This window comes from Furipterus horrens, unplaced genomic scaffold (genome assembly GCF_987537825.1).
Source record: "Furipterus horrens unplaced genomic scaffold, mFurHor1.1.pri manual_scaffold_4, whole genome shotgun sequence".
Taxonomy (NCBI): Eukaryota; Metazoa; Chordata; class Mammalia; order Chiroptera; family Furipteridae; genus Furipterus; species Furipterus horrens.
In genome coordinates this window covers 66794433-66866521 of record NW_028327174.1, presented here as the reverse complement: position 1 = coordinate 66866521, position 72089 = coordinate 66794433, and the positions used below count along the sequence as shown (strand labels likewise).

At 38.8% G+C, this 72089-nt stretch overlaps 2 protein-coding genes and 1 long non-coding RNA gene across 4 annotated transcripts; 1 reads left to right on the top strand and 2 right to left on the bottom strand.

Annotated features, from left to right (window-relative positions):
- Positions 1-23602: 23602 nt before the first annotated feature.
- On the bottom strand, positions 23603-53920 carry YEATS4 (YEATS domain containing 4). Its single transcript, XM_090275647.1, has 7 exons — positions 53622-53920; positions 48987-49106; positions 45524-45590; positions 45326-45420; positions 39347-39439; positions 39171-39258; positions 23603-24196 (listed from the first exon to the last, which is right to left on the bottom strand). The coding sequence occupies exons 1-7, from the start codon at positions 53670-53672 to the stop codon at positions 24027-24029; spliced, it is 684 nt and encodes a 227-aa protein (XP_090131773.1). The 5' UTR covers positions 53673-53920; the 3' UTR covers positions 23603-24026.
- Positions 53921-59011: 5091 nt separating this feature from the next.
- On the bottom strand, positions 59012-63334 carry LYZ (lysozyme). Its single transcript, XM_090273596.1, has 4 exons — positions 63154-63334; positions 62065-62229; positions 60473-60551; positions 59012-59936 (listed from the first exon to the last, which is right to left on the bottom strand). Exons 1-4 carry the CDS (start codon positions 63287-63289, stop codon positions 59870-59872), a joined length of 447 nt encoding a protein of 148 aa, XP_090129722.1. The 5' UTR covers positions 63290-63334; the 3' UTR covers positions 59012-59869.
- Positions 63335-64198: 864 nt separating this feature from the next.
- On the top strand, positions 64199-69633 carry LOC150012138 (uncharacterized). 2 transcript variants are annotated; one of them, XR_016510708.1, is made up of 4 exons: positions 64199-64231; positions 64328-64484; positions 65148-66408; positions 69575-69633. It is a non-coding gene; the product is annotated as an uncharacterized LOC150012138 (long non-coding RNA). The 2 variants fall into 2 exon arrangements; XR_016510707.1 differs by lacking the exon at positions 64199-64231 and having other exon boundaries at positions 64273-64484.
- The last annotated feature ends 2456 nt before the right edge of the window (positions 69634-72089 follow it).

Genomic DNA, 72089 nt, shown 5'->3' with positions numbered 1-72089 from the left:
CTGCATGCTTCTTAAAAGTAGGCACTGATGCCATCTCCATCTTTTATCCCATCAACAAACATTTAGACAAGCCTTCTACAGTGGCAGACAATGAGCCAGGTGCTGTCATATAAAGACTGATGTGGCACAGCTCCTGCTGTGGTGGAGTTCTCACTCGGACCAGTGAGAATGACGCATGAACACGTGACAATAAAGTATGATGAGCACAGTGGAGGTTTATGTAAAGTAAAGGAGAATTTATTCATGGAGGAGTGATTGAGAATGGAAAAGTGAGGCCTCAGAGGGTGTGACATTTAAATTGGGCACTAAGGGAAGAATGCTCAGAGAGATGAGCAAGAGAAATGATTGAAGTGGAACTTAAGTCAGCTATATTTACAACTCATTAACAATTACAATGGTGGTAAGGTAGCAAGGTTGAAAGATTAGCTCAAATGTATTTAGATTGTGTAGGTTTTGTTTTGGTATTATAGATAAAAGAGAGTTAACTATTACACATGGATGAATTCTACAAAGAGAAATATGTTGGGGGAAAAACCAATTGAAGTTACTCTAATTCTTCGTTGTTCACTCCCTCCAACACACACATCACTTTGTTGACAGGTGAATATTTTAGACCAGCAGTTACTTATTACTGACATTTTAGAAAGGGAGAGAGAGTTGGCAATTAAGGTTTGGTGGAGATCAGAAAGCTAGTTAAGAGCACCTTAAACAAATTGCAAGCATGGTATCTGTAGTCCAAAACCTACTTAGATTTTGGAACTTTTCAATCCTCTGAACATGATTTGAACAGCGTTACCACCTGCCAAGGTTGAAGTCACTACTCAAATGCCTTCCCTAATACAAGACAATCCCCAGAATCTTTCTTTATCAGAAGAATGACCTTTGATTTCTTTCTGAGAGTACACAGCTTTATTTGACTAAGGTAAAAAAAAAATCTGAAACTTTAAGTATAACTGATTTCATTTGACCATCTTAACTGAAATCTCTTTCTACATGAGAAAAGATGCCTCATCAGCAGTTTTTTTAAGGGACATCTGGCTTCAAAATCTTTTATTGCTTTTTTTTCTAGTATAAAAATATTAAGTCAAGCATTTCTGGGGAGGCATGCAACAGAAATTCCAACATCAAAAGAACTGCTGCTGATTTCCACTGGGACCGTTTCCACAATAGCAAGTGGTTGCTGTTGTTTTTACAGAAACACTAATAAATAAACAGTCTTAGAAACATATCACATGGACAGCAATCAATAACATCAACTATTTCTCCATTTTAAAGCTAGCTTTAACACATCACAGAATTACAAGTGGAGAACACAAATAATTAGATTTGAAAAGCAAAGGATTTATAGTCACAGGGGTTTCAATCTCCCACCCACACAGCCTTTATGCATTAGCAGTTGGTCATTCTTTCTCGTCTGCTCAGAACTTGAAAGTTATTCTGCCAAGATCTTGATAATCTAGCCCTTGCCATCCATCTTCCACCAAAATGCATTTTTATAATGAAATTTAGGCATTGGAGGTCGGTTATTACACATAACCTAAGTGGAAAGGAGAGTCATAGTTGCCTTGTAATTTCAAATCCAGACCCTGGTGAAACCAGCCTAGGTCATCCAGTGCTGGTGGGAGGATTGCAGGGGGTAGACAGGGGATGTGACTCACTGTGTGTCTAGGGCTGCCCTTTGAGCTGAATCGATGGAAATGTTTCCTTACTGTGATTAGTGCCTCCACAGACTGATAAGTGCCTTTGGGAATCTTCATTCTGATAAACATCACTAAGTCACTGTGTTACCAAGTTCTGAGCCTTTCCCCAGGGCCAATCACTTCATAATATGCCTCTTGGGTGAACTCCAGTTCCCTAGGGGACTGTAAATATAAAAAACAGGAGAATTTCTCTTTCTTTTTATTGCTTGCTAGATAACAAATTAAACATATCAGATGATTGAAAAGCCTCTAAGTTGTTTGTTGTTGTTGTTTTATGGGCGAGAGGACTTCTGATTAACCAGGTCAAATTCTCCCTACCTGTTTGCTCTTTGAAGCACAGTGTTCAGGTGAGAGTTTGTGGGGGCAACAGAAACAGAATTGAAACTGAATGCAAGTGTGTTTTCCATTCTCCTTCCACTGAGGTGGGACTGAGGGCCTGGGAGGTGCCAGGCCTGGAGGCTCCAGCCGCCTCTGGCTCCCGAGGCTGGTGTAATGGCTGAGTTCTCACAGAAGTGCTGACAGAACATGACAAATAGAAAACAGATGTGAACTGACCTTCCATAAATGTATTTCAAGGCTTCTTAATCTTCCTAGGAATCCTTCAGCTAGAGAGATGCCACCTTCAGGCAGCGATGCACATGACATTTAAAGAAGAGCTACTGTTCCCGTCTGGGACCCCTTTTCAGACATCTTTTGCCTCAGAATCCACTGCACATGTCATCTCCCAGCCCACCTGCTTTCCCATCTGTCCCCACCGCACACACACAGTCTTGGTTTTCATAGATGTACCACTTTTTACCAAGCATTGAGGCCGCCTTTCTTCTATTTTTGAGTCTACACTAGCTTTGAAATTGTCACTGTCAATAGGCCCATTACTAGCTCCCCTTTGTGACACTAAATGTAGGCTTGGAATCACTGAGTATGCTGGACTTTTGCCCACTTAACAACTTAAGTTAAAAATCCTGGAATAGAGGGGTACAAAGGCCAACAGGGGAAACAAGTTCACATGTTTTCCTCTAACTGCCTTCTGGGTCCCTGGCTCTGAGGGCAAAGTCCTGCTCCTCGTGCAGGTGAGTACAGCCTGGCACCGTGGGTGACTCTATGGCTCAGAACTGCTCTGCTCACATGCTTTGCGGACACTTGTCTGTATGCCACAAGAATTTGGGTGAGATTTCCCAAGTTTTTCTCTCTGAATGACTACAATACTTCATAGAAGTCGTTGATATGTCACAAAACAATTTATGGCAACATTTCCCCTGAGAAAGAAAGCTGTGCAAGTGCGAGGCAGTACAAATTCATTGCCAATGCCACTGGTGGGCAATCAACTACATCACCCTGGTTAATCCCAAATCAGTCTGGCTTCAAAGTCTAGGCACTTCTCTGGCTGGGTAGCTCAGTTGATTAGAGTGTTGTCCCAATACACTAAGGTTGTGGATTTAATCTCCAATCAGAGCACATACAAGAATCACCAATGAATACATAAATTAGTGGGACAGCAAACTGATTCTCTCTCTCTCTCTCTAAGTAATAAATACACATTCAAAAAAATTTTTTTAAAGTCTAGACACTTCTCAGTGGATAAGGCCAGTTCCCATAGTGGAAGTCCAGGAGATTCTCTGCTTAAGTCAGTGCATTATCTTAGTTCCAGGCATTATATGCCAAGAAATTCCTATCTTATTTTGAAGTAAATTAGAATTTTACTTCAGAAAGTTTTGGACAGAGTACATAGAAGTTATGGAATTCAAACATTTGAATCTTTTTTTTCTATTCCCATTTCACTTAATCATTTGTCCAATTTGTGGGATAATAAAAAATGTGCTCCTCTATCAGAACATGCAATTGTTGTTTAGATATCTGAATTTTGCAAATGAAGAGAAATGGTCAAATACACAATTTGTATGTGTTAGTTCAGTTGAGTGTGATACTGAGCTTAGGAGATGGGTAACAGCATGCCAATTTTACAGAGCAGATAAATAAATTTTATAGATGTGAAAAAACTCATATTATTAAAAAGCTAATCAATGATAGACCAGGGGTCAGTTAGGCTTATCTGTAACAGAGGCAAGAGTCTGATGAAAACGTGGGCAGGAGACTTTCTTTGAAGGTGTGTTTGCATAGCTAGCTCATTGCTTTACGTAGTACATTTATTTGAGTTAGATCAAAGGAGTGATGGAGGTCCACGGGCCTTTAGCCTCCTTACTACAAGCTATTTCTTGGGTTGCCATTGCTTCTTTGACTCCAAGGTCCACCCTCAATTGATATATTTGCAACATGAGATCTCAGGAAGAAAAATTTAAAGACAAATATGCAGTTAGTAGATTATTGGTCCATAGATTTATAACTCAAACTTCTATTCTCTCTTTTTCCTGGTACAATCTAAATCACCACAGTCACCATTTCTCACACACTTGCAGATCCAACAACATTGTGGGTTTATTTTTTTCAGTCTTTCCAAGATCCTGCTTTCTCACTTCTAGGTCTGTCTTTGCACAGACTCTTCCCTGTACCTGAACACTCCCCTTCCACCCCTACTTTCTCCTCTACCTATACCCAACCTTCTGGCGGCAAACTCCTATTAAGTTTCAGCGTCAGTGTTATCTCATCCCTCCCATACTCACTTGTCATCCTATTATAACCCCCATGACACCCGCTATTTTTAAGGGAGGCACTGTGGAGTCCAACCCTGTGCACTTGAATCCGACTTTGCCTGATTGTGCAAGGTTGGGCTAGATACTGACCCTCTCCATTTTATTTACTCGTTTATTTATTTTTTAGAGAGAGAGGAAGGGAGGGAGAAAGAAAGGGAGAGAAACATCAATGTGAAAGAGAAACATGAATCGCTTATCTCTCGTATGTGGCTCGACCAGGGACCGAACGTGCAACTCAGGCGTGTGCCCTGACTAAATCTAACCAGCGACCTTTCGCTTTGTGGAACGATGCCCAACCAACTGAGCCACACTGGTCAGGGCTAACCCTCTCCGTTTTTCACTTTCCTCACGTTTCAGTGGGGACAATAGTGCCACCTGAGATTTGAGGTAGGTCCAGGATCACTGAGAGAATACGTTTCAAATGCTTAGAGCCGACCTGACTTGCAACAAGTCCTCCACTTGTGTTAACCATTACCATTAATTGTTAAAAGTAATAGGTGAGGGACTGCCACTAGACAGTCACCACCACATCCCTCCACATTGCACAGCACCTATAAATATTTGCTCAATTAATAAATCTCCAGTTGCAGAAACATAGCATGTCCACAGCTCCTGGTTCCAGCCACCATTACCTGTTATCTGGATTCTGAAACAGGCTCCCGAGCAGTAGCCCTGTGCTGTCCTTTCTCCCCTCCAGTCCAGCCAGAGGGGTCTTTTCCAAACTTAAGTCATATCATGTTGCTTTTCTGGTTTCACACCTCACTTGGAATAACAGCTGAAGTCCTTGCAAGGGACACCAAGATTCTACATGCCTTGGCTCCCTGTTAACAACCTGACCTCATCTTCTGCTACCTTCCCTTGCTGCCTCTGCTCCGGCCACATGGGCCTGTTGGATGGTCCTCAAATGCACCAGGAATGCTTTTGCTTTAGGGTGTTTACCCTGGCTGTTCCTTTTGCAGGACCACTCTTTTCAGCAATAACTGTGAGCTAACTCCAACTCCATCCCATCCTTCATATCTTGCTCTAATGCTTCCTTCTCAATCATGCCTTCATAAATTACTCTATTTAAAATCGCAACCTCACCACAAAGAAAATAAATAAATAAATAAATAAATAAATAAATAAATAAATAAAGAGGTCAGAAGGAAACTTTGGGAGCTGATGAATATGGGACAGTCAGTGCTGATGGTCTCGCTGATGTTTATGTATCCCCAAACTCATCAGGTCGTACACATCAAATACGCACAGCTTTTTGTATGTCAGTCATACCTCAATAAACTGGCTTAAAAAAAAAAAGTAAAAACAAAAATTGCAACCTTGTCCATGTTTACCTCTAGCACTCCAATTCTTCTTACCTTCTCTAATTTTCTTTCACTTAATTTGTTCTGATTTAACACTTTAGTTAACTTATTTATTATGTTTAGTGTTTATTTTCTGACTGTCTTTTAGAATGCTAGCTCCACAAGTGCAGGGACCTTTGTTTATTCATGGATATGTTCCCAAGTGCTATGAACAGTACCTGGCCCACACAAGGCCCTGAATAAATATTCTCTCCAAGACATTGTTACATATGCATGCATATGCACAGCTATACATGGTTTTAGTTGATAGTTATTAAGGGCTGGTAAGGTTAGCAGGGGGACCAATTCATCTAGGTGAGAAAAGCAAACACTTCTTCATTTGCAGTTTTGACATAATGCCCTAGATAGAATTCATCTAAATGATCTTTTCAACCAAAGGGGCTCTTGTACAAAGCCCCATCTTTGTGCAGCCTCCACACTGTCTTTGGCTGTTCGGATACTCTGCCGTCTGGGTGTGGCCCCAAGCACGTGGTCCTGATGGAATGTCTTGATTATCAGATGTGCCTGAGCAGCTCTGGGGAAATAGCTCATCAGTTCAGGTCTCCCCATGGAGAAAGGGTTTCTCATGAGCAGTTCTGTTGGAATTTTTCTTGGGCTGTCTCAATCCTCCTGAAACTCAAAAAAGCATTCTCCCTCATAGTCTCTTTTTTCAGTCTTTTTTCCTTATTGATTGTGAAAAACAAAGTGATCATTTCTTAACTTATTATTACAATGGTCATTTGGATGGAATGTTTCAATCCCATTCAACTATTCTGTGGTACATACAACAATTTCTGTCTAACTTATATTATACGTAAACTATAATAGGAATATGTTACTGTGTAGAAGTCACAGTGAAGTAAGTTGGACTCAATATAACAAGTTTCAACAAATAGATAACCACAATATAAAATGTAAAATTTCCTAATCCTTGGAGATAATTTATATGAAATGTCCAGAAAAGGCAAACCTATAGAGAAAGAGAAAATTAGTGGTTGCTTGGAGCTGAAGGTGGGAATGGAGACAGGGTTTCTTTTAGGAGGGATGAAAATATTCTCATTCATCTAATAAAAAAATCACTGAATTCTAAACTCAAATGGGTGAATGTAATGGTATGTGTATTAGTTCACTAGGGCTGTCATAACAAAGTACCACAGACTAGAGGGCTTAAACTACAGAAATTTATTTTCTCAGGTTCCGGAGGGTGGGATGAACACGTCAGCAGTGTACGTTCCTTGTGAGGGCTGCTGGGTGGGTGGGGGGATCTGTCCCAGGCCTCGTTCCTGGACTTGTATTATAGATGCTCATCTTCCCCCTTTATCTTTACCTCATCTTTCTTCTGTACAGATGTGTGTGCAAATGTCCTCTTCTTATAAGGACACCAGTCATATTAGATTAGTGTCCACCCTAATGACTTAATTTTAATTTAACTTAAGTACATCTTCAAAGGAAGGCCTTATCTTTAAATACAGTTCCAGTCTGATGTAGTGAGAGTTAGGACTTCAACATATGAAATTCGGGAGTGACACCATTTATCTCATAACGCTATGTAAATTACATTGCAATGAAGCTGTAATTATTAATTAAGCATTTGCTAGATTCTAGGTACTATGCCAAGTACTTTACATATATCATCTCATTTGATCTTCTCAAAAACACTATAAGGTAAGTATGATCATGCCTACTTTAAACATGAGGAAAATAAAGCACAGAGAAATTAGATAATTTGCCCATGGTCACAAAGCCAGCAAACAATGGAGATACACTTTGAATGAGAGAGTCCAGCTCCAGAGCCCAAACTTTGAATCCCTATGCTAACCATCAGGTTTTTTCTTGTTTATTTTTTTAAAATCCTCACCTGAGGATATGTTTTTTTATTTTAAATATTTTATTTATTTATTTTTAGAGAGAGGGAATGGAGAAAGGAAGAGAGGGAGAGAAACATTGATGCGAGAGAGAAACTTTGATCGGTTGCCTCTTGTAAGAACTGAGACTGAGACTGAGAACCAAACCTGCAACCCAGGCACGTGCCCTGACCAGAAATTGAACTGGCAACCCTTCGCAAGATGCCCAATCAACTGAGCCAACTGATCAGGGCTGTTTATTGATTTTAGACAGAGAAAGGGAGAGAGAAAGATGGATGTGAGAGAGAAACATTGATTGGTTACCTCCTGTATGGGCCCCTACCAGGGATCTAATCCCCAACCTAAGTATATACCCTGTCTGGGAATTGAACCAGCAATCTTTTGGTGTATGGGACAATGCTCCAGTCAACTGACCTCCCTGCACAGGGCAGGCCTATAACTTTTTTAGTGAAAGATTTTTAAGCCAGCCCTATCCATTGTTCTTGTGCATCCAGGTTAACAAACATTTGATTGATTTGAGAGAGAGATTGATTTGTTTCACTTATTTAGGCATTCATTCATTGATTCTTGTATGTGCCCTGACCAGGGAATCAGGCATTCATTCATTGATTCTTGTATGTGCCCTGACCAGGGAATCAAACCTGCAACCTTGGTGTATCTGGATGACACTTTAACCAACTGAGCTACCCAGCCAGGGCATCATACCTTTGAAATGTCAAAATATCCCTGAAAGGTGTACCCACCCCTAAGAAAGCACATAATCTTGTAATCCAATTCCCACCTTTCCTTCTCCAACTCTTTTGTAATATTAATATTTCCCTCCTTAATTTCAAATGCTTAAATGAAATTGCAAAACTGTCATTTTCTGGAGCATTGAGATTTTGCTTCTCTGCAATTGTCACCAGTTTTGGCTCAAATAAATTCTTATAAAAGCTTTGTATACATTTGGGCCTTTTTCACATCATCAATACTACACACACACACACACACACACACACATAGCGAGGGATAATAGGCATACATTTTATTAGGTTCAGGTATACAAAGTAATGATTCTGTGTACACTGCAAAATGATTACCACCATAAGTCTAGTCATTGTACCTTACCATAAAAAGTTACAAAAAAATTTTTGGATGTTTGTGATAAGAAATTTCAAGATCCATTCTCTTGGCAATCTTCACATTATAATATTAAGCAAAAATATTACATGACAGTTCACAGAAAAAAATATGAAAATTGCCCTGGCCCATGTGGCTCAGTGGATTGAGCACCAGCCTATGGACAGAAAGGTTGCTGGTTCAGTTTCTGGTCAGGCACATGCCTGGGTTGCAGGCCCAGTCCCATGGGTTGGAGGTCTGTGAGAGGCAATCCATTGATGTTTCTTTCTCACATCAGTGTTTCTCTCCCTCTCTTTCTCCCTCCTTTCTCCTCTGTCTAAAGATAAATTAATAAAATATTTTTTTAATTTGCCAGTAAATACATGAAAAGATACTCAATCTCATTTAGAATTTAAAGGAAGGCATCTAAAAACAATAAAATATTTTTCAATGATGAGATTGTCAAGAAGTTAGAGAGTAGGGAAACAGGCACCCTAATACATAGCAGTTTCAAGTATAAATTGATATAAATTTTTAGGATAAATTTGGCAGTACCATTACAATTTAAAAATACATACCTCTTTTTTTGATCTAGCAATATTATTTGTAACCATTTTACTATAGGACAATTGTTACTTTATCCTATAGACTTTGTACATTTACATGCAAAGATGTTCATTACAGCACTGAAAAACTTGGAAACAAGTTAAATGCTTATCAGTAGCCAAGTAATTGAATAAATAGTGGAAGATTTATACAGCGAAAGATAGGCAGCCCTTAAAATAAATAAATGATGTAGATCTCTAGGTGCTTTTTGACAAAGATATTAACATTAGTCAGGGTCCAGCCAGGAACACAAAACTCATGTTAGATAATTCAATAGAGGCAATATAGGAATTACAATACAAAATTATAGTGGCAAACTATCTTATATCCAGAAGGTGGCTATCTGGGGAACTGGCAGCCCTGCATGCAAGGCATAGGCAGGAGGGGTGATGGGAAGGTAGGTTCAAAATTACCCTATTGAAGGCAATTTCTTCTACTCTCTCTTCTTTTTGGGTACCAAGTTCAATCTCTCACTGTAGACCAACTTTCTATTCTTCTCCATGCACATAGCTGCACCAACCCTAGTTCATGCATCAGTAATGGTTGAATATAATCTCAGGAAAGACACTGATCCAGATTGCATTAAGCATCCACCCAAATCCAATCATCTGGTCAGGGGAGAGGCCACAGGACTCTCCCCATGTGAGTGGAGATTACAGCCCTTCTCACCAGAGGGGCCTATGCTGGGGAGATCCTGTCTACTGTTGATAACATGGGAAACTGGATTGGTACTGATGCCATTTACCGAGGTAGGAATTCATGATGGGGAGATCGAAACAGAAGATAATAACTGAAGTCTTGGGCATGTTCAACTGACATGCCCAGAGAACATCCAGATATATTGTCTAGGAGCTAAATTAATATAGAGTCCAAAATTCAGCATGGAAATTTGGACTGGAAATCGAGGCCTGGGACAGTAAAAACAGAACTTTGAAATCATGGGTAAGAAAAAAAAGTAGTGCTGATTCAAGGTAGAAATCTAGAGAATAAAAAATATTTACAGGATAAACAGAGGGAAAAACCCTAAAAGAGACCGAAGAAAACTGGCCAGAAGGACTGGTGAGGGAAACACACACACACACACACACACACACACACATACATACACAGAAAAAAATCATGAAGAGAGTAAAGAGAATTTTTCAAGGAAAAGAAAGTGGTCAATCTTGTTAGATAAGATAAACCCTGACAACTGTTCAGTTGGACGTAGTCCCAAGGTCTCTGATGATGTGGGTATCATAGTGAAGGAAGAAACCAAATTGCAGTAAATTTAGGAAATTATGCAATAAATTTCTTATAGTTCAATGCTTTTGTGGCCAATCATGGAACATCCTTGGTGAGATTAAATAGAAGAAATAAGTCAGGTGTTTGTGCTTTAAGGTTCTGCTGTAAATCTCTTTTGAAAAGAGTAACTTGGACTAACCTAGTCAGCTCCCCACATTTACAAAGGCCCAATCTCTCAGGTTTTACTCTGAATTCACAGAGCAAATCCTAGAGCACCCTCTTGAGGTTGGCGATACTTGACCATCACTAGCCTAGGAAACAGAAGGATCAGCAAACTATACTGCCCTGGGTCTGTATCTGGCCCTCTGCCTGGTTTTATATAGCCTGAGAACCAAGGATTTTTTTTTTTCTTCACATTTTCCACTGTTTGAAAAAAATCAAATAAAGGAAAATATTTTGTGATGTGAGAATTATGACATTCAAATTTCAGTGTCATTAAATAAATACATAACACAGTGCTCCTTTGTTTAGGTATGGTTACTTTCATGCTACACTAGCGGAGTGGAGTAGCAGTGGCAGAGAATATAGATCTTACAATGCCTAAAATATTTACTATCTGGCTCTTTTCAGAAACTGTCTACCCTAGAAGATTGGACAGGGCAGTCCTGGGACTTCAAGTTGTTTTTTTGTTTGTTTGTTTTAATATTTATTTATTTAGAGGGGAAGGGAGAGAGAAAGAGAGGGAGAGAAAGGTCAGTTTGTTTTTGCCTCTCCTGTGCCCCCAACTGGGGACCTGGCCGGCAACCCAGGCATGTGCCCTGACTGGGAATTGAACCAACAACATTTTGGTTCATAGGCCAGTGCTCAGTCCACTGAGCCACACCAGCCAGGGTAGGGTTAGGTTGTTTTTAAAATAGCTTAATTATGCCCTGGCTGATGTGGAGCAGTGGATGGAGGACCAGCCTGAGAACAGAAAGGTCACCAGTTAGATGTCCGGTCAGGGCACATGCCTGGGTTGCAAGCCAGGTCCCTGGCTGGGGGCATGCAAGAGGTAACCGACTGATGTTTCTCTCCCTCTCTTTCTCTCTACCTTCCCCTCTCTCTGAAAATAATTAAATAAAATCTTTTAAAAAATAGCTTAGTTCTGGTCACCAAACCTCAATAAAAACTTACTATAAATGTGCCTAATCTCTTAAAGTCTTCAGTATAGAAACAACTCAAGCATAAATAGACCCATATGAATGCCCTTGTTTTAGGCCAAATCCAGGAGGTTTTCACCTTTGATTTATTTGTCCTTATTTGTGATATCTGGGGACACAGCCAGGCAAGATTCTGTGCCTAGGCCTGGGATAGGCTAGTGTAGAAGGAGGAAAAGTCAAGATCTCAACTTGACTAGTGCCTCAGTGTGGAATAGACCCTATGCAGGTAACAGAAGTTAAGTGGCAGAGAATAATATAATGTCAGCTAACATTTATTGAGCGCTTCCTGTATGCTAGGCATGCCAAGTGCTTTCATTTAATGATCAAGATAAACTAAACTAGCTCCCCCTCTTGCACCAAGAGTGAAAAGTCTGAAAAATGGCAATACAAAGAATAGGGTTAACACCACAGTTTCACAGCTGGACCCAGGAGATCATGGATTCTAATTCTCCCTTTTCAGGTGCGTGAACTACAGCACAAAAGAGAGACAAGCAAGATGCAATGGTAGTTCAGAGGAAAGTGAACTTACTTGGAAGTGGGAAAAGGGAAATTTGGAACTGGGAGGAAGAAACTATGTTAACAATAATAACAAAAAAGATGGGAAAGGGCAGGGTATATTTAAAATTAAACACTTCACTGGTTGAAATGGAGGGTGTGTATAAACTAATTTTTTTAATTTACGCATTTATTTTCTATTTGCTGTGAAAGCCTTTCTGATTATGTCCAACAAAGGAGGTCTTCTTAGGTTTAATCACACACTGACTCACAACTCGACAGTAGCCCTCACTGAGACACTCCCTGTGGTACAGCTAGGAAGCACAAATCGCCATCAGGGTGTGGCCAAGTGCTCCTGGGAGTCCCTGTGGCAGTCCACTCAGCAGTGCCGCTTAGATTGGAGGGAGCAAAGCCTCATGCTCCCTATGGGAGCTGGCATTTCTTGTAACAACTTCAAAGGTATAGTTTCCAGGGTTTCTGTGAGCAACACACAGTTACTACAGTCACAGCACTCAGGCAAGTCTGAAAATGTGACTTCCTGCCAGGGATTGATAACTTTCTCCCACTACAGCATAGTTTACCAAATTGGGGTCTCTCTCCCATGTGCAGTGCTGCCCAGCAACATGGTTGATACACTATACTGATCAAGTTGTCTGAGAAAGAGAACCAGAGAGTTAACCAAGGTTCAGATTCTCATGCAGAAAGGGAAAAGGTTTTGTTAACACTTTACTCATCTTCCCCAACACCCACTCCAAAATCAGTGTTTTCCTCAAATGTAACTCCCCTTAATAACTTTTCTAAGAGTTAACATTAAATTGTATACATATTGGTAAGTGTTTAGTTTATATCCAACTCTTCACTATTACAAACAAGCAAGGGACATCCTTATGTATATATGATAATATTTCCTAGCAGTAAAGTTATTTGGTTAAATGATAAGTTAATTTAAAATATTGACAATTATAAATTGATGTTAATTTTAAATGCACACCAACAATATATGAGTAGCAATTTCCCTTCACTCTTTTTGTGTATTAGAAATCTTTAAATTTTATCACTATATTGAATGAGAAATGGTCTTGTGTTAATTTACATTTCCCTGATTACTAAGTTCACACAACATTTCAAGTGTTTACGAATCACCATTTGTAATTTTCTTTTGTGAATTACTTGATCATACTCTTTGCCCATTTTTCTACTGATTTTTTAATTGATCTGCGGGCACCATGACCTAATTGCAGTTTTGACCTTCACCAGGAATGTAATCTTTTTTTTTTAAAGTATATTTTATTGATTATGCTGTTAACGGTAGTCCCAATTTCTTTTCCCTTTGCTTCCCTCCACCCAGTAACCCCCTTCCCTCCAGCAATCCCACCCCCCTTAGTTCATCTCCATGGGTCGTGAATATGAGTTCTTTGACTTCATCCTTTCCCATATTATTCTTAACTTCTCCCTGTCTATTTTGTACCAAATAATTATGCTTCTTAATCCCTGCACCATTTCCCCATTTCTCCCCCTCCACCCTCCCAGCTGATAACCTTCCAAATGATCCCCATACCTAGGATTCTGTTCCTATTCTGGTTTATTTAGTTGGATTTTGTTTTTATTTTTTAGATTCGGTTGTTGATAGTTGTGAGTTTGTTGTCATTTTAATGTTCATAATTTTGATCTTCTTTTTCTTAAGTAAGTCCCTTTGACATTTCATATAATAATGACTTGGTGATGATGAACTCCTTTAGCTTTACCTTGTCTGGAAGCACTTCATCTGCCCTTCCATTCTAAATGATAGCTCTGCTGGATAGAATAATCTTGGTTGTAAGGTCTTGCTTTTCATCACCTTGAATACTTCTTGCCAGTCCCTTCTTGTCTGCAAAGTTTCTTTTGAGAAATCAGCTGATAGTCTTATAGGCACCCCTTTGTAGGTAACTCTCTGCTTCTAAGATTCTCTTTATCTTGAACCTTTGGCTTTTTAATGATGATGTCGTAGTGTGGTCCTTTTTGGGTCTAGCTTGTTTGGGATTCTCTGTGCTTCCTGGACTTGTATGTCTATTTCCTTCGCAAAATTTGGGAAGTTTTCCTTCATTGTTTTTTCACATAAGCTTTCAATTTTTCGCTCTTCCTCTTCTCCTTCTGCCACCCCTTTGGTTCGAATGTTGGCACCTTTACGGTTGTCCAAGAGGTTGCTAAGCCTCTCCTAATTTTTTAAAATTCTTGTTTCTTCATTCTGTACTGGTTGATTGTTTATTTCTTCCTTATGTTCTATATCATTGACTTGAACCCTGGTTTCCTTCCCTTCACCATTTTGTGTGGATTTTCCTTCATTTCATTTAGCATAGTCTTCACTAATTCCCTTATGCATTTGCCACACTTAAGCATATCTGTCAATCTGTGAGCATCTTTGTCACCAGTGTTTTGAACTCTATTGTCTGTTGGGTTAGCTATCTCCTTGTTTGTTAGGTTGGCTATCTCCTCATCACTTAGTTCTCCCACTGGAACCTTGATCCAGTCCCCCTTTTGGGCCATTCTTTTCTGTCTTCTCATCTTGAACAGAATCCTGTGTTTGCCTCTGTGTCTTAGGTGGAGCTGTCGCACTTGTGACGTTTAAGGGGCAGAGCCTTAGGTATTCATCAGTACAGAGCGACCCATTTCACCACACTGTGGCACTGTATGTGGGGGAGGGGTCTGAGAGGAAACAATGCTGCTTGCTCAGCACTCACCCCTTTTATAGGCACTTCTTCCACTTTGTATGGGACTGGCACCTCTCTAGCTGTTGCCCTAGCCATTGCTCCCAGAGTGGGTGGGCCTGTGGATGTTCTAGGACTGTGGGGGCCCTTTAAATAAGCATACTCTGCTGAGAGACTGGCAGATTCTTCCTCCTCCCCAAACCCCACTGGTTTGCACAGTCAGAAGCAATGAGGCTCTATTTTCCTTGGCACTGGAACCATGAGCTGTGCAGTCTGGTCTGGTATTGGGAGTGCTTCCCAAGTGTCCCTCCTGACTTTTTAAAATGTGTGACTGTGCTTTCCACCAGTCTGCTGCTCCCACCACTCCCACTGCCACCACACCGCATCTACTCTGCCCCAGCTCTGCCCCTCCTATCTGTCTGGATTGAATGGGTATTTCTTCTTTATATCTTTGTTTGTTGGACTTCCATGCAGCTCAGTTTTCTGGAACTCCTGGTTCTTTGTAGTTTTGAAGTAGGTGTAATCCTTCTTAGTTGTGGAGAGATTCAGTGTGTCTGTTTAGGCCTCCATCTTGGCCAGAAGTCTCAGATTAACTTCTTCCAGAAATGTAATCTTAATCAACCAGTCTGGAATATTCTGGTCAACACAGATGAGGTCATCTGTCACATAGGTCCTCTTCATTCCCCCTCCCCCACGTAAAAAAAGAGGCAATCTATGTGATAAAAATAGTTGCCTTTCCCTTTTCCCCCAAAGATGTCCTGGTCTAAAAATAATTATTTCTTTTCTTTTCTTAATAGCTCCTGTGCCTCACTTCTTTCTACAAAAGCCTTCCATTTTGTATAACTCCTCTGAGTGTCCATATAGTTGTTAGATGGAATGCAGCACAATTCATGAATTGCTCAATAATGCCAATTAGATCTTTACTTGGTTGAATTTTGTTCTTAAAGATGGGTAATATATAGATCTATAGTCATGCTCTGCATAACAATGTTTTAATCAACTGACGAACCACATATATCGCCGTAGTCCTATAAGATTAGAATGGAGCTGGAAAATTCCTATCTCCTAGTGACATTGTAGCTACTGTAATGTGTTTGCGGTGATGCTGGTGTAAACAACCCCACTTCCCAGTGATGTAAAAGTACAGCACATATAATTATGTACAGTACATAATACTGATAATGATGATAAACAACTATGCTACAGGTTTATGTATTTACTATACATTTCATCATCATTTAAGAATGTACTTTCTACTTCCAGCCAAGGTGGAGGCCTAGACAGACATGCTGTGTCTCCCTCCACAAGTAAGAAGATAAACAACTACCTCAAAACTAGAGACAACCAGAAGTTCTAGAAAACTGAGCTGCATGGAAGTCCAACAAACAAAGATATAAAGAAGAAATACTCATCCAGACAGGTAGGAGGGGCAGAGCTGGGGTGGAGAGGATGCGGTGTGGTGGTGGTGGCAGCAGCAGCAGTGGCAGGCCAGTGGGAAGCGCAGTCACACATTTTAAAAAGTGGGGAGGGACACCTGGGGAGTGCTTCCAGCACGAGACCAGACCGTGCAACAGACGGTCCCACTGTCAGGGAAAATCAAGCCTCATTGCTTTTGACTGTGCAAACCAATGGGGGTTGGGACGGAAGCAGAAACTGCCAGTCTCTCAGCAGAGTCCACTTGTTTAAAGGGCCCCCATGGTCCTAGAACCACCCACTCTGGGAGGAATGGCGAGGGCAACAGCTAGAGGGATGCCAGTCCCATATGAAAGTGGGAGAAGTGCCTGGAAAAGGAGAGAGTCCTGAGTGAGCAGCATTGTTCCCTCTTGGACCCCTCTCCAACATACAACGCCACAACATGGTGAAACAGGTCATCCTGTGCTGATGAATACCTAAAGCTCTGCCTTTTAAAACGTCACAGGTGCAACAGCTCTACCTAAGACACAGAGGCAAACAAACACAGGAGCCTGTCAAGTTGAGGAGACAGGAAAATATGGCCCAAAAGGGGGAATGGATCAAGGTTCCAGTTGGAGAACTAAACGATGAGGAAATAGCCATCTTAACAAACAAGGAGATAGCCAATATAACAGATGCAGAGTTAAAAAAAACTAGTGATAAATATGCTCACAGACTTGACAGATATCCTTAAGTATTGCAAATGCATAAGAGGAGAAGTGAAAGCTATGCTAAATTAAATGAAGGAAAATCCACACAAAACCGGTGATGAATGGGAAGAAACTTGGGTTCAAATTAATGATTTGGAACATAAGGAAGAAAAAAACAGTCAACCAGTACAGAATGAAGAAACAAGAATTGAAGAAAATGAGGAGAGGCTTAGGAACCTCTGGGACAACTTTAAACATGCCAACATCCAAACCATAGGAGTGCCAGAAGGAGAAGAGGAAGAGCAAGAGCAAGATATTGAAAACTTGTGTGAGAGAATAATGAAGGAAAACTCCCCAAATCTGGTGAAGGAAATAGACATAGAAGTCCAGGAAGCACAGAGAGTCCCAAACAAGCTAGACCCAAAAAGGACCACACCAAGACACATCATAATTAAAATGCCAAAGGTTCAAGATAAAGAGAATCTTAAAAGCAGCAAGAGAAAAGCAGAGAGCTACCAACAAAGGGGTGCCTATAAAACTATCACCTGATTTCTCAAAGGGAACTTTGCAGGCAAGAAGGGACTGGAAGGAAGTATTCAAGGTAATAAAAAGCAAGAACCTACAACCAAGATTACTCCATCCAGCAAAGCTATCATTTAGAATGGTAGGGCAGATAAAGTGCTTCTCAGACAAGGTAAAGCTTAAGGAACTCATCGTGACCAAACTATTGTTATATGAAATGTCAAAGGGACTTACTTAAGAAGATCAAAATTATGAACATTAAAATGACAACAAACTCACAACTATCAACAACTGAATCTAAAAAATAAGAACAAAATCCAACTGAACAAACCAGAATAGGAACAGAATCCTAGGTATGGGGATCATTTGGAAGGTTATCAGCTGGGAGGGTGGAGGGGGAGAAATGGGGAAATGGTGCAGGGATTAAGAAGCATAATTATTTGGTACAAAATAGACAGGGGGAAGTTAATAATATAGGAAAGGGTGAAGCCAAAGAACTTATATGCACGACCCATGGGCATGAACTAAGAGGGGCTGGCATTGTGAGAGGGAAGGGGGGTATTGGGCAGAGGGGAGCAAAGGGGAAAAAATTGTGATACTGTAGCAACATAATAAAATATACTTTAAAAAAAGCATACTTTCTACTTTGAAAAAAGGATTGCTGTAAAAACAGTGTGCCATGTTTTGTGTGCAGCAGCCTCATTTATTTTGTGTACCTTTTTTATGTTTAGATACACAAACACTTACCATTGTGTTAAATTGCTTACAGTATTCAGCACAGTATTCATGCTATGGATGCTTGTAGCATAGGAGCAATAGGCTGTCTGATACAGCCCAGGTGTGTAGTAGGTTACACCATCCAGGTTTGTGTAAGTACACACTGTCATGTTTGTACAACAATGAAATCCCCTAACAATGTAGTTCTCAGAAGGTATCCTTGTCATTTAGAAACACATGACTGTATCATTAAAGCAGATCTCAGGAGATTCCTAAACTCATTCAATTTAAGATCCAGAACTTTATAATTTCTGGTTTTCCCATTGTACTTTAAAAGTTCTTTCCAACTTCAAAGATATTTACTCATGTTTTTTCTACCTGTACCTTATTTTCTTTGGTTTCAATCTCGAGTTTAAAGTCTATTACTGTTGGGAAAAAAAAAAAAAAAGGAAAAACAACTGGAAGCACTGGGGGTAATGCTAAGAAATAGGTACCTGGAATGTCCTGTGCAAGAGATTTCAAATATGTATTCTTTAATAATCCATCCAACAGGAATTAACACCAGAATTATCTTACATGTTACTAATGGCTAGCAAGACTTTTTAAAAATATTTTTTAAATTTATTTTTAGAGAGAGGGGGATGGAGGGAGGAAGAGGGGGACAGAAACATCAATGTGTGAGAAACATCAATCAGTTGCCTCTTGCACATGCCCCAACCAGGGATGGCCCACAACCCAGGCATGTGCCCTGATGGGGAATCAAACCAATGACCTTCCGCTTTGCAGGATGATGCTCAACTAACTGAACCAGCCAGTCAGGGCATAGCTAGCAAGATTCTTATCTCAATGTATTGCATTCATGCCACCTGAAGTTCATATTTGATGCAGTCTTAAATTACTCCAAGAAAGAGATTTGAAAAGTATTTAGGTGTGAGCTAAAGTTTTGAACAAGAGAAGAACTAAGTATTATTGAGGCAGAGCCCTGACAAGTGTTGCTCAGTTGGCTGGGCATCATCCTGCAAAGTGAAAGGTCACAATTTGATTCAGGTCAGGGCATATGCCTGGGTTGTGGGTTTGATCCCTGGCCAGGGCGCACATGAGAGGCAACTGATCAGTTTCTCTCCCTCTTTTTCTCCCTCTCTTCCCATGTCTCTAAAAATAAAGAAATAAAATATTTTTTAAAAAAGTATCATCGAGGCAAAAAGTGTGGATTTAGTCTGAGTCACATTGCTGGATGACTTATTCCTTAATCTCCTATTTACTATATGTAAATATGGATAGCAGTACTTCTTACCTACCACGGTGTTCAGAAAAATGAGACACTGGTCTTTTTTAAAGAAGTGAGCTGCCTAATTAGCTGACTCTCCTTTAATTGTTCTTAGTCTTTATCTTGAAAGTAATTAATCCTTGGTAAATGAAATTTTCTTCCACTTGTAGAAGAATGGGGAAATAGAAATTAAAACTCTATTTTTAGTTTTTAAAATTCTAAACAAAAGCTGTCACTTAAATGTTTGTTTTTTAATTTTGAGGTGGGGAGCATGAGAGGGAAAGTGGGAAAACTGTAATAGAAAAACAATAAATAAATCAAAATTTTAAAAAATTAAGATAAAATTTAAAAGTATTAAAATCATTTTTTAAATGTGCAATTCAATGTCGCTAATCATCAGAGAAATGAAAATTAAAACCACAATGAGATATCATCTCACACCTGTCAGAATGGCCATCAACAAATCAACAAACAAGTGCAGGAGAGGATGTGGACAAAGAGAAACCCTTTTGCTCTATTGGGAATGCAGACTGGTGTAGCCACTGTGGAAAGCAGTATGGAATTACCTCAAAAAATTAAAAATGGATCTTCCTTTTGACCCAGTGAACGCAATTCTTGGAATATATCCAAAGAAACCCAAAACACTATTGAAAGAGTATATGAGGCAGGTTGCCCCTAACGCCCTTTGCTCGGTGGAAACACTGTTCAGCTGTGGTCTCAGGATCGCGGCAGATGAGAGACAATAAGTAACCCAAACACTGCATTTTGTCTGGGAGGAGGAAAGGTGGCTGATCTCTCTAGTGGAGAAGAGCCCCAATCATGCCTTCCAGGCTCCTTTTATTGAGGAGGGTATCCAGGGGATACAGTCAGGATACACAAATCATCAATCAATTTCAAATGCTTGGATTACTGTTAACATCACTGATTACCCATAACAATGTAAGGAACACAGTGAGCATTCTGGGTCACGGGCTATTAGGCATCCTGGCACTATGTGGACATCGGGTGCAAAGCTTTATACACCTTCCAGGTATTCGGTGTTACACGGGGTCTGTAGCTAACTTAAGAGATAAGAAAAACAGAGCAGACTTCAAAACAGAATATGCATTCTTTAAATCCAGTTCCCACGGGGACCCCCTGAATGGGCTTTTGGGTCATGCCTGGGGGTCCTAGGTTGAGGCCAGACTACAATTCCTGAAACCATGCAGGGCAGTCCCCTACAAATATAAGCACCTCTATGTTCATTGCAGTGTTACTTACAATCACCAAAATATGGAAACAACCCAAGTGGCCATCAATAGATGGCCATTTACACAATGAAATACTACTCCACTGTAAAAAAGAAAATTTTACCCTCTGCGACAGCATGGATGGAACTAAAGAATATTATGCTAACTGAAATAAGCCAGTCAGAGAAAGACAAATACCACATGATCTCACTCATATGTGGAACTAATGAACAAACTGAACAAGTAAAATAGCGACAGACTTATAAAGAGCAGGAACACAGCAATGGGGGTGAGGATTGGGGGTGGAGGGATCAAGCAAAAAGGAAAAAGGACTTATGGACATGGACTACACTGTGGTGATGGTGCAGGGATAAGTAGTAATGAAAAAATATATAGTAACAATATATGTTTTAAAAAGAAATAAAAGCCCTGGCTGGTGTGGCTCAGTGGATTGAGCACCAGCCTGCCAACCAATGGATTGCCAGTTCAATTCCCACTCGGGGCGGGTCCCCAGTTGGGGGTGTGCAAGAGGCAACCACACATTGATGTTTCTCTCCCTCTTTCTCCCTCCCTTCTGCTCTCTCTAAAAATAAATAAATAACGTCTTTGCAAGTTGCTAGGTACTTAAAAAAGAAAAGAAATAAAAGTAAAATTTGTTCAACAAAAATAAATTTTTGAGATAAAATTCAATAGTATTAAAACTATTTTTAGAATGTGCAATTCAGTGTTTTTAGTACATTTACAAGATTGTGCAATCACCAGCACTAATTCCAGAACATTTCATCATCCCAAATGGAAATCCCCTTTGCCTCACCCCTAGGCAACAAATAACCAACTTTCTGTTTTTATGGATTTTCTTATTCTGGACATTTCATATAAATGGAATCATGTAATATGTGTTTTTTTCCTCTGGTTTCTTGCATTTACATTTGTTTTCAAGGTTTGATCATGTTGTAGCTGTATCAGTATTTATTTTCATGGTACAGCTATCCTACATTTTATTTACTTATTTATCAGTTGACGGATCTTTGGATTGGATCCTTTTTGGCTATCATGCATAAGTCTACCACAAACATTCATGTACAAGTTCTTGTGTAAAAACATGTTTTCATACCTCATGCGTATGCACTTAGAAGTGGAATTGCTGGGTCATTCGGGTAACTAAGCTTAGCTTTTTGATGAACTGCCAAACTATTTTTCCAAGTAGTTGTACCCATTTTACTTTCCCATCAGCAACATATGAGGGTTCCAGTTTCTCCACATCCTGACCAACTGGTTTCACTTACAATGATAGCCATCCGACTTCTGGTCAAGATGAAGGCATAGGCAGACATGGGTTCGCCTCTTCGCACAACCACATCAAAATCACAACTTAAATATAGAACCACCACCACACAGAACCGTCAGAAATCGAGTTGGATGGAAGTCTGACAACTACAGAATTAAAGAAACCACATCCATCCAGATTGGTAGGAGGGGTGGAGGCTGGGAATGGGCTGGTCCCTCACCCACGTGTGGTGGATAAAATTATAGCCATCCTGGTGGTGTGAAGTAGTATCATGTGATTCTGGTTTGCATTTTTCTAATGATTAATCATGCTGAGCATCTCATGTGTTTATTGGCCATTTGTATTTCTCTGGAGAAATGTCTATTCAATCTTTTGCCTGTTTTAAAATTGTGTTTTCCCTTTATTTTTAAGTTGTAAGAGTTCTTTCTGCATAATCATGGGAGCCTACTTAAAGCCAACACAGAAATAAGTGCTGACACAGGGTAAGATTGGGCCATGACGACAATTTTGAACTCTTGTATTCACCAATGTGTAGATTCAGGAATGAGACTCTTTCCCCAGCAGTTTATCTGATCCATCCTCAGGCCCTACTCTATCCAGCAGAAATTGGGGTAAAAGAGAACGTTGAATGGTGCTGGCACAATTAGAAGTGCTATCCTCACCCCGCCCCGCCCCCCCCGCCCCCCCCAGAGGGGCTCTGACAGAAACTTTAGACCACAGTGACATGCACAACCTCCATGCTTATAAATGCCACAACTTAAAAAATAAAGTCAAGTGAAAAGTAGCCCATCCACCAGGGCAATAAAGTGTCTTAAAGTGCTAGAGTGGCTAGTTATAACTACAGAGAATACAGAATCCCTGCATTAGGCAAAGGCATGGTTGCCATTTTTAGGAGCTTTGTAATTTATGTTAATGTTATATATTTTCCAAAATACTTTCCTATCTATTGTTGTCCCTAAGTTGCCAAGATGGTTCAGCCAACATGGCCTTACTTAAACATTAAGTACCACTAAGTGTTCAAATTATGGTAGGTGAGTCCAAAAGCAGAGGGCTCACCATGTAGATTTGAACAGGAGAGCTGATGCACAGGTACGTCTTGTTTTTGGAACATGCATAAGAGATTAAATTTTTCTATGTGAAAACTAATGACTCCATGGTAGGTAGGCAGAACAATACTCAAGACATGATCTTTGCCATCAAAGAGTTTCTGTATACTACAATAGGTTACAATAAATATGTGTGATTACAATACATTTTATTTACCTATTCAGCAGTTGATGGATATTTGGGTTGTATCCTTTTTGGCTATCATGCATAATCTACCACAAACATTCATGTACAAGTTCTTGTGTAAAAACATGTTTTCATTTCTCATGCGTACACACTTAGAAGTGGAATTGCTGGGTCATTTGGGTAACTAAGCTTAGCTTTTTGAGGAACTGCCTAACTATTTTTCCAAGTAGCTGTACCCATTTTACTTCCCCATCAGTGACATATGGGGGGTTCCAGATACATTGATTGTAATGAGCGCGCTCCAGGTGCATCAAAGGGAAAGCAAGAAACACATCATGAGGCAGGAATAGGATCAGTAAACTACATTTATTGAGAATTTACTGGGTACTCGCACATCAGATACAAGAGAATCATGATTAAGGACGGTAAGAAGAAATTAAATATACACATTAATTTTACCACTATTTCTAACAACAAGTACAAACTGTGTTTAGGTTTTAATTTGTAATGAATTTTTTATACTTGTCAAAAGGATAAGCTATACACACAACGTAATAAAAAACTTTTAATTGTGCTTAATTACCCTAAAATGGGTTGCTACAATGCCTATAGAGCATTCTTGTTTACTGTAGACATATATTTTACATTAGTTATTGCTTGAAAAGTACAAATACTTTGACCCCATTGCTGAGAAATCTATGGTCAACAAACACCTATGCAGTTCTTCCAGGAAGCACTTGCAGTCCACTCCTCCTTTAAAGTCCATCTTATTTCAAATTAGCTTCTTATCAAGTTCTCTTTAGAACTATTTATATCTCTTTGGTCTGGTCATCTTCTTCAAGTTTCCTGATTTCATTTTTTAAACAATTTATAGTTTCACGGCTTGCTTTTAATCTCTCCTTAAGTTCTGCAATTTCAAAGCTTGTTTTTTTCTTCGCAGCTTCTAATTTTTCTCTGGTTTTCACTTCAAGCTCTGCAACTAAGAAAAACATACTTTTATTGAATTATTTCATTTTCTTAAATGTCTAAGATATGTCATAGAGTAATAAATTAGGCATTTCCTGAGGTCAATGTTTCCAAGATGCAATGTGGACAATTTAAGATATACAACATCAAACATAGGAGTGTGGGTAAGAAAATCTGAACTCCACGAGAGGATCTGAGATGTTTTCTGTAACTAATGAAATTATGGCCACTAGTATTTTAGTTCAAAGTTAGGATTTTATAACATAGTATCCTTGTTTTTCTCCATTTACATGTTACTTTGGATATAAGAAGGCATATAATCGAAAAGATATCTAGCTAATAAGAACACTAAATATATAATGTTCTTAAATTTATGTACAGATAAAACTTACATAACACAAAATCACATTGGTAAAACAAATTTATACCCTTTTCCAAAAAAGACAGCAATAACTGTCTAGGTTTGAATTCTAGTTCTACCATTTCTTAGCTGCGCCACTCTAACTTATTGTCTCTATGCTCATTTCCTCATTTATAAAATGGAGATTATAATAGCAAACACCTCAATATTATTTGTTGAGATTTTAAATGAATTCATGTACATTAAGTGTCTATAATACTATCTGGTACATAAAAAGCCATATTAACTACTATTATGACAGAAGAACATTAAATGACATTTAAAACATCCTAGCTGGCTATATAACAAATTGCTAAAGATAATATCACTACTACAAAATAAAATTCATCTATTTAAATACTCCACTTAGTGTAGCCTTGTTTCACAAAGAGAAAAGCCTACTTTCACTCAACATCTCCATCTTATGGACATTTCAGGTAATTGCTGCTGATGACATTAAAGCATAGTTGTACTTATGCTTTAAGTATGTATAGCATAAGATTATCCCTAATTAGAAGCAGCATGGTTTAATAAAGGGGAAAAAAAACCTCTTTGAAATCAGAAAGACTTGAGTTGAAATACATCCTCAGCTCCTTATAGCCGAATGATGACATCTCTGTCTCCCTCAATCTTGTCATTCTACATGATATGGTTAAAATTTGGTATCTCTCAAGAGGATTTATGAGGATTGAGCAATACAGCTTGCCTTGTATCCATGGGTTCTCTGCCTGTATATAAAAAGTATTGGGGAGGTGGGGAATGTTATGTTATTGCTAATGTGTACTATGCAGTTAGGCCTAGATGACCACATCTGCACTGAACACACACAGGCTCCTTTTTCTTGTTATTTCCTAAACAACAGTTTAATAGTAGTTTACAGGGCATTTACATTATATTAGGTATTATAAGTAATCTAGAGATGACTTAAAGTGTACAGGAGAATATGCACAGGTTATAGGTAAATACTACACCATTTTATATAAGGGACTTGTGCATCACTGGGTTATTGTATCCTTAAGGTGTACTTGAACCAATCCCCAACGAATATCAAGGGAAGACAGTATGTACATGTAAAGCATCTAGCACATTAAAAAGATGCGATAATATTTTCTTATTTTGCTCATTGCTGGTGACTTTCTTTTTGTGATACATTTTGTAATACAGGTAAATATTTACATTGCTCTTCCGGTCGAGATGGAGGTGTAGGTAAACACGACTCACCTCCTTGCATAACCACATCAAAATTACAACTAAACTGTAAAACCACCATCACTCAGAACCATCAGAAATCAAGTTGAATGGAAGTCTGATAACTACGGAATAAAAGAAGAAACTACATCCATCCAGACTGGTAGGAGGGGCAGTGGTGTGGAACAGGCCGGACTCACAACCATGTGTGTTGGAGAAAAATTCAACAGGGATATCTCAGGAGCGAGGAGTCCTAGCTCCACACCAGGCCCCCCAGCCCAGGGTTCCCGTGCCAGGAAGAGAAGTCCCCACAACTTCTGCCTGCAAAACCAGCGGGAATTGAGTCAGTGGAAGAAAATTCTGGAGTCCCAAGCAGTTCCCCTTAAAGAACACACACACAAACTTACTCACACTCCCTCCCTCTGAGCTCTAGCATCAGGGTAGCATCTTGAAAGGCACCAGTGACATAAAGGGAGAAACTCAAGTGTCTGGCATCAAGACAAGAGCTGGGGGACAGTGTTCTCCAAGACAGAAAGGTGGACAGAGGCCACTGTCCCTTTCCTGAGATCTCCCCACACAGAGCCAGCAGGTGGGTGCTATATCTGAGATGCCATCAACCTGGCTAACACTGTTTAGTTGGTGGTCAGTGGTCACGGCCAGCCCTTGCAGCTGACTGGACTGGCCTGGTAAATTCCTCCAAGTGATCTGCCAACAGCAATCAAGGCTCAACTACAAGAGGAGGATATACTCAGCCCGTGTGAGGGATGCACCTTGAGGACCCGGCTTGGATAATAGAAGGGGCTGTGCCACTGGACCCTACAGGACACCTACTACATCAGGCCACACTACCAAGACAGGGGGTCATAGCAGGTCTACCTAGTACATAGAAATAACCACAGGGAGGCTGCCAAAAAGAGGAGACAAAGAAACATGACCCAGATGAAAGAACAGAACAAAACTCCAGAAAAAGAACTAAACAAAATGGAAATAAGCAATCTATCAAATTATGAGTTCAAAACACTGGTTATAAGGATGCTCAAGGAACTTAGTAAGGACCTCAACAGCATAAAAAAAAAAATCCAGACAGAACTGAAGTATCCATTAAATCAAATAAAGAACAATTTACAAGGACTCAACAGTCAAGTGGATGAAAGTGAGAATCAAATCAATAATTTGGAACATAAGGCAGCAAAATGCAACCAGTTAGAACAGAAAGAAGAAAAATAAATTTTTTTAAAACGGAGGATAGTGTAAGGAGCCTTTGGGACAACTTCAAGTGAAACAACATTTGCATCATAGGGGTGCCAGGAGGAGAAGAGAAAGAGTAAGACATTGGAAACCTATTTGAAAAAATAATGAAAGAAAAGTTCCCTAATTTGGTGAAGGAAATAAGACATGCAAATCCAGGAAGCACAGAGAGTCCCAAATAAGATGGATGCAGAGAGGCCCACTCCAAGACACATTATAATTAAAATGCCAAAGGTTAAGATAAAGAGAGAATCTTAAAAGCAGCAAGAGAAAAGCAGTTGGTTACCTACAGGGGAGTTCCCACAAGACTGTTAGCTGATTTCTTGAAAGAAACTTTGCAGGCAAGAAGGGACTGGCAAGAAGTATTCAAAGTGATAAAAGCATGGACTTACAGCCAAGATTCCTCTACCCAGCAAAGATATCATTTAGAATTGAGGGGCAGATAAAGAGCTTCCTAGACAAGAAAAAACTAAAGGACTTTGTCATCACCAAGCCATAATTATATGAAATGTTAAAGGGCTTATTTAAGAAAAAGATCAGAACTATGAACAATAAAATGGCAATAAATACATATCTATCAACAATTGAATCTAAAAAACAAACTAAGCAAACAAGCAGAACAGAGAGAAAATCATGGATATGGAGAGGGTTTTGATGGTTGCCAGATGGAAGGGGAGTGTGGGGGAATGGGTGAGGAGGTGAGGGGGTTAAGCAGTGCAAATAGGTAGTTACAGAATAGTCATGGGGATGTAAAGTACAGTACAGGAAATGGAGTAGCCAAAGAATTTATATACATGATGCATGGACATGAACAATGGTGTGGGGGTTGCCTGAGGGAGTGGTGGGTGCTGGGTGGAGGGGAGCATAGGGGGGGAAATTGGGACAACTGTAACAGCATCATCAATAAAATATACTTAAAAATTTATATTGCTACAACAATCCATTTTTCTTTGTAATTTCATTGCTTTTACTTGTAAAATCATTTTCACCTCTATCAAAAAATTTTGTACCTCACAGGGATGTAAGGTCACAGGAAATACAGTCAATGATATTATAAAGACTATGAATGGTGCCAGGTGGGTACTAGGAATACTTTGTATATGAATGTCTAACTATTATTACTATATACCTGAAGCTAAAACAAAATAATACTAAATGTAAACTGTAATTTTAAACAATATATTTTTTAAATTTAAATTAAAAATGAAGTTTGTACCTTTTGACCCCCTTTACCCATTTTGCCCACTCTCCAACCCCCTGGCAACCACCAATCTATTCTCTGTACCTATAAATCTGTTTTTTTGAAAAATCCCACATATAAGATCATACAGGATTTGTCTTTCCCTGTCTGACTGACTTCGCTTGACACAATTCCTTCAGGGCCCATCCATGTAGTCACAAATGGCAAAATTTCATTCTTTTTTTTTAAATGACTGAATAGCTTTCCACTGTATATATCTATATATCTATATATATAGATATATAGATACCATATCTTCTCTAACCACCCATCCATCAATTGACAGATAGGTAGTTTCTATACACTGGGTACTGTAAATAATGCTGCAATAAACATGGAGGTACGTACATCTTCCCAAATTAGTGTTTTAATTTTCTTTGGATAAATACCCAGAAGTAGTATTGTTAGAATATATGGTAGTTCAATTTTTAAGTTTTTGAAAAATCTCCATACTGTTTTCCACAGTGGCTGCATCAATTTACAATGACACCAACAGTACATGAGGGTTCCATTTTCTCCACATTCTTGCCAACGCTGCTTTGATGCGGTTTTTTATTTTTTTCCCTTGCCCTATTTTTTGTTGTTATTGATGCCTTTTTGATAACAGCTATTCTTACAGGTATGAGGTGATATCTCATTGTGGTGTGGATTTGCATTTCCCTGATGATTGGGGATGCTGAGCACCTTTTCATGTACCGGTTGGCTATTTGTACGTTTTCTTTGGAAACAATGTCTATTCAAATCTTTTGCCCAGTTTTAAATTGTCTGCTCTTTTGATATTGAGTGTAGGAGTTATTTATATATTTTAAAAAATTTTGGAAGCGTACTTTATCTTGGGTTGATATGGGTTAATAAAATCACGTGTTTCAGAGGTACAACTCTATAATACGTCATCTGTGTATCATATTGTGTGTGTGTTCACCACCCCAAGTTTTCCTCCATTACCATTTATATATTTTGTATAATAACCTTTTAAAAGATACATGATTTGCAAATACAATTATTTTCTCCCATTGACTAGGTTGTATTTTCATTTTGCTGGCAGTTTTCTTCACTGTGCAGAAGTTTTTAGTTATTAGTTACTGGACTTATTGATGTGTAGGAGCTTTTTATATATTAAAGAAACCAGCCATTTGTAATATTAATACAATGTTTTTTCATGATTTGAAATAAAGTCTTTAGACTGTGTTAACAGTGCTTTTCACTATGCAGAAAATTTTATTCCCTTGCTCCCTCTCTCTCCACATCAATTAAAAAACAAACGGAATGAAAAGACACTTTGTTAGATGTAGGGTACAGAGGTAGATGAACAAGAAAGAAAAATACAGTACAATGTCCTAAGATAAATGACAGGAGCCACAAAAGCAGACTGGATTTATACTAAGGGGAAAGGATATGTATGATCAAGGAAGGCTTCTTGGCAGTAGTAAAATCTGAACTATGTTTTACAGAATAAGAAAGGAATTAGGTAGAGGAAGGAGACAGATCAGGCCCTGGAAACAGCACATATATATTTGGGAAACAACAGAGAGTCCTATATTACTATAAATTTTAAATCTAGTCAGAAAGACCTGATTTAATTCATTTGTCAGAAAGATGGCATTCGCCGTAGATATAAATTCTTTTTGTTTTAGTTACTTTAGTCTTGACAAATCATAAGACTGCAAAGGACACACTGTATTTGGAAGAAGACCTTGGGGGAAATGAGATCTTGGGGGAAAACATTTAAAAAATTCTTTTATCTTCTTCCAGTTCTCTGCTTTCTACATATTAAATTTTTATATACTAAAATTTTTTGTTTTAAATTTTCAAATGAAGCTTCAACTTGGAGCAAATCAATCCAAAGAATAATAATTATTTGTGCAGAGTCAATATAACTTACTGGTTTGAAGCACAGATTGTACAGCTTTTACACAGAGATTAAACAGCTCACATATGGTTAAGAGTATGGACTCTGGGTTTAAAATCCCAGCTCTAATTTGTGATTCTAAGGTCTTTACCTACAAAATGGTGCTAATAGTATCTATCTCCTATGGTTATTATGGAATCAAATAAGTTAAGAAATGTAAAGTGCTGGTCTAGTACATAGTAAGCTCTCATTGATTATTCCTTATAGAAGCAATTATTACTTTTAAAAACTAGATCACTTATGTTTAAGTACATTTCCATGGGTTTACTAGCATAAATATCTTTATAAACTTTTAACATGCTTCATAACGAGCAAGCTCTATCCTGAATATCGCTCTATTTAAAAATATAACTAAATTTTTAGAGCCTGGAATATAGTCCTGCCTCTACCACTAACTGTGCATTTGCGGGCAAGTAACTTAACCCCCCTATGACTCAGTTGTCCTCTCTAACATGGATTACCTAATAAAATTGTATACCTAAATTTTATATATGTACAGATTTAGAGGAGTACAAATTGAAAGCACTCAGTAAATCTGATACCTTATTATTTCCAAATATTGAGTAAAATGTCCTCAAATTGGTAAAAGTGTATATATCTTTTTAGGCCTTTGATTAACATTCCCAAATTGCTTTCCTAAGAGGCTTAGGTAGTTTATACCCACACAATTTATGAAAATGCAAAGTTCACCACATCCTTACTATGAGCAACTATTAAAAATATTCCTTTTGCTAAGCTGATACACATATCATCACCCATTATTGTTTGGTCTGCATTTTTAAAATTACTAGCATGGCCAAATATTTTCCCATTTTAATTACTAGTGATCTCTTCTTTCAGCTGTCCATGTCTTTTGTCCATTTATCAATTCAATTTTAAGATATTTTTCTATTTTATTTGTCCATTTTTAGAGTTTTTAAGATATTAATCTTTCGCTATATTTTCTGCAAATGTATTTTTCTTTGCCTTTTTAAAATGCAGAAGTTAATTTTTTTTTTCTTTTAACAAAATCAGGTTTGTCTTTTAATGTAATTTCTTCTAACATCTCAAATTTTAAAACTCCACCCTAGCCAGGACAATCATTTCTCTAGTTTTTAAATAACAGGTTGACTGATTTTAAAAAAACAAAAACAAAAACAAAAAACCTCCACAACACTTAACTACCTTTAATTACACCTTAATTTGTTTTGGTAAATGTTATGAAGCAAATCAAGTTTTGTTCTTAAAGTCTTTTCAACTGTGCCAATACCACTTTTGGAATTATCTTTTTTTTTTCCTTACTGATTTGACATTGCTAAAAAAATAAAATAAACAGAAGATATAAAATATCCAATTTACTGGTAGAAGTTCCCAAGGTTATACAGCTCCATACATAAGCTTAACACATTAAAATACATTTATAGAAAAGTCTTTTTATAAAACACATTGTGTCACCCTGGCTGGTATGGCTCAGTGGACTGAGTGCCGGCCTGAGAACCGAGAGGTTGCTGGTTCAATTCCCAGTTGGGGTACATGCCTGGGTTGCGGCAGGGTTTCCAGCTGGGGGCATGTGGGTGGCACCTGAATGAGGTAGCTCTCCCACACTGATGGTTTCGCTCCCTTTCTCCCTCCCTTCTGCTCTCTCTAAAAATAAATAAAACACATTGTGTCTACTTATTACATACACGAATTATTAGTTTTGTTGAAAACACAAAAATGTGGTTACTTGAATTTTAAAAGAGAAGTTTTCTCAAGCCCTAGCTGCTGTGGCTCAGTGGACTGAGTGTTGGCCTGTGAGCCAAGTGTCGCTGGTTTGATTCCCAGTCAGGGCACACGACTAGGTTGCATGTCAGGTCCCCAGTTGGGGGCATGAGTGAGAGGCAACCACACAGTGATGTTTCTCTCCTTCTCTTTCTCCTTTACCCTCTCTAAAAATAAACAAATAATTAAACAAAAATAAAAAATAAAAGAGAAGTTTTCTCTATGAATTGGGCACATTTCTTGGTATGGGAGAAAGAAGGGCTATGGAAAGCAAATGACCAATAACAAATTAAAATATCGTATTAGAGCAGCAAGATGATGGCAAAGTGGGAGAGTTTATCTTGCACTGCCCCCCAGAACCAAGTTGAAAATAAAAATGAGCGGAACATTCACCCAAAATAAACTGAGGACTACCTGAGGAGGAGACACTTAACCAAGGACAGGCGTGAATCACCTCATGACCAGTAGAAAGGGCAGGGACATGAATAGGGCCAGCATCGCTTTCACAGGTGATGGCTGAGGGAGCTTCCCCGGGGGAGTGAGACCTGGACCTCAGACTGGGCTCCCAAGCACAGAGCACCAGTGTTGGGATCACCCGCCATGCAGCATCCAGCAGTGAAAGGCCATGTGTTTGTTTTTGTTTTGCCCGAGAAAGATGGAGCCTGCTGGAGACAAAGCCGCCTTTTTTCTTTTCTTTTTTACTTTCTTTTGTTCTAGGGGCCAATGCACAGGTTTCATGTTTCTGGCCACTCCCCTTTGGCTTGGGCAAAGGGAGGGCATCAAGGTCTGCAGTTGTGTGAGGAGCCTGGAGTGGGAGGCTATGGGGGAGAGGTGTAGGGGATCAGCTATTGGGTTCCCAGTGCTGGAATATAACGCCATAATGCAGCAGCTATTTTTCTCGAGAAAAACGAGCCCCTCCCATGGGAAAAACAAAGACCCAGCCTTTGGGAAAACGGCTCACCCCAGCCTCTGAAAGCCTCCTATCCTCATCCTCTGGAATCCTTCTTGCCCACACCCTTTGAAATCCTGCTTGCCCCACCCAGCAATTTTCTTCTTTTCCCCCAACCTGCATCTTCTCCCCTGCCGAGGAGACAATCATACAGGCTGACTCAGGAGTGTTAAGAGACTGGCTTTAGGGAACCGCCTTTCTATACACTTTCCTGGGAACCAGACTGGTGCTTCCCATTTACAGGAGAACCTAGGAACACCATCAGGTGCAAACTCTGGGCTCTGGAGGGCCCACCTGCTACCCTAGTAGGGGCTTTGCTCTGCTGAGTTCAGGGAAATAACCTGGGACTCAGATGTGTGAACACACCCACTATCTTCCCTGAAGTCTGAACAGCACTTCCCACAGGAGATCCAGTGGTCCCATCCTCCCAATTCCACTAGAAGACTTCTCAGAAACAGTCAGCAGCTAAGACTAAGGCTAATGGCATGTCTGCAGACAGAGGCAAGTGTTAGAAGTACCTGCAGTGCTTTTGATCATTAGTTGACCCACCCCTGGACCTTATGCTGATAAAAAGCTAGCAGTGAAGATCAGCGAGGGCCAGCCTGGGTGCAGCCAAGCCTGAAGGAAATATCCACAGACTGTGGATTGCTTGTAGCTTCAAACAGGTGTTCTGGAGCTATACAGGACAGTATCTGACATGGGCTTACATAGCTTCACAACACCAGATGCATATCCAGAAGGGGAAGCCAGCAGACAAGCACTAAACTCAGGTGAGACAAATTCCACCTCAATCTTTTTCATTATTTATGTTTTTTCTTTCACATAGCTTTTTAACATGTTTTCTTTTTCAATTTTGTTATTTTTCACTATTTTTTTATTTCAAATCTCATATTTTACTCTTCCCTTTTCTTACTCTATTTTGCCTTCCTCATCCATTTATTTTCATTTTATTTTTTCCCTTTCTTCGCCTTGTTTCTATTCCCTACTCATTATTTCTCCTCCCTCTTGATGAGTCTGGTTAAAGATTTGTAGATTTTATCTTTTCAACAAACCAGCTCCTGGATTTTTGTTTCTTTGAATTGTTCTTTTAGCCTCTATGTCATTTAATTCTTCCCCAATCTTGATTATTTCCTTCCTTCTACTTGCTCTGGGCATTGTTTGTTATTGCCCTTCTAGTTCATTTAGATGTAGGGTTGGGTTGTTTATTTGAGATTCTTCTATCCTTTTTAGGTAGGCCTGTAATGCTATGAAGTTCCCACTAAGGACTGCCTCTGCTGTGTCCCATAGGTTTGGGGCTGTTGTGTGTTCAATTTCATTTGTTTCCTGATACTTTTTTATCTCTTCATTGATCTCATTAAGCCATTCATTATTTAATGACATGTTATTCAGCCTTCATGTATTTGAATGTTTTTAAGTTTTTTTCTTGAGGTTGGTTTCTAGTTTCAAGCCATTGTGATCTGAGAAGATGCTTGATATGTATTCAATTTTCTTTAATTTGTTGAGGCTCATTTTTTGTAGTCTGTCTTTGAAAATGATCCATGTGCATTTGAAAAGAATGTGTATTTTGCTTCTTCGGGGTGAAATGTTCTGTAAATATCAACCAAGTCCATTTGATCTAGAGTATCATTTCATGCCACAATAACTGTGTTAATTTTTTGTTTGGAAGAGCTATCCCTTGTTGACAGTGGGGTGTTAAAATCCCTTACAATGACTGTATTGCTGTCAATTGCTCTTCAAGTTCTTTAAGATTTTCTTTATACATTTAGGTGTTCCAATATTGGGTACATATATGTTTATAAGGGTTATATCCACTTATTGGACTACTCCCTTAAGTATGATGTATTGACCTTCTTTGTCTCTTATGGCTTTTGTTTTGAAATCTATTTTGTCTGATACAAGGATTACTACCCCAGCTTTTTTTTATGCCTATTTGCATGGAATATTCTTTTCCATCCCTTCACTTTCAACCTGTGTAAATCTTTTGTTCTGAGGTGCCTCTTACGGACAGCACATATGTGGGTTGTATTTTCTTATCCATTCAGCTACTCTATGTAATCCATTTACACTTAAGGTTATTATTGATAGGTACTTATTCATTGCCATTTTCCCCCTTTGTACCTGTGTTCCTCTCTATTTCTTCTTTTCTTAAAAATAAACAAATGGGACTCCATCAAACTAAAAAACTTCTGCATGGCTAAAGAAACCATCATCAAAATGAAAAGGGAACCAACCATATGGGAAAATATATTTGCCAAAGATACAATGGACAAGGGCTTGATCTCCAAAATATATAAAGAACTCATACGATGCAACATGAGGAAGACAAACAATCCAATTAAAAAACGGGCAAAGGACTGAATAGACACTCCTCCAAGGAGGACATACACATGGCCCATAGACATATGGAAAGATGCTGCACATCACTAGCCATCAGAGAGATGCAAATTAAAACCACAATGAGCTATCACTTCACACCAGTCAGAATGGCCATCATTAATAAATCAACAAACAACAAGTGCTGACGAGGATGTGAGGAAAAGGGAACCCTAGTGCAGTGTTGGTGGGAACACAGGCTGGTACAGTCACTGCGAAAAACAGTATGAAATTTCCTAAAAAGCTAAAAATGAAGCTACCTTTTGACCCAGTGATTTCACTGCTGGGAATATATCCTAAGAATCCTAAAACACCAGTTCAAAAGAACCTATGCACCCCAATGTTCATAGCAGCATTATTTACTATAGCCAAGAGTTGTAAACAGCCAAGTGCGCATCATCAGATGAGTTAATTAAAAAATTGTGGTACATTTACACAATGGGATACTATGCAGCAAAATAAAAGAGGAATTCCTACCTTTTGAGACAGCCTGGATGAAACTGGAGAGTGTTATGCTAAGTGAAATAAACCAGTTGGTGAAAGAGAAATACCATATGATCTTACCTAAAAGAGGAATCTAATGAACAAAATAAACTAATGAGCAAAACAGAACCAGAGGCATGGAAACATGGAACAGACTGAGAGTGGTTAAGAGGGGAGGAGGGAGGTGAGGACTGTTTGAAAGAAGGTGGCACGATTAGTCCAAGAACATTTATGAAGGACTCATGGAAATGGACTATGGAAGTGAGGGGCAAGCTGGGTGGAGGGGGGTGAAGGGGGACAAAACTGGGACAACTGTAATAGCATAAACAATAAAACATTATGAAAAATAGCATATTAGGTGCTTTTAAACCTTTTCAAAGTGATCATATACATATGTCTTATGTTCATAACAAAAATAAGCAGATACAGAAAGTGAAGCATAAAAATTTTAAATGAGTATGATTTTAAATTTTAAATGACTACCAAGTTGCAAAATTATAATTAGTATTCAGCTCTTTTAACTTCTAGTCATAGGTTTCATAGAAATATAATACTACTGTAGGCAATAATGGTTAAATTGCTACTCCCTTGTCCCCTGCATTCTCATCCCCTACCCACTCTTTTACTGTATCACTTCTTTCAGCCTACAAATACACTGGTTTATTTCCCCCTGAAAACATTACCCTCTAGACCCCATACCTGCTTCTGCTGCCACTGCCAAGTGTCCCCCGTTTCTCTCATTTCATAGTTGATCCACTTCAACTATCTTCTGTCCTTACTATTCCCCTTCGACTGCTCCTGTTAAGGTCATCAAGGACCTCTACTTTGCTACAGCCCATTTCTTGGCCCTCATCTAACTTGACCTATGAGCAGTATTGGACATGACTAATGACTATTCCTTGATACACTTTCCACATTTGGCTTTAGGACATTACAGGCACCTGGTTTTTCTTCCTCCATGTTCACCGTTTTTTATTTCCTTTGCTGATCATCTCCTTAAATCTCTAAATGTTGCAGTGTTCACAGCTCAGTCCTTGGCCCTCTTTTCCATCTTTACTCACTTGTTTGATGACATCATTGGGTCTCACAATTTATACATTCATCTAGTTATTAACTCCAGATTTTTACCTTCAGCCTAGACTTCTTCCTTGAATACCAGACTTTTAGGTACAGCTGCCCTCTCAACATAACCACTTAGATGTCTTACAGGCATCCTACATCCAAACATGTCCAAAATTGAACTCCTAACTAATCTTTCCTCAAAAGCCTGTCCCTCTCAGACTTCCCCTATCCCTACAGAAGGCAATTATAATTTTTTGGTTCCTTAGGCCCAAAACCTTAAGAGTCACTCTTTGTTAATCTTCTCACACATCTTTTTACTCAAACCATCATCAAACCCTATTGTGTCTGTCTTCAAAATGGATCCAGAATCTGACCCCTTCTCATCCATCTACACTGCTATCGTTCTGGTACCACCCACCATTCTATCATATCTAGATTACTGGAACAGTCTCTCTGCTTCTTCCTTTTCTGCTTTACAGTCTATTCTCAACACAGCAGCCAGGACAGTTGATCTTTTAAATATGTTAGTCTTACATTCTTACTCTTCTGCTCAAAACCCACAAATGACTTTATATGTCCTTCACCCCCCTTAAAAGTCCTTAGAATTAGCCACAAGTTTCTATATGATCTGGTCCCCTATTAACTTCTCTGGCCTCATCTCTGACTTCTTGTCCCCTTGTTCACTGGCCTCCTTGCTGTTTCTCAGCATGCTCCTACCTCAGAGCTTTTGCCCTTGCTGCTCCCTCTACAGATAACATTGTTATCTCGGCTCCAACAATCAGTTTCTTACTCCTTTAGATATCCACTCAGCGCTGGCTGGTGTTGCTCAGTGGGTTGAGCACTGGCCTGTGAACCAAAGTGTCACTGGTTTGATTCCCAGTGAGGGCACATGCCTGGGTTGTGGGCCAGGTCCCCAGTTGGGGGCACATGAGAGACAACCACACATTGATGTTTCTCTCCCTCTTTCTCCCTCCCTTTCCCTCTCTCTAAAAATAAATTTTAAAAATCTTAAAAAAAAAAAAAAATTCACTCAAATGCCACAACCTCAGGAAGTATTCTGTGACCTGATATTTAAAACTCTAATCATCATCATCTCCCACCAAAGGTGCTTCCTCCCCTGCTTTACTTCTCTCCATGCCATCTAATCACCACCTCACACTTTATAAAATCTATCTTCTTCCAAACAGAATGTAAGCTCCACGAGGGCCAGCCTTTTTCCTGGTTTGGACACTGCTCTATCCTCAGAATCTAGAACAATGCCTGGCAATTATAATTTTTTGGTTCCTTAGGCCCAAAACCTAATTGGTTATCAATACATATGAGAGGGCACCCCCCAAAAACAAAATTATCTTCTGGAGGGAGGGCCCCTTTCAGTACAGGCTTCCTCTGCTAGGTATTTTAGGAACCCATCTGTATCGGTGTACCAGCTGGTGGTGTTTTGAGAGGCTTCATTCGGCTTCAGTGAATTTTTTTTGGTACATTCTTTTAACACATTTGCCCATTTCATGATGGGTGATTTACAAGCGCTGAGTGTTCAGCCATTTTTGGTAAAAAACAGCATGACCCCCAGGTTCCAGCCTCCCATTTCACCCATTTGTACCCCAAGTGACTTTTTTTTGTTTTCCCAGATGAAAAAAGTCCTCAAAGGGAAACATTTTGCTGATGTGGAAGAGGTAAAACAAAATCGGCAGAAGCACTAAAAAGCATCAAAATCGACGATTTCAAAAACTGTTTTAAGCAGTGGAAAAAAATATCTCAATAGGTGTATTGCATCAAATGGAGAGTACTTTGAAGGTGACTGAAGTTTAAACATGTAAGAATATACAATTTTTTATAAATAAATTCTGTTTTTTGGGGGGTATCCCCCTTGTATTGTAGGCAAATGAATAGTGAAATAAATGTTAACACAGGATGGCAAATAACTTTTATCTTTTGTGGCAAATGCAAATGATGGGCAACAGCTCTAGGAAGTGATGTGTAGGGTATTCTGAGGTCATGTCAGCTTAGAGGGAAAATACACTGTGACTGAAATCAATGTGGCATTCTGGTGTTCTTCACCTTATATTAATCTGAAATTATATAAAATGACATAGATTCAAAAAAAAAAGCAGCAAACTAGATCACAGAACATAAAAGTGTAATTGGGGAATAAAAGACGAACAGTATTTTAGAGGCTGTGAGAAGCTGTCTATTACCTTTTTGAAAGTAGGCCTATTTTGGGAACAACTGAAAATATCCTTCCTAATGTTCTATAGTAATACAGATCTTATTTTTTAACTACTGAAAAACTTATCTATATATAGCATTAGAAAAAAAACTTAAGTTACAAACCAATCATTTCATCATTACATAATACATTATTTTTCACTATTAATTATGAATTGACGGCACTTACATTCTGTTTCATGCTTATAGGCTCCTAATGTTAGTTGACGAGATGTTGTTAATAATTGTTGCATCATTGCTGTTGGGTCTTGAAATATCTAAAGGGATAAAATGAGAAAAGGTCAATAACTTCAAAGTTCTACAATTTAAAATGCCTTTAAAACTCTCGTTTTAAGGTCATATTACCATTTCATCATAGAACTCTGAAACCACTGTCTTTTTTCCCAGCATTGCATTGGTGTCTGATTGAAACAGCTTTAATAAATGATACAGGGTTACCTGTGAAATAAAAACAGACATCACACATCTGTGCAACGGTTACCTTCATCGTTGTGAAACACTGTCACCTCTGTAACTGAATTAGAGACTGGAATTAGTAAACATAACAAATTCAGGACCTTGTCTCAACTACAATTTTCTGTGGCAAATCGCTCAGACTCTCTGTATTTTCTTTTTTAAGATTTTATTTATTTTTAGAGAGAGAGAGAAAGAGAGAGAGAGAGAAACTTCAATGTGTGGTTGTCTCTAGCATGCCCCCAGCTGGGGACTTGGCCTGCAACCCAGGCATGTGCCCTGACTGGGAATAGAACCAGCAACCCTTCGGTTCACAGGCTGGTGGTCAATCCATTGAGCCACACCAGCCAGGGCTAAACTCTCTGTACTTTTATTTTCCTATTAGGTATCCATCCACATCTAAACATGAATTTTTTTAAATAAGAGAAAATATATTTATAAACTCATAGAGGTAGAAGAAATGAGTTTCAGGGGAAAAAAAGGGGGGGGGGCTCAGAAAACAAGTTATAGAAGCAAAAGAAGGGCCCTTGGAGCTTTGACAAGAGGCAGGCAAGGAAAACATACCAGAGGGAAGTGGGTGGGAAAAGGCACAGGCATGGTCTGTAGAGAGCCACCTAAACATGAATGTTTCGAAAAAGGTAAGTAAGGATCTGTTACAAAGCATTTCTAGAATGACTACATATAAAAATATGTAAGATACAGCTATGGAAATGAAATTGGGAAATCACTAAGACAAATTCTTTTACTAACACAAATGAAATTAGAGTATGTGAATATTAAAGTTTACGAATTTACTATGGAAAAAAAAGATTTGATATTTTCAAATGCTCAGGGAGGGCAAGATACTTTCTTTCATGATCTGTAAGATTATTACGTAAGAAGCAAAAAGTCAATGATAATACACTTTGGCAAGAGCAACATGATTTCAAAATACTTAAAAATAGGTGTAGTAAGATATCAAAAGAAAAGTTTTGCAGTACAGTGTGTGATTACTTAAGCTGGCAACCCTGGCTGGTGTGGTTCAGTGGCTTGGCGCCACCTGTGAACCAGAGGGTCACCAGTTCAATTCCCAGTCAGGACACATGCTTGGGCTGTGGGCCAGGTCCCCAGTTAGAGGCATGCGAGAGGCAACTGGTCGATGTCTCTCTCACACATTAATGCTTCTCTCCCTTTCTCCCTCTTTTCCCCTCTCTCTAAAAATAAATTTTAAAAAAATCTTTAAAAAAACAAAAAAACAAAAACCCAGCTTGCAAAACATCAGAATTCGTGTTGAAGTTGGAGAAACCAATTCAGAGGTCTGAAGGAATTTTCCAAAACTTAGTGAAAATCATTATAAGGAGCATGCAAAATCAGAGGCCATATTTCAAGCAGATAATTTGACAAATTCATGGAACAGACAGAAGCAGATGAGGCTACATGATGGATACCCTGTAACAGGAAAATCTACAACCTGTAAACATAAGGAAGAGAACTGCATCACAGGTGGGAGCCAGCAGTCCCAGCATAGCCCCAGAGAGGTTCCAAGCTCAAACCTGGCAGGTGTAGAAATCAAGAATGTTGTGGGGGGCTGGGCCCATTAATCTTCCTTTCTTCTCCCTTCACTCATAAGCAAGAGAGCATATCATCCAGAGGAACCCAGAATTTTTCATCCAAACAATCAAGTATGAAGTAAAAATAAAGATATTTTCAGATAGTAATGGCTCTGAAAGTTTATTTCTCAGGCATCCTTTCTGAAGAAATTCCCCTAGCAAAATAAAAAAAGAAACTTGAAAAGATGAAGAAAAAGGATCATATGTCATCATTAGGAGTTGACAGGCACTATCTAAAATCAAAAAATTCAAACTTAGGGATTTAACTCTATGAGATGCATGGGAATAATTTCTAGAGAAGTAGAAAACAGTAACCATGGCTTTCCTGGGGAAAGGGTCAGATATGGAGAAAAACGAAGACGTTGTGGGTTGAATTGTGCCCCCCCAAAAGATATGTTGATTTCTAACTCTCAGTTCCTATGGATGTCACCTTACCTGGAAATAGGATCATTGCAGATGTAATCAAATTGAGATGAGGTCCTTAGGGTGTGCCCTGATCCAATATGACTAGTGTCCTCATAAGAGAAGATACAGAGAAAGGCCACATGACAATGAAGGTGGAGAACGAAATTATGCTGCCACAAGCAAAGGATGCCTGGGGCTACCATGAACTAGAGGCAAGAAAGGATCCTCCCCTAGAAGCTTTGGAGAAAACACATCTAACACCTTGATTTTGAACTTGTAGCTTCCAGAACTGTGAGAATAAATTTTTGTTGTCTAGCCACTCAGTTTGTGGTACTTTGTTAAGGCAGTCCTAGGAAACTAATACAGAAGACTTGTACTTTCCATTTTTAAAGACTTTTTAAAAAACCATGTGCATGTTTGCCCTGGCTGGTGTGGTTCAGTTCGTTGGAGCTAAAAGTTGCAGGTTTAATACCTGGTTAGGGAACATGCCTAGGTTGCAGGTCAGGTCCCTTGTCAGGGCACATTTGGGAGGCAATGGGGAGGCAACAGATCTAAGTTTATCTCACACCAATATTTCTCTATCTCCTTCCCTCTGTCTGGCATCAATGGGTACACCATTGGGTGAGGATTTAAGAAAAAAAAAGTATATGTTTGACTTTTATAATTTAAGAAAAATTTAAAACTATATCATAAAACTGTCCTCCCCTAAATTTATTAAGACAACCAGAGGCACCCATGCAGATATAGGCAATGAAAGATTTCAAGACAGATGCCTCTAATTTTGAGCTGTGCTGGCCGATTCTTAAGAGCAATGAAAATGCCTATAGTTGCTACAGAGATATTGTAACAGAGTGATCAGGTCAGATCCCAGGAGAAGGCAGCAAGGGTGCAGAAAACCCCAAGGCAGAATTGAAGATTGAAGGTCTCCCTGCAAAGGAAGGGGCTGCCAGGGGCGGGGGTGTGTGTGGGGGGGGGGAGTGGGGGTACAGGAATATTGCCCAAGGCAACTATAAACAAAAGCAACAAGCCCTGCCAGCAACCCAGCAGCTCAAGACTCAGCACAAGGTAGCTTGTACAGAGCATGCACGGTTCAAGACTTCTGCCCTCTGTGCAAAGTGGTGGCCAAAAGAGAGGCAAAGGCAAACACGGCAAATATTAGCCCACATGGTTAAAAAGCCAGCATGCTGCATCATGCAGGGATTTCTGGGTTGAGTTTTTAAAATGGAATGCACCAAGACATGAAGACATGCACTCTTTCCCCTCCCCTGGCTAGCCTGGTTGGCTACAAAAGGAGCCTGAGTTCCTGAGACTAGCAAGTTCCCCAGAGACTGTGTGGCTGGACTCCAAGCCCCTGCACCCCTCCCACACAGAAAGTGGCAGCACTAGCTGAACTGCGACTGGGAACCTGCCAAGCTGTCCGGGTAATCCTGTAGCAGTTCTCTGCATTTCATAAAGAATGAAACTTTCAGGAATGGGAAAAGGAAGTTCAGGCACATTCTTGAACCGGCAGAGGGTGGCAGGGCTGTTTGTCTGAGTATTTAAAGGGAGTGGGGCCCTGAGGCAGAAAACTACCACCATTCTAAAACTATATACCCTGTAAATAAACGACCCCTTTCCTTTTCACCAAACTCCTATCTCCAGAGTTATGCCTCTAGGCAACGAGCAACAGAACCTCACTGACTGCTCTGGACCAGCATGAGGCTGTCCAGTAACAATATTTCTAGGCATAAAACCCCAATTTTAGCATTTTACTTTTAGAAATAACCATTCCTTTTACAATGGCTTGACCTATAATATGTTACTGGATAACAGAAGTAAATCACAAGCTATCCATGTCTTTTCTTTTATAGTTTAAATAGACCTCTACATGACTTATTTTCTGCCAATTATTGAAAGTGTAATGGTTTCATTTTACTGAAAGAATACTACAGCAGTTTTGGGGAAATAAAAGTCAGGCCTATGTGTACATGGAAACCTATTTAATAAATTAATCACTGCAAAAGTGCAAAAGATCACATTACCTTACCTTTCCAAGAGTGGACTTTGAGAGCTAGCTCATAATGAAATTACATCTATAAAGACTTATTTCAGAAATGTACTTCCCAATTAAGATAGGAGGGGGCGACAAATGAGGAGACAGACAGGTAAGGCCATACACTCTCAAAATAAAAATCAATCCAAAGCAATCCTACGAAGTTAAAAAGAGCTTCTGCTCCTGTAACATTACCCTCTCTCTCAATATCTGCTCAATTCTGTGTTCTATTCTCCCTTATAGACTATTTTCATTAAGGATTCATCTTTGTATCAAAATATATGAACAATACCTGGCAAATAAATATTTAATAATTTCTTGCCAAATAAAATATAAAGGTGTGAGTATTCTAGAAAGACCACAACAATGTTAGGAGATCTGGAAACTTTTATCACATGAAAAATATTTAAATGAGCTACAGATGTTTTATTCAGGAAAAATAAAACTAATGTATAAATAGTTATCAATAAAAAACTCAAGGAAGCTTAAAACAAAGTAGAGCTTTCTTAAAACTAGAACTACCCCAAACCTGAACAGGGTGTTTCACTTAATGAGAGAAGTCAATATTCTCCATACTGAAGTTGGCAAATCCAAAGGAAATTCTTATTTAAGAGATGGCCTAAAGGAATTCCTACCTAGTTAGAGAATGGCCTACGTCAATGGGTTCTACATCTTACTGTGCATCAAAAACACCTGGGGTGCTGACCCCTCTCCAAACCCACTCAATCAGACTCTCCAAGAGATGGGACCTATTAGTTTGAATTTTCAAAAAACACCTTGATACTTCTGATGCTGTCAGTTAGAAACTAATTCTCTGAACCTCTGGCTCAGGTGATATTCAAGTCCTTTAAAAGCACATACAGTTTTAAAAATGTAATCTGATAATTAAACTGTAAATGGTGCTAAAGGAATGAGTTTGAATCTATCAAGATGAAAATTAATGGTGATGACTGTTAAAGACCAGAAGCAAGTTAAACACCAGCCACAAAAATGAAAAATCAGAGAGCCGTAACTGACTCATGACTCTATGGGTTAAAAATAAAACAAGCTTAGTGGTTTTAGTCAAAAGAAAGTGTAATGGAAAGTGTGGAGTCCAAATGCAAATACTTGGGTTCAAAACTAGCCCTGCCACAACTGTTTTTGAGCCTGTGACTTCATCTCTGAGCCTTACTATTCTCATATCTAAAATGAAGGTATCACCAACCTCACAAAGTTGCTGAGTTAAAGCTTTGAGGAACTTTTTACATTATCAAGCAACACTATGACAAGAAGAGATCAAAAGATGAAAAAGTCGGTGGTTATGAATAAAGACTCATGAATACAATATAAAGCAAAGCTGTTAGTACTGATGGCAGCTTGGAAAAGCAAAAAGATTGTTTCTAAGGGCTTTTAACTTTAAAAAACTAGATATTCCCATTTCAGATAGCATATGTCCTCAATCTGTTTATTACTAATAACTAAATGCTACTAATAAATTAAACATTTTTGCTGTAATTATATAATTTTCATGGTTCATTTCCAATAAATGTCCACATTGTATTCCTTATTTCTATATTGAACAATACAAATTTGGGCAGACACATCACTTAAAAATGGAAAATCTTAACTCATGGCAATATACACCATACTATAAGCATCTTAACTCATGGCAAGATACATCATACTATAAGCATTTTATATATGCTTATATAAGCATTTTACATACGCTTATAGAAGCATTTTATATAAGCGTATATAAAGTATATCTGAATTAAAATATCAACATAATGAACTCTTCATTAAGTATTGTTACATTTTCAATTACTAAAAATCTATTTTATATTTACAAAGATTACCATTACTCACAGGTCTTTCATTAGGATCAATGAAAAATATTTTGATGATTATTTCAAATTCACCCCATCCTGTTTCAGTAATTTCATATGGAGGCTTAGTAACAACTGAAAAAGAGAAAGAATGAAACAATTATAAATGTAAATTACTGAGGTAGTTTCCTAGATCTTTTTAAATTTGTGTACTATAAATGAAAAAACTATACTGTACCTCTTAAAGGATTGCCATAGCTTTCATGTAATTTAAATTGAATTTTCTTCACATATGCTGACATATCCTAAAATACAGAGGAATTAGTTCCGCCATCTACATATAAAAACTAGGAGGGAAATACACTGAGCATATGTTTCTAATTTTATAAAATACACTTCTCCTCAAATATTATGGAATCTAATTTTCTAAAAAACATGAATTATACCTGGGAGGGTTTTATTTTAAACAAGGAAGCCTGTGCTGAATTCTTCCATAATTCATAATATACAGGCATTATATATTCAATTCACTTGTTTTGCAAATCATTTTTATATATTTATCTATAGATAATACTCTAAGTCAATTGTGATTTTTCCATAAAAACAACAGTACACTACCAATATTTTTAATAAAAATAACCATATAAACCAAATCAAATTTAAGAACTAAGCAACTTCAAAGAACAAAATTATATTATGTAAGGATAAGGTCAATTAAACTCAGAAACCTAAAATTACGATAGAAAACTTCTTTTCTTAATTTTATCTTGAAGCACAGAAACATATTCCTAAGCTCTGACACATAAAAGGGATTCTCCTAGCAAACATGGTTGTTTCAAAAATACAAGGTATAGTAAAAAAATGTATCCACACTTTAATAGCTGGTAACTTGAATTTTTTGTTGTTTTAGATTTAACCGTTGAGAAATAATAGCTGAAACCAGATTAAGTTCTGAATATAGAAAGTTTATTTTGAAGTGCTATTGGAAGTATGAAAATGCAGAAGTGCAAAGTCAGGACTGATGGTGTGGTGCAGCTAATCCGCACGTGGATTAATCGGCCCTTTCTTTCTTGCAGGTACTGGTGCCACTTCCTTGAATTTACTGCAGGAATCAGCCATGCCACATATTAACAAAGATTTTCATGATGAGGACTTTTATTTCCAACAAGATGGAGCACCTCCACATTACCATCGTGATGTAAGGGCCTGTCTTAATGAGAACCTGCCAAATGGATAGATCAGGAGAAGAGGTCCTGTAGATTACCCTGTGCATTCACCAGACCTCACGCCACTAGATTTTTTCCTTTGCGGGCTTCTCAAGAATAATGTTTATGCTAAAAAACCTGAAACCACTGATAAATTACAAGTAGCCATTGAAAGAGAATGTGCCCAAATACCAAATGGGATGATTCTTGATGTTTGTGATTCCGGTGTTTCGTGTTGCCAGCAATGTCTAGACAAGAAAGGTCATCAGTTTTAAAAACTGGCGCTAAGTTTAAAAAAGTACATTTATGAAGATGGAGGCGTAGAGAGACACGCTGCATCTCCTTCCACAATTAAGAAGGAATACAACTACCTCAAAACTAGAAACAACCAAAAGTTCCAGAAAATCAAACTGCGTGGAAGTCTAGCAAACAAAGATATAAAGAAGAAAAACTCATCCAGACAGGTAGGAGAGGTGAAACCGGGGTGGAGAGGACACGGTGTGGTGGCTGGGGGAAGTGGGGTACTGGGCAGAGGGGAGCAAAGGGGAAAATAATTGTAACTATTGTAACAACATAATCAATAAAATATACTTAAAAAATTAAAAAATAAAAAAGTACATTTATGTAGTTTATTGTGAACATTGAAAGGGAACTGTATGCTAATATAGACTTTATAATCATTAAAATTGTAGATACAATTTTTTACGATACCTTGTCCTTCATTATAGAAAAACAGAAAAATGCAAAACAGAATAAGCCACACTTAATAGTAATGTTTACTAATCTTTTTATTTGCCTTCAGAAAATTTTTTGTGTTTATTATCTACATATATACTTTTTAATTTTATTTACTTTTTTACATATATATTTTTAAATTGCAAACACTGTAATGATATACTAATATCGGCTTTCACTATTTAGCATATTGTGAACATTTTTTTGAAGCAGATTTTCTTAAGTATCTTTGAAGACTCTTTTGGAAATACTTTCATTTATTTTTTTCTACAAACATGAGTGACTACCAATGTTGAGTACCAGATGCCATATAACTAATAACGAGTCTTGCCCTCAGGAACACCCTGTGGATTCGGGGGCAGACAAGAAAATCAGCATTTCAGTGTAATCTGTGTTATAAGGGCATGAGGTCCAAGACTGTAGGGGGTACCTAACATTAAGTCTTTACAGACCAAGAAAGCAGTTCTAAAGAAAATACATTTGAATTCAGACTAAGGGAACAGTAAGAATAGAGTAGGTGAGAAGGAATAAATGAAGGGGTGTAAGGGTTGCTCCTTTGGGAAATTCAGAGTAGTTTAGCATTGGTAGAATGTAGGGTATAAGGGAATGATGAGGCAAACACAAATCAGGTATAATGCTGCAGAGATAGGGTAAGGAAAGACCATGGCATACCTCCTAAAATAAGATAGGCTTTTTTTCCTTTTTTTGTTGACACTATTGCAGATGTCCCTATTTCCGCTGACTTTGCGCCCCTCCTCCCAGCCTCTGCTCCCGCTTCCCTCAGGCCATGACCACACTTGTCTGTGTCCATGTGTTACACATATATGTTCTTTGGCTAATCCCTTCCAACTTCTTTCACCCAGTCCCCATAAGAGAATTTTAACTTTATGAGGACAATAGGTAGTCATTGACAGTTTTCTTGAGATATTCACATACCACATAATTCACCCATTTAATATGTACCATTCAGTGTTTTTTAGTATATTCACAGAGTTGTACACCATCACCATAATCAATTTCAGAACATTTTAAATCACACAATATGTGGCCTGTGTCTGGCCTCTTTCTCTTACATTAATGTTTTAAATTTCTACATGTAGTCATAGCATGTTTCAATTCTTTATTTCTTTTTATTGACTAATAGTAGTTCATTGTATGGATATACCACATTTAATTTACTCATTAATCAGCTGAGAGACTTTTGAGTTGTTTCCATTCTTTGGCTATTATGGATAATGATGCTATGAACATTCATATAGAAGTTTTTGTGTGAACTTTGAAAGGTTCAAATAGAGGAACTGTTTATTCATTCAATACATATCTGTTGAATACCTACCATGTACTGGCTGCATTCCAGGCATTAGAGATTCAGTAACAAAACTGTTAGGTTATATAGCAGATTTTTCTTTCATCTTCTCTGATAGTCTTATTACCAAATTACCACTTAAAAATTAACTACTATTCCTGAAATACCTGAGTAAACACTAGGCTAACTTAAGGCATGGTGATTGGATGGTATGCTGTATTTATAGTATAAAACTGTTGTTAGTGTAAATTTCAACTGGAAAACATTTTTGGAAAATTGATTTCTACTGAACAATTACATGAAGATGACAGCTCTCACTTTATTTTCAACTTTTTGGTGGTAAAATTTCTAAAAAAGACCAATTTTATAATCAGAAAGTCACTACACAATGTTACAATTTATCTTCAAGCCAAGCAAACTGTAGCATCAAAAAAGTATAAGAAAAAACTGCATACCTCATTTCTATATGGCTTCACATATACTGTCCACTGATGCGTATGCCCGTCCTCTTCTCTTTTCTTTCCAAAATATCGAGCAACATTGCCATAAACTATTGGTTTAACGATAGTAACTCCCTAAAAGAAAAATAATTTAAACGCCAATTAATATTGTATCATTACCCAAATTAACAGAATAAGAGTTCTGAAAGCTTGTTTTAAGAAACGGCAAGCATGGGACTTCCGGCCAAGTTGGAGGCACAGACAGACATGCTGCATCTCCCTCCACAACTAAGAAGGAATACAACTACCTCAAAACTAGAGACAACCACAAGTTCCAGAAAATCAAACTACATGGAAGTCCAGCAAACAAAGATATAAAGAAGAAATACTCATCCAGACAGTTAGGAGGGGTGGAGCAGGGGCAGAGAGGACTCGGTGTGGTGGTGACATCAGCGGCAACAGCAGCAGGCCAGCGAAAAGCAGTTACACATTTTAAAATGTCAGGAGGGACAACTGGGTAGTGTTTCCAGCCCCTCACCAAACCCCACAGCTCACAGTCCCAGCACTGGAGAAAATCAAGCCTCATTGCTTTTGACTGTGCAAACCAGTGGGGGTTGGGATGGAGGCAGAAACTGCCAGTCTATCAGCAGAGTCCACTTGTTTAAAGGGCCCCCAACGGACCTAGAGCATCCGCAGACCCACCCACTCTGGGAACAACGGCCAGGGCAGCAGCTAGAGGGGCACCAGTCCGGTGTGGAAGTGGGAGAAGTGCCTGGAAAAGGGGTGAGTGCTGGACAAGCAGCATTGTTCCTTCTCAGACCCCTCCCCCACATACAGCGCCACAACATGGTGAAACAGGTTGCCTGTTACTGACAAATACCTAAGGCTCCACCCCTTACAACGCAGTAGGAGCAACAATTCTCCCTGGGACACGGGAGCAAACAAACACAGGAGACTTCTGGCCAAGATGGAGGCCTAGACTGACATGCTCCGTTTCCCTCCACAACTAAGAAGGAATACAACTACCACAAAACCAGAAATAACCAGAAGTTCCAGAAAATAAATGGAAGTTCAACATACGAAGTTATAAAGAAGTGGTGCTCATCCGGACAGGTAGGAGGGGTGAAGCCGGGGAGAAGAGTTCAAGCTGTGCTGTCTGGGGCAGCAGCAGCAACGGAGGGAGGACAGCGGTAAGCACAGACACCCGTATTTAAGGGGAGGCAAGAAGCACCTGGGGAGCACCCCTGGCTGCAGACCAGACTCATCAGTTTGCGATTCCAAAGCTGGGGAAGGCAGACCTCCATTGCCTTGGACTGTGAGGCCAAGGGGGGTGGTGACGGAGGAGGAGGAGGCTCCCGGTCTCTCAGTGGAGAGTGAACGGCAGGAAACCATCTTGGACCCCCACCTCCACAGAAAACGCCACAGCGTGGTGAGATGGGTCGCCTGGCTGTGATAAGTGCACAGGGCTCTGCCCCCTATAGCATAGTAGGTGTGACAGCCCTGCCCAGGAAGCAAAGGTAAACACAAAACGGTCAGGATGGCACAGATCATGATAGAGATGCCGGTGACGCAGCTGACCAGACAGCAAATATCTAATCTAATGAAGCAGCAGATAGGAAATCTTTCTGAGGCTTAGTTTAGAGCTTTGCTTATAAAAATGCTTACAGACCTAACAGCACATCTTAACCAAGACAGGGAAGGAATGACAGCTAGTCCTGCTGAAATGAACAAAAACACATATGAAATTAGTGGTGAGGGAAAGAAAACCAGGGATCAAATCAACAAATCGGGACATAGGGAAGGAACAGTCAACCAGTGCAGAAAGAGGAAACGAGAAGTGAGGAAAATGAGGAGAGGCTCAGAAACTTATCAGACAGCTATAAGTGGGCCAACATCCAAATCAAAGGGCTACCAGAAAGTGAAGAAGAAGAACTAGAAATTGAAAAATTATGTGAAAAGATAATGAAGGAAGGAAATAGATTTACAGGTCCAGGAAGCACAGAGAGTTCCAAATAAACTGGACCGAGGGAGAACCACACCAAGATACATTATAAGCAAAATGTCAAAAATTAAGGATAATGAGAGAATCTTAAAAGCAGCAAGAGAGAAGAGAATTACATACAAAGGGGTCCCAATAAGACTGTCAGCTGATTTCTCAAAAGAAACTCTGCAGGCAAGAAGGGACTGGCAAGAAATATTCAAAGGAATGAAAAGCAAAAACCTACAACCACAATTACTCTATCCAATGAAGCTGTCATTCAGAATAGAAAGGCAAAGAAAGTGCTTCCAGGACAAAGTAAAACTGAAGGAGTTCATCAGATCCAAACCACTATTATATGAAATGTTAAAGGGACTTGTTTAGGAGAAGGAGGATCAAAACTATGAACATTAAAATGAAAACTGTATCACAACAATCAACAACAGAAGCTAGGGAATTGAAACAAAGACAGACTAAGTAGGCAATGAGAGTGGGAAAAGAATTATAGGTATGGGGAACATTTTGGGGGAAGGTCAATGGGGAGGGGAAAGTGGGGAAAAGGAGGGAGATGGTACAGGAATTAAGAAGCATAGTAGGAGGGAGTGGAGTAGACAGGAAGATGTTGAGAAGAACTATATGCACAACCAATGGGCATGGACTAAAGGGGGGACAACTTGAGGGAGGGGGGTCACTGGGTGGAGGGGAACAAAGGGAAAAGAAATTGGGACAATTGTAATAGCATAAACAATAAAGCATATTAAAAAATATTTTTTAAAAAATGTATCTGAAGGTCAAAGAGCAAGATACACCACATGTGATAAGTGCTGTGCCAATGTAATCAATAATCTATAAGAAATGAGGGAAAGCAGTGAATAAATGGAAAAACTTTTAATTGCAGCTGAATAATTATAAGTCCTATACCTATTGGTCTAAAGGCAGTGCAGAAGAAGGCCAATAGTCCGTATGAAAACTTAAATAATCACAATAAGTGCTACTGAAACTTCCATGGCAACCACAAGGGTCCTGTTCAAAACCTTCCAATGAGTGACTCCATGGAGCAGGGGCTTGGTGAGTGGGTGACAGATCCTGGTGCTGCTACAGTGTTGTAGACACTTGTGGAGTTTCTCAATGATAAAAAGGGGGCTCATCTATCAACAGACTTTTTACCTGGATAAAATTTATCTAAATTGGAAAAAGATGCCTACAAGACCACATAAGTATCAGCAAGGAGGAGAAATTTAAGACCCTAATTTTAAAGCTTTACATGACTAACACCCGTTTCTTGGTGAAAAAGCGTTTGAGGACCACAGACCTAATCTCCTCAAGTCACTTAGGACTTAAACTTACAAACTTTTAGAACCTAACATGATTACAAGTAGAGAAAGTTCTGTAAGTTCTCCAAAACCTGTTTTAACCCTTTGGTAGAACTTTCCTATCAGTCCAAAACTCTGGCAAAATGTGTATCTTCATGAATTTGACCTGGCATCTTTTTCTCCTTACATTAAAATTCAGCTTTTGAAATCTCTGAAGAACTCTCACTTTATGGGATATCAAAGCACTGTGTATGACAGTTGTAAACACAGTATATAGTCAAAATTATGAGAAAAAAGTGACAGATAAGGACTCTTTACAAATCTATGTTAACTTGATCAGTGCAAGAGTAGGTAATTTCTTTTTAAAGAAAATTTTCCTTTCTAGAATAAATAAAAACCGTAAGGGGTAAAAATGGGTGTTATATTGAGAGTTGGTTGGTCCTGTTTAAAAATTAATGTGCCAGGAGATGTAAGAAAGTGGGAGGAAAATATGTCACCATGTCAAACATGATGCTAGCCTCTATGATAACTTCAATTAAAAACAGAAGAAGCTGCCCTGGCTGGTGTGACTCAGTGGACTGAGCGCTAGCCTGTGAACCAAAGGGTCACTGGATCAATTCCCAGGCAGGGCACATACCTGGGTTGTGGGCCAGGTCCCAAGTTGGGGGAGAGTGAGAAGCAACCACACATTGATGTTTCTCTCCCTCTCTAAAAATAAATAAATAAAATCTTTAAAAACAAAAGAATCTAATATTCTGTTCCCCAGGGCTAGGCAATGTTCTTTGCATGCCTTGAGTAATATTTTGGCTGTAGCTTTGGAAACATCATGAACTTATGCAAGTTTTCTGACCGTTCTACTCCCCCCTCCACCCACAGTCCTTCAGTTACCGCACCTGTAAACACCGGGGATATGTAGTACGCCTTTGAAAAGCTGCTGTAGGGACTGACTCAAGGCAGGTAAAGCTTTTGGCCATTGTGCTTGGCACACGGGAACAGCTTACCAAATATTTGCTACTGTTCTTATCCTCACAATCAGATGGGTGGCATCCCCGGCTTATAGGCGGTGACCTGAGCGGCCAGCACCAAGCTTAATATCCCAGCCCTCAAAGTGGCTTGTTTCCTGGGCAGCAATGCCCGGCGTTCCCCCCAGCCACCACCACGTTTGTTTTTTGGCGGGGATGGGAGGGAGGAAGTGACGCAGTGAAGCTGGGGCCCAATGACTCGCTCTCCGCCTAGAAACCACGGTTCAAACCTGGGGCGAGGAGGTGCAAGAGGGAAACACGCTGCCCCTCCCCACACCCCGCAGGGAGGGGCCAGGGCGAGAGAAAGCCACTTAGGAGGCGCGGGCCGGGCACTGACCTTCACTCTCCCGCCGGAGTCAGGCCCAAATTCGGCCATTCTCTTGAACATATTGTCCTACGGAAGAAGCCGCGGCCGCCACCGCCAGGGAAAGAGACTGAGGCCGGCGGAGTCGCCGCTCCCCTCAGGGGCCCCGCTTCTCCTGCGCGGGCCCAGGCGGTGGGTTTCTGGGTGAGGGAGGGCGAGCCACTGGCACTCGCAGAGAGGAGGAACCGCCACGTACTCGCCGGCCGTGCTGTAGCAGAAGCCCATTCAGCTTGCGCGAGCGAGAGCGGAACGCGAGAGGCGCTGCAGACGTCGTGCGCAGGCGCGACGAGCACCGTGCGCACGCGCGGAGCCGCTGCTGGCGGCCGGGCGGGCCATTTGTCGGCAGGGGCCGCGGGAACGCGGGAGTCTCCGGTTCGCCGGTACCAGCAACACCGCCACCACCCGGACCCCACAACCCCCGAACCCCTTCAAAAGGAAGGGAATAATAAATGATTCAAGAAAGTTTTCCAGTTAAGGATATTAATTGCCAAACTGAAAGATCCTACCAAGTACCCAGAGTAAAGATGAAGACAGACCCACGTGAGAGCACACCATTGTGAACTTTCAGAAATTGGAGATAAAGATCCCACGTGCCTCCAGGTTATAAAGACTCCAAACTCAGAATGGCTCCACATTATTCACTAGCAGCATTGGAATCTAGGGATCAATGGAGTTACCTAGATTCAGTTGCTTACGTGGCTCCATTGCAATGGACCACCTTCAAAATTCTTGGAGGAAAAGTAATTACAACTTAGTATTCTATACTTAGCCATCTCTCAACCAAGTGTGTGACTAGAATAAAGACAATGTTAGACATACTAAGTCTTAAAAAAAAAAAAGTACCTCTCATGCACCCTTTTGCAGGAAGATTCTGGATATATGATCCACAAAATGAGGGAATAAACCAAAAAGGAGGAAATTATGAAATACAGAAAACATAATAAATATCAAATATGAGGGGAGAAGAATAAAATCACAAGATGATGCTGAAAGAAAGAGTCCAGGATTAGTTGTGTATTAGGCATAAACAGCTACCAGTCCCAATTAGAGTTGGTCAGAAATCTTTGGGAATTACTGCTTTAGAAAGATAAAATTAACAAAATTCTAGCTGCATCTGAAGACTTGAGAGGAGATTTCAACATTGGACCTAGATTTTGGGAGTTGGCCTAATGACAGATACACTGAAAACTAAGCAAATTTAAGTATTATGCAGTTATTAGACTTAGGGCAAATAATATCTTGTGTAAGAGAAGAAAATAATTTTATTTATGGCTGTGTAAATGCTGAGTATTTAACAAAAATAATATACATTGGAAATAAAATAATAACATGGAAGAATGGGCTTTGGAAAAGGGTACCATATGTGATGGAGATGGGGAAGGAAGAAATAGAACTTAATCCTTAACTTTCATAGTGAGAAGTCAATATCTTAAAATGGAAGAAGCAAGAAGGAGCAATGTAAGCCTAATACTTAAAAGCATGCAAGTAAATATAAAACTATTAATATTAAGCTAAAAGAGTAGAAAGTGGATGTACATGGTTGCGGGGGGGGGCGGTGAGGAGGTACATCTTTCATAAAAAAAAAACCTTGCAAACTATTTCCTCTGTAAAGATTGAGTATTTATAACCTTGTTAAGTTTTTAAATGATTTAGCCTGGCTAGTGTGGCTCATTTGGTTGGGTGTCATCCTACAAACTAAAAGGTTGCGGGTTTGATTCCTGGTCAGGTCACATACCTGGGTTGCAGGTTCAACCCCAGGTCAGGACACCTACAACAGGCAACTAATTGATGTTTCTTTTTCGCATCAATGTTTGTCTTCTCTCCCTTTCTTTCTCCCGCCCTTTCCCTCTTTCTAAAATCAATAAGCATGTCCTCAGGTAAGGATTAAAAAAAAATTTAAATGATTTTAAAAGATAATTTTTATAATAGATATGCCTTTAATTTAAAAACATTATGTCTATGAATGATATTAGTCACTCTTGATTATAATTTTTAGTAATTCCCTTTAGCAACTTCTAAGGAAATATTTTTTTAATGAGTCTGCTAAATAGAAATGCAAGAAATGTGCTCTTAGGGCTTAGTTACAATTAAAGCCACATGAAGAGCTCACTTATCATCTGGAATATCACTGCATTTCAAATAATATTCTGGGTGAAGCTAAGCAACATAGGAATTGAGTTTCTTTTAAAATCTATCAAACATTGATATTGATTTTTATTCCATTCCCATAATAAAAATAGAAATTTGTTTTGGGAACCTGATTGTACTAAAATATCAGGTATAGGTAAAAAATAATGTTTTATCAAAAATACTAAGCAAAATCTCCAACAAACATTGCTTTCTCTCTTCAGCCAACTTTTGCTAATCTCTGGTTGTTTCTTCATTCAGCCTGTGTTGCTGGACTATCCTGGTGCTTCTTGGACACATCCCATCTCTGCATTTGACTTATCACCCTTCAAGTCTCTCTCCCCCACATGCCCAGCCAGACCTTGTTTTTTAAAATACCTTTACCCACTCTGAGGAATCAGGGTTTTTTTTAGAAAAATGGCTGATTCCAAGGCTAGGACTGGAGCAGGAACAGAACAAGGTGAGCCTTGGAACATTTTCTGCCAGAAAACACGAAAGTGCTCAGAGAATTATGGAGACATCCCAAAATGCCACAGAAACTAGCTTGCAGTTGTTCTACTGGCCAAATCAGGGACAATGCGACCATCACAATAAATGACAATAATGGATTATAATCCAGTATAATTTGAATAAAGTATGGAGTCATGGGGCCATACTGATATAATACATAATATATAAATTGAAATTTTGATAAGGAATAGCCTCAAAGTACCTTAACCCCCTCACAAATACTTTACAGTGGAAGTAACTTGTGGATATCACCTTAATCAAGTGATCAGATCACCTTAATCAAGTGATCAGAGTGAATATCATCAGTAAGGGAACATTTCAAAACTACCTGCCACTTGAGAGGATGCAACGAGAAGAGCACAGCATCACTTCTGTGCTATTCCTGCCAAAGACGCATGACCTAATCTAATAAAGAGAACATCAGAAAAACTTGAGGCCATTTTACAACGTAATTGGTCTACAGCCTTCGAAAGTGTAAAAGTCATAAAAGTCAATAAAAAAACTGAAGAAATGATCCAGATTAAATAAAACTAAAAAAAAAAAAAAAAGAAAAAGAAAAGTCAACCAAATACAACACATAATTCTGAATTAGATCTTTTTACTACAAAGTACTTATGGGGCCAATCGATAAAATTGAATGAGATCCAATTATGATTAGGTGAGTAGTAATATATCAATGTTAAATTCCTGATTTTGGATTATGTTTTGAGATTTGTAGGAATTACATGCTGAATGATTCAGAGCCATTGGACATCGTGTTGATTATTTACTCTCAAACTATTATACTCTCAAAAAATAAAGGGATTCAGTACTGTGCTTGCACATTTTAGAAAAGATTGAGGTTATTTCAACGTCTTAAAAAAGTAGGAAAAAGTTTCCTTTGAAAATTATATTTCAGCAAGAAGAGACAAATAAAAAAATAAGTAAAATATTAGTCTATCAAATGGTTTAGAGCCCCGGGGCACTCCTACAGTTAGAAATTAAACAGCAGAGAAAGATCCAGTGAAAGACTGAGAAGGAGCAATCAGAGAGGCAGGACATAAACAAGGAGAAGCTGAAGGAGAAAGTTTTCTAGAAGCATGAAGTGGTTCATTTTGCAGATAAACAGATGACAGGTGATCACTGCCATTGGCCACTAGGAGTCATGAGAGAAGTCACAGAGGCACAATTTAGCACAGTGAGAATAGCAGCCAGATTAAGAAAGGGCAAAAAGAGACTGGGAGGTGAGGATGTGGAATTGGTGAGTACATATAGATATCTCACTCCACAAGTGTTGCTATAAACGGGAGCAGAGAATGATGCAGTAGTTGGAGGGTTATGTAGGGTCAATGGAATCTTCTTTGTAATGGAGGTTACAAAGGCAGTTTGGAAAATGACTGGGGTGATTCAGCAAAGAGGGAGGAAACTCAGGATGCAGGAAACATTCAGCCTAACTTGGAGCACTGAGAGGGATGCAACTAAGAGTGTGTGTGGAGACATTGCCATTGGCAGGAACTGAAGCCTTTTATCCCAGTAACAGCAGGGAGGGAAGGAAGAATGGACCTAGGGGAATGTGTGACCCTATTATAGTGATAAGGAAGGGAGAATTTTGTATGAGATTGCTTCTATTCTCTCACCAGACAGGACCAGGCCCTGCGTGTGTCTGCCTAGGGCCAGGTGGTCATGTATGGGTTCTTGACTTTGTGTAGTGAAGATTTCACAACATGAGTCCAGCTGACCATGAGGATGTGTTTATCAAAGCTGGGGATAGTAAAACAAGGAAGGGCTTAGCACAGAAGAAGCAACAGGAGAGCCTAGGCCGGGATGCCTTAGCTACTGGGAAGTTGGAGGAAAGGGGGCTTTGGGGACAGGTACACGGGGTTAGCCTGGGACAAGCTGCCAGCTGCCCATTGCTTTAGAGTTTAGGAGTTGCATGCCTGTGGGGAAACAAGGTGGGGGAGCACAAGGCAAACGGAATGGCCCTGAATGCTCCCTGAAGGAAGAGTGCTGAGAGTGCTCACTGAGTCCTTGGTCTTCAGGTTTTTATCTCTTTCTTGGAGGCAGGAACCTTAGGGGAGGTCCCAGGGAAGGGTTTCATTAGACCATGCATCACTTCTCCAGGTGTGCCCTTTCAGGATCATGGTCTCCACTGACTGGTCAGTGGCAGGACAGGGAGTCTTTAGTTATTGCTGTTGGTTCTGGTGTCGCCCACCTGGTTTTGCTGCTTTTATGGGCCCTGAGCTGAAACACGACTGAGTCTATGGGGGTGACCATCTGCACCTGGCTGTAAATTGCTCGGTCATTGTGTTCAGCTGTCTGTTTCTCTATTCCACTTGCCAAGGAATTCTTCTAGCTTCTTACTATCCTGTCTCAGTACAAGGCAAATACTGAGAGCAGAGGTGGGTAGAAGTTGGGTAGTTGGACATGTGCTGTGACTTTAATGAGAGAGAAGGAAAAAAAGTAAAATAGTAATAGCCATTTTTGGTGAGTGGGGACACCAACACAGAAGGACCTCAGAGAAGGGACTAAGATGGTCTGGCTGACTTGAGGGCCCCTATGAGATTTGTGGTTACAAATTTAAAGTGAGTTATGTCAGCATGCTTGTAGATTTTTTTCCCAGGAGTATCCAGCTGTTTGGGGACAGGTGAGGATATAAGGAAATATTAAGGGCTCCAAGTCATGTATTTCAAATATATATATTTTTCTTCAGAAACACTAGAGGGCTCTAAACAAAGAAAGACAAGGTATGAATTGCAAAGACTTTATTGATAATGTTTACTTTTTTTTTACAGCATGATAATTTCACACTGGTGGTTAATTAGTGATTATTTTAATGCTTGTAAAGTCATCTGCCCCCAGTTTTAGCCATAATGCTTGAATCTAAGCTAATAAAACTAACAAATAGCAACAGCACATCTAATCCTTCTTCATATTCCTTCATGATCAGCAAGACACATAAAAGAGTACTTTAAAGGGCTAAAATAGACTGATACATAAATTGTGAGTTCATTTTTAAAGCTGTATAAAAGCAACATATCTAAGAAAACATTTAAACCAAAGGTCACACTTTATGGAAATAAAATTCTGAATTCAGACTGTCTCCATTTTTAGGCATTTGGCACTCTGCTCCTTTGTAAATTTTATATGCCCAACAAACAATGGTTATTTATCTTGTTTTTTGGGGAGGCAACTGAACAGAAGAAGACATCAAATGCCTACACAGTTGAGATTTTGCCTAATATAAGTGTGTTTTAAGATAGTCTTTTGCTACATATTTATCAAATATTGAGGCATATTTGTATCATTCAATATGAATTCTGGTTTATTTCTTTGATTAAGAACTGAATATACTGGAGAGATATTTGATAATCAAGATTTTAGATAACTTTTCACCAGCATTAGTTCCATTAGCAAACTGAAAAATGTGATAGGCTTACTACCCAATAATAAACACATTAGAAAACATTAGCCTCTTAGAAGGAAGACCCTATTTTGCTCCTGCTTCTGTAGAAATTGTTTCAAAGAGCAGTAATTTGAACTTTCACTCAAGTACTACTCCTTAATATGAAAAAGAGACAAAATGAGCTGAAGAAGGACACTTCCAGTTACACTCCACAACCTTGAACATACTCAGTGAGATCTCGGTTTTGACAACGATTTCTCCATGCCACCCTGCAGGGGAAGGTAAAACAAATGGTGATAAGGTTAAACCATATCTTTATTGTAACATACATACATCACATGCTTTGAGAGAACAAACCATTTTATCAATATATGAAATACAGGCCTCTGATAGATCTAGGTGTTGCTATTTATGAAATGGAGCTATATACACCAAATACTTCCCTTCTCCCTAAAGCCCTTGCTAAAGCACAGAATGCCTAAGGGAAGAGGCATGCGCATTCCCTGATGGCAGCTGCAAAGCACATTCCATATTTACTTTATTCCAAAATTTTTCAAAATATTACAAGGAACTGGTAGAATGTGGAGAATCTTAAAAATTCTATAAATCCCCTAAATTGATTGAGGAGCAAAAGAAAAAAGATTCTGAATCAATTAAAGTCGGTTGCTTCTAAACGATACATTTTTTAGCACAAGTCTAAAGCTGCAACTTTCAGTTCTCAGTAGCGTAATGTGGTCTTTGAAAATCACTTCTCTCATAACAGTAGGGTAGAAGAGCTTTTTCCCCTTTGATGCTTAAAACATACCATGCTCTGATGCCTTGTGGGTCCCTGACAACCCTCTTTGCACATGTTACAGCTTGACTGATGTCATCTTGCAGCAAAACTGAAAAAGAGGTGGTGAGGAATAAAAACAACTTCCATAGAAATGTCATTTTAAATTCAGGTTTAGTCAGTTTTATTCCCTTAGGCTGAAGAATGGACACTAAAATTATTTTCCACAAGTCTGTGTATCTGTGAATGTTGGGGAAAAACTTTTCCTTCATTTCATCCCATTTGGCATGACATAAAGCATCCTATTTCTCATTTACCAAAGTCATTTGAAGCTCTGGAATTATTAACTAATGTGATGATTTTCTTTGTAATAGGCGCTGTAAAAAGTAAAATAGAAAAAGAGGAACAAACCTAGCAATTTTTTAATGAGCAATTCTACTACTAGAAATTTCCCCTAAAGAAATTATAAGAAATGCACCCAAAGATGTATGCACAAGGAATTTGTTTCATTGTAATTAATAAAAGCAAAAATGGAAACAGCCTAAGTGCTTAACTGTAAGAGTTGAATCAATAAATTAGGGAATATTTATCCAGTGAAATTCTATTCATCCTTTCAAAATAGATTGGTACTTGTTAACATAGAAATAATTTTGTATGATAAAGAGCAAATTAAAAACAATACATATAGTACCATTCATTTTTGTTGAAACACACATTGCTTGCATGGTTGTGGGTATGTGTGTACATAATACAGCTTTACATTTATATATATGATTGATATATATTCTAGAATATATATCAAAATTTGCCAGTGGTCATAAGTCTTTCAGCTATAAAAACTTTTGTGTTACTATTATATAATACAAAATATTAAAAATAAATTAAATAGTTACAAAAGAATATTCTAAGAATAATCTTCTCTATGAGGAATTTTAACATTTAGAAATTTAACAATTTCAATTTTATAATACTTCTCCAATATTTTATGCACTAAAGATTCCACAGGTCATTTCTATTTTTATGAGTTTAATAGAACATTTGTTTCATCTCAGTTAAACAAATTAATTCATTAACTTGTTAAATATGACAATGATTATGTAGGCAGTGTATTTTTGGGGGATGCAAACTAAAGAATTTAGGAATGAAATAGAAATAATGTTTCTAATTTACTTTAAAATCACTCAGCAAAAATATATATACATATGTATACATAAATAAAGATGGCAAAATGTTAACAACAGTTAAAGTATGTGAGGGCATGTGACTGTTTATTACAGTAATGTCTCTAATTTCCTATATACTTAAAACATTTCATATTTAAAAAGTAAAAACAATTTTTTAAAAAAAGACCACACAATCAAATTATCCCTAAACCTCCCCAGATAAATGTGGGTCATTCCAGAGCTTTTGTGGATTAGAAAACAACCACGTTTTATGATACCAGCTCCTTAATATCTTACTTAGGAAATTATGAGGAGGATAATACAGAGTTTCTACAAGTTGAGATGGATTTTTTTCTAGGTCTGATGAACTTTTCAAAACCTTCCCATTTGCAGTGAATTTCTATTCTCATAAGTATAACGTGCTCAATCCTGTGTCATCACTTAAATGTAACCCTGTCTTACCACTGCAGGGTATCTGACAGCTGTTAACTGCTCGCGGGGTTTTGCCATCATCGCACCAGTAGCGGCTATTGATCTGAAATATCCCATAATCAGTGCTTCTGCTTCCAGGATTGTAGTTTGTAGCTCGTGTGTTGTAGCTACTTTCCCATTTGGCCAAACACATCCCTGAAAAGAACTTATTTTTAGTAACAAACAGCAACATCACATGACTTACATTGCATGCCATAATCAGTTCTACATAGCTATTTTTTTTATTTTACTAATGACTTACTTTATAAGTACAAAAATGTATAACAGGAAAAACTATTTCATTAGTCCATTCATCCATATAATCCATCAGACCATTCAATCATTCATTCAAAAATGTTATTAAGGGGAAGTGTTTGAATTTGATCTAAAAATACAGTGATTACATTGACAAATATGGACTAAAATATAAAGTAACTTTTACAGAGGCACATCTTGGATTGCGTGAAAGAAAATGAAAACACTTAATCAACTGGGGTGAGTAAGAGTAATAAAATGCCATTTCAAGCTGCATTTCGGGGATCCTTATATAGATAGTGACTGAGGGGAAATAGGTTCCTACTGCCTCTGTACTGAGAGTTCAACATAATTAAAAAAAAACAAACTTTGCTATTAAAAGCCCCATGTCATGCAGGGGAATTAGAAAAGAGAAAAATACTGCATTACCCTAGACTGACAGAACCCAAGTTCTACATGGGAAATGGCTGGAGTCAAGTACCAAAGACTTGACAGATTTCTCATGTGCTCAAATGTATTAGTCGGCCTCCATGCACCACTGAGTCTGAGGCAACTGGCAAATTCAATGGCACTCGAGAACAACAGATGATGGTTTATTTAGAATGGTACAGATTCTTGCCCTCTCCATGGCCTCATTCCTTCATCAGTATATCTGATTCTAAAAGAACAAGTTGATGTCTTTTAACCATTTTAAGTATACAAACCCTCAAAGAAAATTTTTTAAAAGTCCATTCACTCAAAACCCCTTTTTTATTATTCATCCTGTATTAGAATCTGTTCCACACCTGGCTGACTATTTGGAAATCTGAAGAAGAGTTAACTTACAGTTGGCTAGGCTGATTCCCCTGTATCCATCCATTCCAAAACGTTTTAGAGTTCTGGCCAGCTCACACCTTTCAAAGATCTTGCCCTGAACGGTGACAGAAAGGAGGAAAAGTCCCAGAATAAGAAGAGCCTTCATGTTGACTGGAAAGCCAGATTTCTAGCCTGGCCAGGGTAGACCGGCCCCAGTATTTAATATCTCTTAACTTCCTTCTTCCCCTCGTGGTTTGGAGGCTCCACCCTTTGAGGTATGTGGAAAACAGGAATTATTTTTTGGTTCACTGACTTTAAAAGGTTAAAAGAATTAACCTACAGGATATGATGAAATGAAACTGTTGAAAGGCTTGGCTCAGCAAGAATTGGTATTAGCCCCTCTTCCAAAACAAGAACTTTCTCATATTATAATTTAAGAAACTATAAAGAAAAGAAAAACAAATGAATACTTTACACAACTGAAAATTCATTTCATTAAACTGTTTTGTGTGCATTTACTATGTTGTCTCATCTTTTTCAATTAAATTATTTTATATACTCTTTGCAGAAAAGAACATGACACATTGTCTGTCATTTTAATAGGTATATAGCACAACACCATGTTGCTCAGCCAGATTTCTACTCTACCTTTTTTTTGTTACTATGATAATTCTTTTGTTTATAAATAAGCCTTGGAGAATAACATTTCTAACTTTTTTTCAACAACTTCTTATCTCAGGTTTCCATGTTAGAACATAGAGATCATCATAACATAGGGCAAGTTGATAATCAAACCTACAGAAGAAGAGTAGAATATGCCATTCAAAAACCTGCCCCTTTGCCATAAGGATTATTTTTGCATTGAAGGCAATTGAGAAGAAGCATATCCATAAAAAGCTCTCTGTACTATTTGCCTGAAAGCAGATCGTAAATCTGTACAGAAGTTAATCACCTACAATCCTAGACATTTATCAACCCTGAGGGTGCTACATAACAAACTTGACTGACTAGCAACTGTCTTCCATTAGTTCCCCATAAATTTAGTTCCCACAGTTTGCTGCCCTCTGAAGTCTAAGACTCATTTCCTCAGACTTGGTGAAGATGCTATGTAAGCCCAAGTTCCAGCCACAACTTTGAGTATACATGAGATATACATGTTAATAAACATGTTTGTTTTTTCTTGTTGATCTGTTTTTTATTACAGAGACCCAGCTGAAACCCTGAAAGGATAGAAAGGAAGAGATTCTTTTCCTCCTGTAGAGTTTCTGGCAATGAGGATGAGACAGTAAAAGACTGGGATACTCTACTGTCCCTAGAGACTGCAATGGAGATATGGGATAACCAACCACAGATAGCAGAAGGTAAGAATTCTTACCATGGTAGTGTTCCATATCTGACTAGTCAAGAGAGGAGAATAAAAATTTCTCCTTGTTCTTTCCTTTCCAAATTTACAATGGCAGAAGAAAAAGATTTGTAAAAATAGATCTTGAGTTGTAACTCTTGAAATTTTTGTTTTGGGTACCCATAGGCTATTGATTCTTAGCCTGCCAGAAGTAGTCATGTTTTCTTTTGTCTCTGTTTTTTGTATCATTTTTCATAAGGATAAAAATCATAAGATGAGCATCTCCATTTGTCTTATTTTATGTATGAAAAGCTTGACTTTGTAACCAGTGAGAATATTCTCTGGTTTCTGCCACTTGGGGATGAGGGAGGAACTTAGATTGTCAAGCTTGCAAAGGGCAGTTAGCTGGCCAGCTGGCTAGGAGCCTAAGACATGTGACAAGCAACATTTTCTTTGTCCAACCACGCCAGCTTTCAGGGAAGTTTGTCTTAATGAAGAGTCCCAGTATATAAGGGGCCATTGTCATCTCTACCTTTGTTACCATGTTTGTGCTGCAAAAATTCAGATCTTTATATCTCCTTTCCAGTGCACAAATTAATGGGTCTGTGATTTAAGGTGTCTCACTTTGTGAGAGATAGAAGTTTCTTTACTACCTATGACAATGAGGCCTTTGTTTTCTTAGACTATCTTTGGAGTGGTTCTGCATCCTGAGAAGTCTGCATCTTTTACATGCTCTTTGGAGACAGTTTGTGTCCATGCTTAAGTGATAAAAGGGCTTATTGGTATGCAGTCACAACTGAAATATGTGTATCTTTGAAGATCTGGATCTCTACATCTAAAAAAAATTTTATGAGCTCTTATCCTAAACAAATGTCTTATTGGAAGAAATAAAAAATAGATACAGAAGAATGTCTTAGTGTGAAAAAACCCACTAAACAGGAGAAGATATTTGCAGCGATATCTTGTTTATATCCAAAATAAACAAAGAACTCATATAGCTCAACACCAAACCAACAATTCAATTAAAAAATCAGCAGAGGAACCCTGACTGGTGTTGCTCAGTTGGTTGAGCATCATCCTGCAAAGCAAAAGGTCACCAGTTCAACTGCGACTCAGGGCACATGCCTGGGATGTTTGGTTCCTGATCCATTGCATGTACAAGAGGCAATCAATTGATGTTTCGCTCTCAAATCAATGTTTCTCTCCCTCTCTTTCTTCCTGCCTTCCCTCTCTTTAAAAATAAATAAAAATAAAATCTTTTAAAAAATGGGCAGAGGACCTGAACAAACACTCCTCCCAAGAAGACATACAAATAGCCAACAGATATATGAAAAAATGCTTAACTTCACTAGCTACTGGGGAAATGAAAATCAAAACTACAATGAGATACCACCTCACACCTGTTAGAATGGCTATTATCAACAAGACAAGTAACAACAGTTTTGGAGAGATTGTGAAGGAAAAGGAACCCTAAATCACTGCTGGTGAAAATGTAAACTGGTACAGCCACTATGGAAAACAGATATGGAATTTCCTCAAAAAATTATAAATAGAGTTATCATATAACCGAATGACCTCTCTTCTGGGTATCTACCAAAAAAAATAGAAAACAGTTATTCATGAAGATATATGTGCCCCTATGTTCATTACTGCATTATTCACAGTGGCCAAGACATGGAAAAAACCAGTGTCCTTCAATAGAGGATTGGATAAAGAAGATGTGGTATATACACTCAATAGAATACTACTCAGCCATAAGAAAAGATAAAATGCTGTCATTGGTGATATAATGGGTAGATCTTGAGAGCATCATGCTAAGCAAAATCAGTCGGAAAAAAGTTGAGAACCATATGATCTCATTCACATGTGGAATAGAAAACTGAAAGCAACAAATGAACAAACAAGAAAAACAAACAAAAAAACAAGAAACCTCATAGACTCAGGTAACAGTATGGTGGTTACCAGAGGGAAGGGGAGTGGAGGGGGTAGTAAAGGGTAAAGGGGATCAAATATACTGTGACAGAAAAATATTTGACTTTGGATGGTGGGCACACAATGCAACATACAGATGATGTATCACAGAATTGTGCACTTGAAACCTATATAATTTTATTAACCAATATTACCCCCCCAAATTTAACTTTAAAAAATACAAAAAACAAACAAAAACCAAGTAACGACAAAAGTACTTTTTTAACAAGTTTAGGAGGTGGAGATCAGGCTTTAAACAAATGTCAAACCCTGACCAGTGTGGCTCAGTTGGTTGGGTGTCATCCTGCAGGGAAAAAGGTCACTAGTTTGAATCCTCATTGGGGCACGAGCCTGGGTTGAGGGTTTGGTCCCTGGTAGGGGTGCATGCCAGGAGGCAACTGATAAATGTTTTTCTCTTGCATTGATATTTCCCTCCTTTTATCTTTCCCTCCTTTCCCCTCTCTCTAAAAATAAATAAATAAATAAATTTTTAAATGTCAAAACTGCAACTTACACTGAAGCAGGGGTGAAACTTGCATAAATCCTAATAGCCAGGAAATAGCTTTGGCAAATGCAACAAAAGCTTGATTTATTGTCCCTTATTCTGTAAGCAGACCACACAAGGTCCAAGACTTCCTATATTTTGAGCTTTTACTGAAAAAACAATTCATTGGACTAATTCCCTTAAAAAAATTAAATAGTTATTACCCTAGATTTTTGATAAGAGACAAATATGCCCCTGAGCTCCTTCTTAGATAAAAACCCACTTTCTTTCTCAGTCCTTTGGAAATATTAATCTTACCATGGGTAAGCATCCAAGGAAATAATTGCTGACTAAAGCAACCCCTGAGACAGGGGAGCTCAGGGACAGTTTTAAAAACAAACTGTTCCTTGATATTTCCATAGGCTCCCTTGGCCAGAACTTAGTCCATAGACTCCATAAGATTACCTATTAAAGACAAATAAAAAGTGTCAGTCTTCTCCATAAACATTGGTAATACACTTAGTCATCTGAGAGGGTAAACTGAACTTTTTCCATCTGCCAGAAACACCATTTAAAGTTGGTTTGATGCCCAGTCAGGGCACATCCCTTTGTTGTGGGCCAGGTCCCTGGCTAGGGGCTTGCAAGAGGCAGGCAACTGATGTTTCTCTCTCACATCGTTGTTTCCCTCCCTCTCTTTCTCCTGCCCTTCCTCCCTCTCTGAAAATAAATAAATAAAATTTAAAAAAAATATTTTCTTAATGTATGTTAACATGGCAGAAAAAAAAGCCATACGCTTAACTTTTTAAGTTCTTTGTTTCTGTGATTTTTGCAACTTACTTAGTCAACAAGAAAAATAACTTAAAATGATAGTTAACTTTTAATTTCTTATAAAATTTTCATGGCAATTCAAGCACAATTGTTAAAGTGAATTAAATGGATATAAATGGAATAAAAGTTTATAAATGCACTTTGCAACAATGATTGTGTTTTATAAAATATATCTGCTTAAAAATAGTTTTCAAAATATTTTTTATTATTTTAACTTAAACACGGGTTTAAGTTTATCTATTTTGGCTTCTTATCAAAGAGAAACTGAAGATATTTGGGCTTATTAATAAAATGTAGTTTATGAAAAGGCATATATCTAAACAACTATAAGCCAAAAGTTAGACAACTTGGGTAAAATAGATAAATTCCTAGAACATACAATCTTCCAAAACTGAATAAAAAATAATCAGAAAACCTGAATAGACCAATTATAACTAATGAAATAGAGCAGTAATTTAAAAGCTCCCAGCAAACAAAAGTCTTGGACCAGATGGCTTCAAAGGCAAATTTACCAAACATTCAAAGGAGAACTAACACCTGTCCTTCTCAAACTACTCCAAAAAATTCAAGAGGAAGGGAAACTCCCAAACTTATTTCATGAGGCCAGCATTACCCTAACTCCAAAGCCAGATAAAGACACTACAAAGAATCAGAATTATAGCCCAATATCCTTGATGAATATAAATGCTAAAATCCTCAACAAAATACGAGCTAAACAAATCCAGCAAAGTGGGAATAGAGAGATCATACCTAAGCATAATAAAGGCCATATATGACAAATCCCCAGCCAACATCATACTCAATGGGCAAAAATTAAAAGTGTTTCCCTTAAGATCAGAAGTAAGACAGGGATATCCACTTTCACCATTCTTATTTAACATAGTAATGGAAGTACTAGCAAGACAATCAGACAAGAAGATATAAAAGGCATCCAAATTGGAAAACAGGAAGTAAAACTTATTATTCTCAGATGCCGTGGTATTGTGTATAGAAAACTCTAAAGACTCCACCAAAAAACTACTAGATCTAATAAATGAATTTGGCAAAGTAGCAGAATACAAAATTCATATTTAGATATTGGTGGCCTTTTTAAAAATATTTTTTAAATTTATTTTTAGAGAGAGGGGACAGGAAGGGAGATGAAAGAGAGGGAGAGAAACATCGATATAAGAGAGAAACAAGTATTAGTTGCCTTTTGCACATGCTTTAACTGAAGACCGAACCCACAGCATAGGCATGTGCCCTGACTGGGAATCAAACCAGCAACCTTTTGCTTTGCAGGACGATACCCAACCAACTGAGCCACACTGGTCAGAGAAATCGGTGGCAATTTTACACACCAATAAAAGACTATCAATATAAGGGACAAAGAAACCAATGACTCTCAAACCAGTAGAAAATAGTTAACAGCAAAGGACAAATGTAAATGAACCTTGAATTAGGGGGTCAGTCTCTGAGTCAACAGTAAAGCAAGGGAAAATATTAGCAAACAAGTCAGGATAGAACATTCCACAACTCATCACAAATGTCTCTAAGAGCAAAAGGGGAAGATATTCAACCCAAATGTAGGGACTCTAGGACTCTTCAAAGGAGAGCTGGAGATAGGTTTACCATCACATTGAAACACAGGTGGATTCTTCAAAGGAGAGCTAGGGACAGCTTTATCGCCAAACCGAAACAGGGCAAGGGAGAGCTGGAAACAGACCCCTCACTAAATTACGTTAGATTCTAGCTCCTGAGTATCCAGTAATGGAGAAAAGGGGGAGATGGGGTGAGGGTGGGGGCTACTCGCATTAGTATAAAACCAGTTTGCTTTTTTTGCTTAGGTGTGAATACTCCTGACTGTGCCCAGCCCTGCAGACCCATGAATAAACATATGCCTCGTTTACTGCTGAAGTCCTGTGTCCCGGTGTTTTTATTGTGAGTGTTTCTCAAATCAGAAAGATAAATTAAGACAACAATCCCACTTACCATTCCAAGAGCGTACAATGGAGTAAAGACAATCTCTTCAATAAATGGTGTTGGGAAAATTAGATACATGCAAAAAAAGTGACACTAGACCATCAAATTACACCATATACAAGACTAAATTCAAAATGGATAAAAAACTTAAATGCAGGTCACAAAACCATAAAAATCTTAGGAGAAAACATAGGTAGTAAAATCTCAGACATATCTTGTAGCAATATTTTTGCCACTATATCTCCTCCAGCAAGTGAAACAATGAAAAAAATAAACAGGGAAGAGACCTGTGGATCTACTGTTAAGCGATAACGAACAGAAAGTATATTCCCTCTCTTCCTTAGAAGCTGATGCCTGGTCACTTACATATAAAACCAGAAAACAGATTGCCCCTTAATGGGTTCCTTTGGCCAAAGGAGACAACAGTATTTTACCATTTTCTGTTTCTCCTTATTCTGGGTCCAGGGATCCTCTCCCCACTAACCCCCTCATGAGCTCACTTGTCCATGCCCTGTACATTCTTCCTAATGGACTATTGGGCACATTACAGAGAGAAAGGGGGCTCTTTCACATGGCACCTTGGTGTAAAACCCAACAACTAGTGTTGGGGAAAACAGGTCTTTATTTATAATATTCCAACCAGGGGAGGGCAGTGAGCACTCCAGCTCAGAGCCTTGTTCTCCCACAGGACCCAGCACTTCCCTTGCTCCCCCAAAGGCTATAAGCCAAAAACATTCCCAGAAGTTCCCCATCCCTTATCTGTCAGCTATCTCCTTCAGGATCTGGGGTACGGTGCCATTGGCCTCTGTATAACAGTTCAGGAAAACGTGTGCCATATTGCACTGGATCATGCACAGTTCTCCCTTTCCAAGCTGCATGGAGTTCTCCTCCATCCTCCTTGCAAACTGCATGGATCTCCTCCTCTCCTTTCTTTAAAAATAATTGCTGCCTATTTTTAAATCCCTGACTGCTCCTGTGATGCAGTTGGCATGGTAACCAGTTCTGATAATTCATAGAACCTTGTGCAGGCTCTGTATGTTCTTTCTGCACCATTCCATGTCAAAACCCCTCCCATCTCCTTGAGGCCTTGGAAGAACCAAAGCCATTTGCATAACTGAGACACTAACTACTAGCCATAGTCATGCAAATCATCTTAAAAACTGTTCCCTTTTCCCCATCCCCCAACCCACAGGCTCTGGGGATTTTTGGAGACCCCCACTCTGTCACAATCCCTCTCAGACTTAAGACAATAATTTTATAAAGGACAATGGGTGAAGGTCTTGTGCTCCTCTAGCTGCTTCCTGATGGATATAGTTGTCGTCCTGCCTACCCTGGGATCTAGAAATCCATAATAAGAGTAGGGGTGGAGGGAAGTGTGGTCTTCCCACATGGGGAAGAATCTTGCAGAGTCCAGGTCAGTTGGCTGTTTCCAGGTATCAGCACACTCAGTTTCCAAAGGTTGGCACTGTTGGACAAGCTGGCATCCTTGTCATATTCTGGGGGCACTAGATTTGGCAACAGGGTTAAAAGACATCATTGAAATCATAACCACTAGATGACAAAAGGCAGGGATTAATTTCTCAATGTCCCATATTAGGGAAAAAAATGGCTTCTTTGGAGAAAGGTGCGCACAGTGTGTCACATCTATCTGAAGCCCTTTGCCCACTAAGTTTGGGCTGAGGGGAATATTTTAGGATTTACCCCTTCTCAGACCTCTGGGCCCTTTCTGTCCAAGCCATTAGGACAGGAAAGAGAAACCAGTTTTAAAATGAAGCCTACAGACCATCCCATACTTCACCAACTCAACCACTTAGTTCAGCCAAACTGTTGAGTCTCAGGAGGCAGCGATGCAGACAGGATTAAGTGAGGCCTATATGTACAGACAATCACTCAGGTAATGAGATCATAGGTTTATGCCCTATGAAAACAGAAAGAACACGCATGTTAATTCACACAACACAATCCACAAACCACTCTCTAAATCTGTGAGACTGTCTTATTGGAAAGACATCCAGTTGCAAGGCATTTGGCATTCTTCTTGCCTGTAAATTAAGCATCTTTGATAATGTCACAGACCTGGTTTAACTTTCAAATGAAAACAAACTTTAAATGAAAATAAACTTTATAGACAGTTAGCTGTACTAGTTTATAGTCTACCACTGAGCATTGTGATTTTCCTTGAGTCATGATTTTTCTTCTTAAGATTACCCTCCTTGTCAGTAAAGGGACTGCATTAAGTCCAGTTTTAATTTAGCCTGTTCATTTGCATAAACACAACAAGAGCAGTGATTGATCACATATGATTTGCTTTAAGTCTGCTTTGCTGGAACTTATACACGGAATCTTCAGGTTGACTGTTAGTCTGCCCTTCAGGGCACA

What these genes read in the sequence shown, in the direction of transcription:
- YEATS4 (XM_090275647.1), bottom strand. Translation starts at nt 53,672, where the DNA reads ATGTTCAAGAGAATGGCCGAATTTGGGCCTGACTCCGGCGGGAGAGTG. An exon ending in CTATGGCAATCCTTTAAGAG is followed by an intron (nt 45,421 to 45,523) that starts GTACAGTATAGT and finishes TCTCTTTTTCAG; the next exon opens with TTGTTACTAAGCCTCCATAT. An exon ending in TTGATCCTAATGAAAGACCT is followed by an intron (nt 39,440 to 45,325) that starts GTGAGTAATGGT and finishes TTTATTTCACAG; the next exon opens with GTAACCCTGTATCATTTATT.
- LYZ (XM_090273596.1), bottom strand. Translation starts at nt 63,289, where the DNA reads ATGAAGGCTCTTCTTATTCTGGGACTTTTCCTCCTTTCTGTCACCGTT. An exon ending in GGGAATCAGCCTAGCCAACT is followed by an intron (nt 62,230 to 63,153) that starts GTAAGTTAACTC and finishes AGTTCTTTTCAG; the next exon opens with GGATGTGTTTGGCCAAATGG. An exon ending in CTGTCAGATACCCTGCAGTG is followed by an intron (nt 60,552 to 62,064) that starts GTAAGACAGGGT and finishes CCTCTTTTTCAG; the next exon opens with TTTTGCTGCAAGATGACATC.